The sequence below is a fragment of the Mytilus californianus genome, unplaced genomic scaffold (assembly GCF_021869535.1).
Source record: "Mytilus californianus isolate M0D057914Y unplaced genomic scaffold, xbMytCali1.0.p SCAF_4, whole genome shotgun sequence".
NCBI lineage: Eukaryota > Metazoa > Mollusca > Bivalvia > Mytilida > Mytilidae > Mytilus > Mytilus californianus.
The window spans coordinates 110567592-110639680 of NW_026262690.1; the positions used below are offsets into that span (position 1 = coordinate 110567592).

At 33.1% G+C, this 72089-nt stretch overlaps 2 protein-coding genes across 5 annotated transcripts; both read left to right on the plus strand.

The window, feature by feature from the left end:
- The first annotated feature begins 13914 nt into the window (after window positions 1-13914).
- LOC127739132 (protein FAM177A1-like) lies at window positions 13915-28628 on the plus strand. Its single transcript, XM_052250719.1, has 5 exons — window positions 13915-13995; window positions 23548-23697; window positions 24647-24713; window positions 25496-25593; window positions 26053-28628. Exons 1-5 carry the CDS (start codon window positions 13963-13965, stop codon window positions 26239-26241), a joined length of 537 nt encoding a protein of 178 aa, XP_052106679.1. The 5' UTR covers window positions 13915-13962; the 3' UTR covers window positions 26242-28628.
- Window positions 28629-35903: 7275 nt separating this feature from the next.
- Window positions 35904-53684, plus strand: LOC127739133 (protein phosphatase 1 regulatory subunit 27-like). Of its 4 annotated transcripts, none has more exons than XM_052250721.1 (4): window positions 35904-36028; window positions 43567-43884; window positions 45561-45711; window positions 52258-53684. In XM_052250721.1, the coding sequence occupies exons 2-4, from the start codon at window positions 43707-43709 to the stop codon at window positions 52427-52429; spliced, it is 501 nt and encodes a 166-aa protein (XP_052106681.1). In that variant the 5' UTR covers window positions 35904-36028; window positions 43567-43706; the 3' UTR covers window positions 52430-53684. The 4 variants fall into 4 exon arrangements, with proteins under 4 accessions (XP_052106681.1, XP_052106682.1, XP_052106684.1 ...); XM_052250722.1 differs by lacking the exon at window positions 35904-36028 and adding an exon at window positions 37627-37770; XM_052250724.1 differs by lacking the exon at window positions 35904-36028 and adding an exon at window positions 37768-37908.
- The last annotated feature ends 18405 nt before the right edge of the window (window positions 53685-72089 follow it).

Below are 72089 nucleotides of genomic sequence, written 5' to 3' on the forward strand. Positions count from 1 at the left end.
TACTGTAACTATCTGTTCTGTACTGTAACAACCTGTCATGTACTGTAACAACCTTCCTTGTACTTTAACAACTTGTCCTGTACTATAACAACATATTCTGTACTGTAACAAATGTCCTCTACTGTAACACATGTCAAGAACTGTAACAACATGTCCTGTTATGAAACAATGTGTCGTATATTGTATAACCAACCTGTCCTGTACTGCAACAAACATCCTTTTACTGTAAAAACAAGTTCTGTACTGCAATAATCTGCCCAGTAACAACTTGTCGAGTACTGTAACAACCTACTATATACTGTACCACATGTTCGGTACTGCACATATCCTGTACAGTAACTACCTGTCTTGTAATTAAACAACCTGGTCTTAAATTTAGTTGTAAAAAACATATCCTTAACAACTTGTTTCATACAGTAAAAACCTGTCCTATAATGTAACTAACAGTCCCATACTGTATTAACCTTTCAAGTTATGTAACAACCTGTTCTGTACAGTATCAGCCTGTATTGTACTGAAACTACTTGTTCTATAATGTAACAATACCAGGTATAGCCTATACTGTGACACGCTGTCCTGTACTGTAACTACATATCAAATTCTGTAATAATTCTATAATAGAATATACTGTACATTAACAACATGTGCTGTATTGTTACAGCTTGTCCTTCACTGTAACACTCTTCATTGTGCTTTCGCAACCTGTTCTGTACAGCAATAATATATTCTGCACGGAAACACATGTCCATTACTGTAACAACCTACCATGTACTGCACAACCTTCCTTGTACTGTAACTACCTGTTCTGTATACTGTAACAACCTGCCATGTACTGTAACAACCTTCTTGTACTTTAACAACTTGTCCTGTTCTATAATAACATATTCTGTACTGTAACAAATGCCCTCTACTGTAACACATGTCCTGTACTATAAAAACATGTAACAATTTGTCTTGTAATGTAACAACCAACCTGTCATGTACTGTAACAACCATCCTCGTACTGTAAAAACATGGTCTGTACAGTAATAATCTGCCCAGTATTATAACAACTTGTAGATTACTGTAACACCCTTCTCTGTACTGTAACACATGTTCGGTACTGCACATATCCTGTACAGTAAGTACCTGTTTTGTATTTCAACAGCCTGTTCTTTCTTGTACTGTCAAAACATATCCTATGCTGAGACAACTTGTTTCATACTGTAAAAACCTGTCCTATATGTAACTTACTAACTGTCCCATATATTAACCTTTCCAGTTATGTAACAACCTGTTCTGTACAGTATCAGCCTGTATTGTACTGAAACTACTTGTTCTATAATGTAACAATACCAGGTATAGCCTATACTGTGACACGCTGTCCTGTACTGTAACTACATATCAAATTCTGTAATAATTCTATAATAGAATATACTGTACATTAACAACCTGTGCTGTATTGTTACAGCTTGTCCTTCACTGTAACACTCTTCATTGTGCTTTCGCAACCTGTTCTGTACAGCAATAATATATTCTGCACGGAAACACATGTCCATTACTGTAACAACCTACCATGTACTGCACAACCTTCCTTGTACGGTAACTACCTGTTCTGTATACTGTAACAACCTGCCATGTACTGTAACAACCTTCTTGTACTTTAACAACTTGTCCTGTTCTATAATAGCATATTCTGTACTGTAACAAATGTCCTCTACTGTAACACATGTCCTGTACTATAAAAACATGTAACAATTTGTCTTGTAATGTAACAACCAACCTGTCATGTACTGTAACAACCATCCTCGTACTGTAAAAACATGTTCTGTACAGTAATAATCTGCCCAGTATTATAACAACTTGTAGATTACTGTAACACCCTTCTCTGTACTGTAACACATGTTCGGTACTGCACATATCCTGTACAGTAAGTAACTGTTTTGTATTTCAACAGCCTGTTCTTTCTTGTACTGTCAAAACATATCCTATGCTGAGACAACTTGTTTCATACTGTAAAAACCTGTCCTATATGTAACTTACTAACTGTCCCATATATTAACCTTTCCAGTTATGTAACAACCTGTTCTGTACAGTATCAGCCTGTATTGTACTGAAACTACTTGTTCTATAATGTAACAATACCAGGTATAGCCTATACTATGACACGCTGTCCTGTACTGTAACTACATATCAAATTCTGTAATAATTCTATAATAGAATATACTGTACATTAACAACCTGTGCTGTATTGTTACAGCTTGTCCTTCACTGTGACACTCTTCATTGTGCTTTCGCAACCTGTTCTGTACAGCAATAATATATTCTGCACGGAAACACATGTCCATTACTGTAACAACCTACCATGTACTGCACAACCTTCCTTGTACTGTAACTACCTGTTCTGTATACTGTAACAACCTGTCATGTACTGTAACAACCTTCCTTGTAAGGTAACTACCTGTTCTGTATACTGTAACAACCTGTCATGTACTGTAACAACCTTCCTTGTACTGTAACTACCTGTTCTGTATACTGTAACAACCTGTCATGTACTGTAACAACCTTCCTTGTATTGTAACTATCTGTTCTGTATACTGTAACAACCTGTCATGTACTGTAACAACCTTCCGTGTACTTTAACAACTTGTCCTGTTCTATAATAGTATATTCTGTACTGTAACAAATGTCCTCTACTTTAACACATGTCCTGTACTGTAAAAAAATGTAACAATTTGTCTTGTATTGTAACAACCAACCTGTCATGTACTGTAACAACCATCCTCGTACTGTAAAAACATGTTCTGTACTGTAATAATCTGCCCAGTATTATAACAACTTGTCGATTACTGTAACACCCTACTCTGTACTGTAACACATGTTCGGTACTGCACATATCATGTACAGTAAGTACCTGTTTTGTATTTTAACAGCCTGTTCTTTCTTGTACTGTCAAAACATATCCTATGCTGAGACAACTTATTTCATACTGTAAAAACCTGCCCTATAATGTAACTTACTAACTGTCCAATATATTAACCTTTCCAGTAATGTAACAACCTGTCCTGTACTGTATCAGCCTATACTATACTGAAACTACTTGTTCTATAATGTAACTATCTGTCCCATAATGTGACACACTGTCCTGTACTGTAAATACATATCATATTCTGTAATAACATATCCTGTACATCAACAACCTGTGCTGTACTGTTACAACTTGTCCTGTACTGTAACACTCTTCTTTGTACTTTAGTAACCTGTTCTGTACAGTAATAACATATCGTGCACGGAAACACATGTCTACTTCAACCTATCATGTACTGCACAACCTTCCTTGTACTGTAACTACCTGTTCTGTACTGTAACAACCTGTCATGTACTGTAACAACCTTCCTTGTACTTTAACAACTTGTCCTGTACTGTAACAACATATTCTGTACTGTAACAACATATTCTGTACTGTAACAAATGTCCTCTACTGTAATTCCTGTCCTCTACTGTAACAACCTATCCTGTAATGTAACAATTTGTCTTGTACTGTAACAACCGACCTGTCCTGTACTGTAACAACCATCCTTTTACTGTAAAAACTTGTTCTGTACTGCAATAATCTGCCCAGTTCTGTAACAACTTGTCATGTACTGTAGCATTACAATATATAAATGTCCGGTACTGTAAATATCCTTATGGAAACAACAGAGCACGCTGTTTATTTTGATAAACGGTGTTTGTTTCAGTACTGAACAGGTTGTTACCGTTAAAGACAGGTTACAATTTGTTCTGTACTGTAACAACCTGTCCTGTGCTGTAACTATATACCGGTTGCATGTACTGTAACGACATATCCTGTACAGTAACAACATTTGCTGTACTGTTACAATCTATGCTGTACTATAACAACCTTCTTTGTTATGTACCGTAATAACATATTCTGTACAATAACACATGTCTTGTACTGTAACACATGCACATTACTGTAACAACATGTCGTGTACTGTCACAACCTTCCTTGTACTGTAATAACCTTCCCAGTACTATTACAGCCTGTCCTGTACTGTAATAACCTATAAAGAATCAGATATATTGTACCTGTTCTGTAATGTAACAATTTGCATTGTCAAAATTTAAGAAAAAGAATGAAAAACGACATTTTATTATAAATTTTGTGGATTGATATTTTACACCGAATGACTCTTCGCCGGATCTATACTTGTCATGAGCTACACGGCGGTATCGTTAAACAGGAGCAAGAACTCTTTACTTTTCCGGAGCATTTGAATCTGTTTCTTACTTGGCTTGCTCAATTTTAAGTTTTCTGTGGTGTTTTCTATAGTTTTTATTTTTTTTTCGTCATTTTTATTTTGATAAACGGTGCTGTTTCAGTACTGAACAGGTTGTTACCGTTGAAGACAGGTTACACATTTGTCCTGTACTGTAACAACCTGTCCTGTGCTGTAACTATATAGCAAGTACTGTAACGACATATCCTGTACAGTAACAACATGTTCTGTACTGTAACAACCTTCTTTGTTATGTACCGTAATAACATATTCTGTTCTATAACACATGTCTTGTACTGTAACACATGTCCATTACTGTAACAACATGTCGTGTACTGTCACAACTTTTCTTGTACTGTAATAACATGCCCTGTACTGTAACAACCTTCCTTGTATTAATTCAACTTGTCTGGTACTGTCACATGCAATTCTGTACTGCAACAAAAGTTCTGTAATGTATCAGATGTTTTGTACCTGTTCTATTATGTAACAATTTGTTTTGTTCTGTTACAACATTTCTTATACTGTAACAATCGTCCTGTACTGGAACAACCTTCCTTGAAGTCTAACACCTGTATAACCTGTCAGGAATTTTAATATTTTTCAGTAATGTCACAACCAGTCCTGTACTTTAAAAATTTACCATGTACAATTAAATACCTGCTTACTGCCACAACTGATCCTGCACTAAACATATTATTCTCCTACCCCTCCCCTTAATTTTACACAGTAACAACCTGTCCTGTACTAGAACGACTTGACTTGTATTGTACAAACCTGTCTTGTACTGTTACATCTTGACTTGTATTGTAAAAACCTGTCTTGTCTGTAACGACTGACTTATATTGTTAATACTTGTTCTGTATTGTAACGACTAGAATTGCATTGTAAAAACCTGACCTGTACTGTAAAAACCTGTCCTGTACTGTAACGACTTGACTTGAATTGTACAAACTTGTCCTGTATTGTAACGACTGACTTGTATTGTAAAAACCTATCATGTACTGTAACGACTAACTTGTATTGTAAAAACCAGTCCTGTATTGTAACGACTAACTCATATTGTAAAAACCTGTCATGTACTGTAACGACTGACTTGTATTGTAAAAACCTGACCTGTACTGAAACGACAGACTTATATCATAGTAAAAACCTGTCCTGTACTGTAACGACTGACTTGTATTGTAAAAAACCTGACCTGTACTGTAACGGCTGACTTGTATTGTAAAAAGCTGACCTGTACTGTAACGCAGTGACTTGTATTGTAAAAACCTGTCCTGTACTGTAATACCTGGCTTGTATTGTTAAAACCTGTCCTGTACTTACTGTAACAAAGTGACTTGTATTATAAAAACCTGTCCTGTCCTTACTGTAACGAAGTGACATGTATTGTAAAAACCTGTCCGGTACTGTAACGGCTGACGTGTATTGTAAAAACCTGACCTGTACTTGTAACGAAGTGACTTGTATTGTAAAAACCTGTCCTGTACTGTAACGCCTGACTTGTATTGTAAAAATCTGCCCTGTACTGTAACGCCTGACTGGTATTGTAAAAACCTGTCCTGTACTGTAACGCCGGACTTGTATTGTAAAAACCTGTCCTGTACTGTAACGCCTGACTTGTATTGTAAAAACCTGACCTGTACTGAAACGACTGACTTATATAGTGAAAACCTGTCCTGTACTGTAACGACTGACTTGTATTGTAAAAGCCTGATCTGTACTGTAACGACTGACTTATATAGTAAAAACCTGTCCTGTACTGTAACGCCTGACTTGTATTGTAAATACCATTCCTGTACTGTAACGCCTGACTTGTATTGTAAACACCTTTCCTGTACTGTAACGCCTGACTTGTATTGTATACGTAAATAGCTTTCCTGTACTGTAACGCCTGATTTGTATTGTAAATACCTGACCTGTACTGTAACGCCTGACTTGTATTGTAAATACCTAACCTGTACTGTAACGACTGACTTGTATTGTAAAAACATGTCCTGTACTGTAACGCCTGACTTGTATTGTAAAAATCTGTCCTGGACTGTAACGACTTGACTTGTATCGTAAAAACCTGTCCTGTACAGTAACGACTTGACTTGTATTGTAAATACCTGACCTGTACTGTAACGCCTGACTTGTATTGTAAGTACCTGACCTGTACTGTAACGCCTGACTTGTATTGTAAATACCTTTCCTGTACTGTATCGCCTGACTTGTATTGTAAATACCTGACCTGTACTGTAACGTCTGACTTGTATTGTAAATACCTTTCCTGTACTGTAACGCCTGACTTGTATTGTAAATACCTTTCCTGTACTGTAACGACTTGACTTGTATTGTAAATACCTGACCTGTACTGTAACGTCTGACTTGTATTGTAAATACCTTTCCTGTACTGTAACGCCTGACTTGTATTGTAAATACCTTTCCTGTACTGTAACGCCTGACTTGTATTGTAAATACCTTTCCTGTACTGTAACGACTGATTGTATTGTAAAAACCTGTCCTGTACTGCAATTAAAACCCATTATCCTCATAGGCGGATCCAGGGGGGGCCCTCGGGGGCCCGGCCCCCCCCCCCCTTTCGTGGGAAAAATTTGGTTGACTATATAGGGAATCACTGAAGCATGACTGGAGCCCCCCCCCCCCCCCCCCCGTTTTGGTCAGTCAGCGGGCCCCCCCTTATGAAAAGTTCTGGATCCGCCACTGAATTCCTAATTTCAACCAGCTTGACTCAAATTCTAAACTTGGAACTATTTTAGATACCAATAAATATATTTTGTCTAGTGTTGTGGGCTATATGAAGCAATCCATGATAAGTGTGTAATTTTCAATTCTCGGTGTAATCCATTCAGAATATCAAACTCTGTTTATTCAGGACAACATATATTGAACGACAAGTATTCCCAGGACTAAGTATTTAAGATTTAAGAAAAAGATTGAGCTTTTAAATCAACGACATTTTTTAATGAATTTTGTGGATTGATATTTTACGCCGGATCTAAACTTGTCATGAGCTACACGGCGGGTATCGTTAAACAGGAGCAAGAAACCTTTACTTTTCCGGAGCATTTGAATCTGTTTCTTTCTTGGGTTGCTCAATTTTGAGTTTTCTGTGGTGTTTTGTATAGTTTTTTATTATTTTTTCTCGTCTTTTTTTATTTTGATAAACGGTGTATGTTTTTATTCGAGTTATGTATTTATTGCCCTTTAATAGATAACTGACATTGAAATGCGAATCATTGTGTATGTTCCGGACCATATGAGTATTTGGACCATATACGCGTATTAGACGAGTGACATTAACCATAAAATTTTATTTTTAATGCACCCACCTAACATACGGCTAAATCATATACCATTCGAAAGCACATCATCTGCACTACCTTTTTTGCCCGGTCGTCAAAAATTCGTATGGTGCAGTTTCTGTCAAATCACAACGAAAGGTCAAGGACGGACAACTTCTAATTTTACAAGAAGTCAGCATTTTTGCATATTCTGTCTTCTGAAAAATGATATTTTGTATGGAATTATGGAAATCTGTTAGAACAGATGTTAATAGTAACTTATCAAAAGCACTTTGAAATATTAATGTCGGATTTATAATAAATAGCGCTGTTTTCCAGAAATTCCATTGAAAATGACAAAAATGCATGAAAATCAAATTTTATGTCTGTGATTCAACTGTTATTTACCATAAAACCAAATAACATATTTTATTTAGTGCTAAGGATGTTTTTGACATCATTAAATTACTGCAATTACGCTTCTTGTTAATTAAACAGCCAATTATAACAACCATGCAGTTGCCCAAAATATCGCCATCTGCAAGAAAATAGCTTTTTTTAGCTGTTCTTTGTTAAGACAATTTGTATGTACATGTAGTCGATATTATGTTGAAAAACACAAACTTTAAAAGTGCAAAACTGTTAAAGGATAGAATACACAGAAAATTCGTGCATTTAGGGAAAAGTTTGGGAGCGAGATTTGATAATTCAATATTTCAATATTTGTATGTTTTCTTGGTTGCTTATACTGCATCTTGCATTGAATGAGGAAGTGAAAACTATTATAAGCTAGCCACTGAAATGTTCTTCATGCCTGGCCAATATATTTAATCCTATCCAACTACGTAATTTCTTGGAAATAAATTGAGACCCTCGCAATTATATTTACTTACATTAATTTTTGAATTGGAAAATCTAGCAATTCGCAATAACAATACATACATTTCCATTAATCAAATTTACTCCCTGAATAGTTTACATATAAATACATTTTAATATAAAGATGATTGATTGATTGTTGGTGTTTGACGCAATTTTCGGTTTAGCACTTTTGGTTTCTAAAGTATTTTGCGGCGATCAGTTTTAAATGGTTTAGGCCCATGGAATGCCCAAGGAACCACCGACCTTCGGAAGGAAAACTGGCAATCCCCATTAACAATACATTAGTTATAGCTATTAGTATCAAGGACGAAGTTACTGTGTAGGTGCCACAACACAAATATACCAATCAGCATTGATCACCTTTTGTAAAAGTAGGCAACCTCTAACCACACACAGCAGTGTTAATGTTGATGTTTACTTCAGCTAAATGTTACAAGTAAAGTTTCTTAATAGAAACAAAAATATAAATGCATTTGAACCACTTTTATTTCAAATTTAATTGGCCATGATTTTGCATTAAAATTTCAATGTAGATTTGCCACACAATATTTTCATTTTAGGCATTTAAAAAAAAGAGCACGATCTACTATTTTAGTAGATCATCTATTAAGCATTGGTTGATCATTGGCATACTAAAGATAGTACGTGTATATTAAGAATACGTATGGTTAAAATGAAGTTATTTTATTCTAAAATATCTATACAATTGTGCGAAATGAAAAATTGTGGTTGAATTTATCCAATTTTTTTAATTGGTTTTATGTAATCTGATCTTAAATTATGTTCGTGGATATTTATTGTGCACTGAGCCCTCTGTTATTGATCTGACAGCGACTTTTTGCGATTTTCTCACTTTATTTTCATATTTTTCGGTTCAAGTTTCTAATGGTGCGAAGATCTCACAACAATAACAAGTGATATAAGTTGACTTGAAAAACACCGTACAAAATGTTATGTATAAGTGTTAAAATTATAGTAAATGCAATTTTTCAGGGTCATTATTGACTTTTACTTATGAAACGAAATATGTCGACTTTGAAATATAACTTCAAGAATAATTTAAATGAACCGTTAAACAAGAAACCGACGTTACTGTTTGACTCACAGGCACTTGGGGCATTGGACATTCTTTTTTTATTTGATTCATTTTTATTTTTGTGTGGTATTTTGTTTTTAGTTAATTCAAATTTCTTAAATATTTTAGTTTTTGTTAGTTATTTAATGTGTTCTTGCTCCTATTCATACGATCTTACAATACTAGTAGATGATATACGTGCTGTACCTCTATTCTTATGGATCTTACTGTTATTTTAAGATCTTATAAATAGGAACAAAAACACAATAATTAAGTGAAAACAAATAAAAATTAGAAGAAATTACAAAGAAAAAACTAATCTAAACACCGGGAAAGAAGATTCATTTCCAAAACGCATGTTATTAACTTACAGACGAAAAGATTGACATGATAAATGCGCTTTAAATTGACTATAGCGAAGATATACAGACAATATGTCAAAGATAAAGGGTTTCAGTTAGAAACTTGTGCTGATTTTGATTCAGCTACCTAATAAGGTCACGTTGTCACCTTATTTAATAAAATTATTTCTAACCGAAATTTTATTGCATTTTACTGATTTATTTGTTTATATTTTAATCAGTATTTTAATCAGTTCTTAGGCGAATTCTGTAAGAAAATCTTCAGTTCTGCAAATTTTTTCAGTGTAAACTTTTAAAAATAATTATTGATTATTTTTTTTACTTTTAATTTTCTAACGTATATGAAAAATAAATTATACTAAATTCAGTTAACATTTAAAACTTACAAATTACTGAAACAAACACAAATCGATGTAGTCCGAAATCTTTCGGACGTTGTACAGTCAAAGGGAAATTACTCTTAGTTACTCTGTGTTAACACATCTGACATATATGCCAACGTATAGTTATTCCTCCTGACAGAAGTTCCTTTATATAAACAATGCTATAATATCCGTTCCTATTATACACCCTTTATTCCGTCAGTAACAAATACTGTAATATTTCTTCCAGTAGAAGTAACATTTCAGAACTTTTCTTCCAGTACAAGTAAAATTTCAGAATAGTTCTCCAATTTGGAACTAATGTTATATTAGGAACTTCTATTCTATGACACATATAGGGAAAAGTACAACAATGAAGAATTTTCAAGGCGATAGTTTTGTGTATCACCGTTGACCCCTCATCGTTTCACATTTTCATGTCATTGGATTCTGTTACACATTTTTGGTTTTAGGGATAAGATTTAATATAATTCCTATTCTTGCTTTAAGTAATATTTTTACGGGATTCAAACCGATTAAAATTTGATGAATTTAACTTAGCTATTGGGGTACACTGGAGTTTCAGGGGAGGGTCCTTAAAAGATAAAAAAAAACATCAATTGATTTTAAAACTGCCGGACAAGCGAGCAAGATTTTACACATCAAATAAAGGATCATATTAATTAACGTCCCCTCCAAATCTCATTCATCATGGAGGTACCATGCAATAAAAAAACAAGAACTACCTTTCCGGAGCACATGCTATCATCTCCAGTTTTGGTGGGGTTTATGTTGCTCTTCCTAAGTTTTCTATGTTGTGTTTTGTCATTTCGTCGTTTGTCATTTTTGCCATGAGTTCGGTATTTAGGCATGATATCTTTAATGTTACATCTTCTCCCTGACATAATAGGTATAATGTCTCTAATGTTACATCTTCTACCTGGCATAATAGGTATGATGTCCCCAATGTTACATCTTCTCCCTGACAAAATAGACATGGTGTCTCCAATGTAACATCTTCTCCTTGACATAATAGGTATGATGTCTCCAATGTTACATCTTCTCCCTGACGTACTAGGCATGATGTCTCCATGCAATGTTACATTTTCTCTCGGACATAATAGACATGATGTCTCCAATGTTACATCTTCTCCCTGACGTACTAGGCATGATGTCTCCATGCAATGTTACATTTTCTCTCGGACATAATAGGTATGATGTCTCCAATGTTACATCTTCTCCCTGACGTACTAGGCATGATGTCTCCATGCAATGTTACATTTTCTCTCGGACATAATAGGTATGATGTCTCCTATGTTACATCTTCTCCCTGACGTACTAGGCATGATGTGTCCATGCAATGTTACATTTTCTCTCGGACATAATAGGTATGATGTTTCCAATGTTACATCTTCTCCCTGACGTACTAGGCATGATGTTTCCAATGTTACATCTTCTCCCTGACGTACTAGGCATGATGTCTCCATGCAATGTTACATTTTCACTCGGACATAATAGGTATGATGTCTCCAATGTTACATCTTCTCCCTGACATAATAGGTATGATGTCTTCAATGTTACATCTTCTCCCTAGCATAATAGGCATGATGTCTCTAATGTTACATCTTCTGTCTGACATAATAGGTATGATGTCTCTAGTGTTACATCTTCTGTCTGACATAATAGGCATGATGTCTCTAGTGTTACATCTTCTGTCTGACATAATAGTTATGATGTTTCCAATGTTACATCTTCTCCCTGACATAATAGGTATGATGTCTTCAATGTTACATCTTCTGTCTGACATAATAGGCATGATGTCTCTAATGTTACATCTTCTGTCTGACATAATAGGTATGATGTCTCTAGTGTTACATCTTCTGTCTGACATAATAGGCATGATGTCTCTAGTGTTACATCTTCTGTCTGACATAATAGTTATGATGTTTCCAATGTTACATCTTCTATCTGACATAATCGGTATGATGTCTCCAATGTTATGTCTTCTCCCTAGCATAATAGGCATGATGTCTCTAATGTTACATCTTCTCACTGACATTATAGGCATGATGTCTCCAATGTTACATCTTCCTCTGACATAATCAGCATGATGTATTCACATTTGTGTGCGGGATGAATAATGCACGAGTACTTTGAAATAACATATGTTTTGATCGGCGGTGTTGAACATATTTGATTGAAGTTAATGAATATATGTTTGGTTTAACCGTCCAAGTTCAAGCCATTTCGGTTGCTTTTATATCATTACTTTTCAGTGTATTGGGATGCCGTTATGGTCGATCAAAAATTTGTCTGCTATTTTTTGTTTCTTTCTTCCAAGGTTGCTTCATAAGTGGATTATATAACATATTAAAATTCATTATCAACAGTTCATGTTTAAGTTGTAGGTATTCTTATGGGCCCCAATTGCGTCCCTTTAATAGAAGAAATGTTTCGTTACTGTTATATATCACAGTTTATGGCCTAACTCAGTAAAGACTCGTTTAAATTGCATCAAGTTGATTGATAAATTCAACAACACTTACCGTTATCTTGATAATATATTTTCGTTTAATAAGAATTTTCTAAATATATACTACCGAAATTTACCCAAAGGAACTTACTTTAAAAAATAAAATATAAACGGTATTAACTATCCTTTCCTATATTTAGATGTTTCAGTTTTACACGGGAAACTATACACAAAAAAATACGACAAAAGGGACAATTTTTCGTTCCCTATTGTTAATTTATTCATTTTTTCAATTTGGACGGTGATGTTCCTTTGGCACCAACTTACGGTATGTATATTCTAAAAAGGTAACAATTCAACACTGTAATTAGATCTTTGAATATTATGTTATCAGTAAATTACAATCAAACTAAATATTATTGTTATAAACATATGTACATTCACGGTTCTACAATCTTTTGATACCTATAGTTTAGCATTGCATAAGGTCATGTTTTTCTCTGACTGTTAATGACGTCACTACACTAAATCCATTGGATGTTGGATGTGTACTGATTGATATTTTAGTCTACGAAACATGATGTTTTATTAGTTGTGCTTTGAACTAGCTTTCAATAACTGCGAGTACTCTCAGATATGTTCTTTGTGTTGTTTTTTGTTAGGGTTTTTATGTGCTTTGTTTCAATCTGATGAGTAAAACCCTTTTCAACTGATTTTTATAGTTTGTTCTTATGTCGTACTGTTACACCACTGTCCCAGGTTAAGTGGAGGATTTGGCGCCAGCAAACATGTTTAAACCCGCCATATTTTTGTATGTGCCTGTCGCCGGGCCAAGCCAGTCAAGGAGCCCGTAATTCAGTGGATAACGTTTGTTGCTATATATCATATTTGTTTTTTCGTTTAGTATTTGTACATATTGAATTGTTTTCCATTTGTCATTTCGGGGCCTTTTAACCCTATGGGGTATGTGTTTTGCTCATTGTTGAAGGCCCTACGGTGACCTATAGTTGTTAACTTCTTTGTCATTTGGTCTCTGTAATTGGCAATCATACAAGATCTTCTTATGTTATATTATAAAGTGTTTTTTTCTGATGGAATATTAATTTTTCATATTTTATAGATTGATTTAACCATAATAAATATCCCGTAAAAATTCTGAGTTCAACCGTAATTGACAATGGTGTTATATTTTTGAACTGGTTCCCGTTTTGTCGACTGTTTCTTGCCAATTTTTTCTGATCGAAAACAGAAAGGGAAAAATGACAGAAAGAGTAAACGGATCTAGTCCAGTGGTAAATTTCTTTCTTATTGTCCATCATTCGGATCCCTATCGATAAAAACGAGCAGTTCTTATACTGAAGATAGGGATTCGAATAAAGAAATTGATATTTTGAGGCAGATTCAACTTTGTTTTGTTCCAAATCCCAAAGATTTTTTTTTTGTGTTCAAGGCATCCAAGTCGTGACTACTATTAAAAAAATATAGAGTTTGGTACACAGGTGCGAGACAAGATTTGTTTAGTATTGGTGCAGGATCAACTGAACTTGGCGACCACAATACTTGTAGACTAGTATTGTCAACAATACTCGTATATAATTAATGTACAAGTATTGTGTACCAGTATAATTTGTCATAGTATTGTTTATATAAAATATAAATACATTGAAGTAGAGTAATTATTACTGCCTTTACTCGAAAATATTCAAAAGTAATGTAATGCTTTGAAAAATATGTATTTCAGGATAGAAAATTAGAAACATTTATTCATTTTTTGTAACGAAATGGTCAGGGTACGATATGGCAGTCAGGGGTACTACTTGTATAAGTAATCTTTATTTAATTGAAGAAGTAAATAAAATAAACTTATATAAGTTAATTATAATGTTTGAATAATCTCCCCTTAATTTTCTCAAAAATTTACTTGTATAAGTAAATTTTTTTTACAGTCCCACAAAAATTCTCATGTTTTGAGATGTAAAAACATGCCTTTAAGAATTTTTCTCAGGTTAGCTCATAATTTTTGATTAGAGTTCAATGTTTCATCTCATTAATTCAACAAAGAAACTGATTGCGCAAAGATCTTAAGTATTTGCGCAAGGCCTTCAAAAATTGCCCCTTGGGGGCTTGTAAATGAGCAGTGTTCTAAAGATAACAGACAAATGAGATTTTCATTGTCCATGAAATTACACTTAAATGATCAGTAATGACATCTGCAAAGGACAGACAATCAAAAATTCTATTAGAGCAAAGAAGTCCTAAGAATTCAAGAAAAGAAGATAGGATGACTTTTTTACTTGTATAAGTAAAAAAATCTGAATGTCTAAGGGACATTACTAAGCCCAATTTTTTTTTACCTATACAAGTAAATAAAATACACTTGTATAAGTATCCTACAAATTTACTTATATAAGTATATTAATATTTACTTCTTCAAGTAAATAAAAATTACTTGTACAAGTAGTACCCCTGACTGTATGGTTAGGGTACAAAATGACTATAAGGGTGCAGGTCGTTTCGTAACTAGTCGATTCGTAACTTAACTAGGTCGTTTTGTACCTGAGACGTTTTGTAGCCTTATATCAATATATAATAACAATAAGAGTAGTAGGTTACGTAAAAAGTAATAAAAAGACTTTAATATTGATGTATGTTTATATATATATATCTATATTTATTTATTAAATAATTGATTGCACATAAATTTACACTTTACTAGTACAGTTTTGCACACATGCGAATAGAACAGAAGAATTTGAATTGTCCATCATCATTTAGATGTACCACATCTTTATCAAAGTATTTAGTCTTTGCTTTGATGTCTCCAATACTTGACACCACTCATCTTTATGTTGCTTAATTAGTTCTTTATTTATCTTCTTTTTTTTCTATCATAAGTTGTTTCTTTCATGTTTCTTGATCAAGTTAGTATCCGAAGGTAAACTAAAAAGGTATCAGCGTGTTAGGTTTTTCGGATGAAAAATCAGGCTTTATGCCAGTATAAGCATGCAAACAAAGGACAACATAGTGATGTATCTGAAAGAAAGAAAAAGAATAGAGTAAGATAAAGTGTTCTTAAAAAAAAAAAAACTTTAACTCCCCCAACGCCGGTCCCCAGCCCGGGTGAAAAAGGAGGAGGGTTATGCAATTGCATGTAAAAGTGAAAAAAAGAAGAAAATAATTATGTTTTTTCAGGTCGTGTACTGTGCCATAGGTCGTGTGCCATTAATCTACTTAATCACTTTACATCTACTGTAATTACTTTTTATACGACCGCAAAAAAATTTTGTGGTCGTATATTGGTATGACGTTGGCGTCGTCGTCGTCGTCGTCGTCGTCGTCGTCGTCGTCCGGCGTCGTCGTCCGAATACATATTGGTTTTCGCACTCTAACTTTAGTTTTAGTGATTGGATCTTTTTGAAATTTGACCATAAGGTTAAATACCACAAAAGGAAGGTTGGTATTGATTTTGGGGGTTATGGTACCAACAGTTAAGGAATTAGGGGCCAAAAAGGGGCCAAAAATGAGCATTTTCTAGTTTCCAGACAATAACTGTGGAACGGTGTATGGATCTCTCTGAAATTATACTACAAGTTTCCATACCACAAAGGGATGGTTAGGATTTGCTTTGGGGGGTTATGGCTCAAACCGTTTAGGAATTAGGGGCAAAAAAGGGGGAAAAACAAGGTTGTCCTGGTTAATGGACAAATACTTTAGTACAAAACATAATTTAAAGCAGTGTAAGGGAGATAAATCAAATACATCATTGAAATTATCTCCCTTACACTGCTTTTAAATTATGTATAAAGTAATGGTTAATGAACAATAAAGATAATCTAAAACAGTGTAAGGGAGGTAATCCAAATACAATGTTTTGGTTACTTCCCTTACACTGCTTTTAAATTATGTTTAAGGAAATGCATATTTATAAAGGAAGACCAGTAAAAATATCTGCAAATGTTTTCATCTTTTTTTTTTACAAAAAAATCCATATGAAAGACTTGACACTATATTTTTATTAATTCTATTATAAAATAGATTAAGTTAGCACTATGGTAAATTTAAATGGGTAATTATGGTTGCCAACTCCATTGGAAATTTGAATTGAGATTATGACCATATCTTGAGGGAAAGAATTTTTTTGGGGGAAAAAGGGGGGGGGGGGATAAAAAGAAATTGTGGGGGGCCAATTTTTTCTCATTTCAGATTTCAGAAATTAAAAAAAATTATTCTTCAAATATTATTTTTTTTTCAAATTTCAAATATTGAAAAATTTCAAGAAGTAATCTTTAATTGCACAGCATGGCGCATTAGATTTGTAAAATCTTTGATCACATTTATTTATTTGTTATGCCGAATCTAACAGTGTATTTAGATTTTTAATTTTGGGTCCAGTTTTCAAATTGGTCTACATTAATGTCCAAAGGGTCCAAAATTAAACTTTGTTTGATTTTAGCAAAAATTGAATATATGAGGTTCTTTGATATGCTGAATCTAAACATGTATTTAGATTTTTGATTTTTGGCCCAGTTTTCAAGTTGGTCCAAATTGGGGTCCAAAATTAAACTTTGTTTGATTTCAACAAAAATTGAATATATGGGGTTCTTTGATATGCTGAATCTAACCATGTATTTAGATTTTTTATTTGTGGACACCGTTATCTAATTGGTTCATATTGAGGTCAAAAGGGTCCAAAATTAAACTTTGTTTGATTTCATCTAAAATTGAATTATTGGGGTTCTTTGATATTCCAAATCTAACCGTGTATTTAGATTTTTAATTTTGGGTCCTGTTTTTTAAATTGGTCTACATTGAGGTCCAAAGGGTCCAAAATTAAACTAAGTTTGATTTTGACAAAAATTGAATTCTTGGGGTTCTTTGATTTGCTGAATCTAAACATGTGTTTAGATTTTTGATTATGGGCCCAGTTTTCAAGTTGGTCTAAGATAGGGTCCAGTATTTAAACTTTGTTTGATTTCAACAAAAATTGAATATATGGGGTTCTTTGATATGCTGAATCTAAACATGTATTTAGATTTTTGATTATGGGCCCAGTTTTCAAGTTGGTCCAAATTGGGGTCCAAAATTAAACTTTGTTTGATTTCAACAAAAATTGAATATATGAGGTTCTTTGATATGCTGAATCTAACCATGTATTTAGATTTTTTATTTGTAGGCCCCGCTATCAAATTGGTTCATATTGAGGTCAAAAGGGTCCAAAATTAAACTTTGTTTGATTTCATCGAAAATTGAATTATTGGGGTTCTTTGATATGCCAAATCTAACCGTGTTTTTAGATTTTTAATTTGGGTTCCGTTTTTTAAATTGGTCCTCATTGAGGTCCAAAGGGTCCAAAATTAAACTTAGTTTGATTTTAACAAAAATTGAATTCTTGGGGTTCTTTGATATGCTGAATCTAAACATGTGTTTAGATTTTTGATTATGGGCCCAGTTTTCAAGTTGGTCCAAGTTGGGGTCCAAAATCAAACTTTTTTTGATTTCAACAAAAATTGAATATATGGGGTTCTTTGATATGCTGAATCTAACCATGAATTTAGATTTTTTATTTGTGGGCCCCGCTATCAAATTGGTTCATATTGAGGTCAAAAGGGTCCAAAATTAAACTTTGTTTGATTTCATCAAAAATTGAATTATTGGGGTTCTTTGATATTCCAAATCTAACCGTGTATTTAGATTTTTAATTTTAAGTCCCGTTTTTTAAATTGGTCTACATTAAGGTCCAAAGGGTCCAAAATTAAACTTAGTTTGATTTTAGCAAAAATTGAATTCTTGGGGTTCTTTGATATGCTGAATCTAAACATGTGTTTAGATTTTTGATTATGGGCCCAGTTTTCAAGTTTGTCCAAGTTGGGGTCCAAAATTAAACTTTGTTTGATTTTAACAAAAATTGAATATATGGGGTTCTTTGATATGCTGAATCTAACCGTGTTTTTAGAATTTTTAATTTGGGTCCCGTTTTTTAAATTGGTTTTCATTGAGGTCCAAAGGGTCCAAAATTAAACTTAGTTTGATTTTAACAAAAATTGAATTCTTGGGGTTCTTTGATATGCTGAATCTAAACATGTGTTTAGATTTTTGATTATGGGCCCAGTTTTCAAGTTGGTCCAAGTTGGGGTCCAAAATTAAACTTTTTTTGATTTCAACAAAAATTGAATATATGGGGTTCTTTGATATGCTGAATCTAACCATGAATTTAGATTTTTTATTTGTGGGCCCCGCTATCAAATTGGTTCATATTGAGGTCAAAAGGGTCCAAAATTAAACTTTGTTTGATTTCATCAAAAATTGAATTATTGGGGTTCTTTGATATTCCAAATCTAACCGTGTATTTAGATTTTTAATTTTAAGTCCCGTTTTTTAAATTGGTCTACATTAAGGTCCAAAGGGTCCAAAATTAAACTTAGTTTGATTTTAGCAAAAATTGAATTCTTGGGGTTCTTTGATATGCTGAATCTAAACATGTGTTTAGATTTTTGATTATGGGCCCAGTTTTCAAGTTTGTCCAAGTTGGGGTCCAAAATTAAACTTTGTTTGATTTTAACAAAAATTGAATATATGGGGTTCTTTGATATGCTGAATCTAATCATGTATTTTGATTTTGGACATTGGACCATAATAGGTAAATTAAAAAAATTCAAGTTCTTAGACCACATTCTTTCTGTGTCAGAAACCTATGCTGTGTCAAATATTTAATAACAATCCAAATTCAGAGCTGTATCAAGCCTGAATGTTGTGTCCATACTTGCCCCAACTGTTCAGGTTTCGACCTCTGCGGTCGTATCAAGCTGCGCCCCAGCGAAGCATTTTATTATTACCTGTCATTAGTTGTCATAAAACCATTAAAGCTGTCACCGAGCGTAATTACCAATTAGCAAATTAGCCAATAATTAAAAAGATTTAAGAAAGTTTTAAATTAAAAATATTACAATTATTAGATGAACAATTTGATCATTTTTAAATAATAACTTTAACTTTTTCATTTAAACTAATTAATTTAAACTAACACGTTATAACCATATATAATTACACCAGGTACGAAACGTCTCAGTTACAAAACAACGTAGTTACGAATCGACCAGGTACGAAACGACCAGGTTACGAAGCGACGTGCATTCGACTATAATTCATCAACATAATGCGTCAGCATACAGACATGGACCGGCACAAAGACAATTGACCAGATGAGAATCACCCTGCTTACAGCCTTAAATATAGAACAAGAACAAGAACATATTATATTACCAATTAACTGATTAAGCCTTAAGGGCCCACCAGGGGCATCTATAGAGCATACGATGCCGGTAAATCCGCCTTCATAAGGCTTTGATCATATGTATTTCTGCTTAATTAAATACAAATTGTATCAAATTTAATGTAAATCGATTCACTGACAAATCAATTTTGAGTAGTTCATCTCATTTCCCCAAAAATATTAGAAATAAATTTCAGAATCAACAAAACAAGTGGGTCATTTCTGTTTTTATCGGAAATGTGTTTGTCTGGTGAATCCATCCTTGCGCAGTTAATATGTATGGAAGGCCAGTTTATCACATATTTATGAAAGGAAAAGGTGATCTATTTAATTAAAGACCACTTATAAATGGATTCCAGACAATCGAAAAAAAAATAATTTCAAGTCAGAAATGAGTTTTGTAAGCAATAATATGATTATTGCTAGCTTTAGGAACTATATTATATATATCACTAGATATTTTTTTCGTAATAAAGGATTTTTCTTTAAAATTTGACATGCAGTGATGATAAGTACAGTTCCTATGAAATAAAATATAAAATAGCAGACGAAATATTCACGGAAAAGACAATAAAGGAAGTAAATGGGAGTGGGCGGGTTTACTGGACGAGGGGAATTACCGGACACGACTGTACATGTATAAGGAAAAAGAACATTGATTTCCATAGATAAATAGAATTTAAATACACAATATACATGCATGTCTAGCCTCAAATCTGTATCCTTTCTTTAGATCTGTGTCTTTTCCAGATTGGGTCATAGACCTCTTTCTTGTCTCAAATCTGTGTCCTTTTCTGCAAATCACGCACTGTCCTGTGTGTTGATGTCAGAATTATCAAATCGAAGAAATATTGCTTTCGTCAACTGAGACATCAATACGACTTTTATATTCAAGTTAAATGGACATCCGTTAAAAGGTTAAGGCAATAGGCGTTCAAGAAGTGAATGTGTGTTGAACTACATTGTACATGATGTACACAATGTTTGTACATAAAGGGGTTTGACATTCATAGAGGGAACCTGGGAATAAGGGGTGAAAACCAAAGAAAGAGACCGAGGGAACCGGGAGAAGAGGGAAAACAATGGACATCATGGGAAATTGTAAAAAACTTACACTTTTTTTATTTCATTATAAACAAAAAGTGAACCAAGGCCTGGTGAATCTGTAGTACAGTAGAATCCCTGAAGTGGATATCTCTGGTATGCAGGGTCAATACGATAAAACACATAGAATGTAGAAAGTCTTATAACACAATTTACACGACAATTCAACACTTTAGTGATTGCTGCAGTAAATTTTTTGATCGACATGTTTCAGTGCCTAGTGTCATCAGGATAAATATATGAGTAGAAGTAGAAAATCTTAAGTAGATAATTGGGTTGTCTAAATACAACGTCATAGAGTGACCCTGGTATTGCAAGTGAAAGTGGAACATAAAGTATAAATAGACAATGAAACAATATAGATAGATTGTCAACATGAAAAAGAAAGTAAAAAAAATTGTTTCAGTTATTAGTTAACTTTATTTTCAAGTCTTGTTTTAAATATTTTTAAATCAAAGAAATAGTATAAGAGTAAACACAGTCAGAATATTAAAAATTGTTTCTCTCAATACAGAGACATTAGTCATATATTCTTTTTGGGGGTCATCTTATATGTAAAGAAGTCTTGAAAGCCAAACAGTAAAAAAGATTTGTGCCTTTTTTTAGCTCACCTGGCCCAAAGGGCCAAGTGAGCTTTTCTCATCACTTGGCGTTCGTCGTCTGTCGTCCGTTAACTTTTACAAAAATCTTCTCCTCTGAAACTACTTGGCCACAATCATCATTGGGGTATCTAGTTTAAAAAATGTGTCCGGTGACCCGGCCAACCAACCAAGATGGCCGCCATGGCTAAAAATAGAACATAGGGGTAAAATGTAGATTTTGGCTTATATCTCTGACACCAAAGCATTTAGAGCAAATCTGACATTGGGTAAAATTGTTAATCTGGTCAAGATCTATCTGCCCTGAAATTTTCAGATGAATCGGACAACCCGTTGTTGGGTTGCTGCCCCTGAATTGGTAATTTTAAGGAAATTTTGCCGTTTTTGGTTATCATCTTGAATATTATTATAGATAGAGATAAACTGTAAACAGGAATAATGTTCAGCAAAGTAAGATCTACAAATAAGTCAACTTGACCAAAATGGTCAGTTGACCCCTAAAGGAGTTATTGTCCTTTATAGTCAATTTTTAACCATTTTTCGTAAATTTTTGTAATCTTTTACAAAAATCTTCTCCTCTGAAACTGCTGAGACAAATTTAACCAAACTTGTCCACAATCATCATTAGGGTATCTAGTTTAAAAAATGTGTCCGATGACCCTGCCTGCGAACCAAGATGGCCGACATGGCTAAAAAATAGTACATAGGGTAAAATGCAGTTTTTGGCTCATATCTCTGAAACCAAAGCATTTAGAGCAAATCTGACGAGGATAAAATGATCATTAGGTCAAGATCTACCTGCTTTAAATTTTCAGACCAATCAAGCAACATGTTGTTGGGTTGCTGCCCCTGAATTGGTAATTTTAAAAAAAAATTGCAGCTTTTGGTTATTATCTTGAATATTATTATAGATAGAGATAAACTGTAAACAGCAATAATGTACAGCAAAGTAAGATCTACAAATAAGTCAACATGACCAAAATTGTCAATTGACCCCTTAAGAAGTTATTGCCCTTTATAGTCAATTTTTTACAATTTTCATAAATTTTGTAAATTTTTGTAAATTTTAACAAAATATTTTCCACTGTAACTACTGGGCCAAGATCATTATAGATAGAGATAATTGTAAGCAGCAAGAATGTTCAGTAAAGTAAGATCTACAAACACATCACCATCACCAAAACACAATTTTGTCATGAATCCATCTGTGTCCTTTGTTTAATATGCACATAGACCAAGGTGAGCGACACAGGCTCTTTAGAGCCTTTAGTATCATTTTTTGGGTTTTTATTAGATGAATTGTGTACTTTGTGCCGATCTGAAGAATCAGGACCTTTCCTGCTGATTTTTACAATTTGTTATAATCTTGTGTTGTTACAATGGTCCAAGATAAGGGATTCTATATGTGCCTGTCCTTGGTTACATCACATTACTGAAAGTCTACTTTATGAAAAGGAAACAGATTTGAATAAACAAAAGACCACACATTTGAGTATCATGTTTAATGTACATGTAAGAGTTTACATGTTATGATATTCATAATTCTACACAATGTAGATAGGCTGGATCACAGCACCAACAACAGTTTTAGAACAAACAAGTTTGAATTAAAAAATATATATAGGATATACCTTTATGAGACAGCAATCCAGCAACACTCAGACTAGAAAAGACATGGATATTCATCACAAAAAACTTTGGTGGAAAATGATATTGATTGATTTTTCTGTACTTATACATCCTTGCGTTCAAATACTTGGCTTTGAGTCTTATGAAAGTACTTTGGAAGCATAACATTTATAAAGTGTTGTTTTCAATTTTTGATTTTAAATTTAAGTACTGTAACTTTTCATTTAATTTTGTGTTTTTAGTGTACAGAATTTACGGATATTTCACTGCAAGAAGGACAGAAGAAAAAGAAGAAACAGCCAAGAAGAATTTTACACTTTAGTGATGGTATATTAGAAGAATATTCTACAGATGAAGAAGATGAAAATCCTCCACAACCAATGGTTGATCCTGTAGGTTTAAAATCCTCGACAAGCAGTGGGTTGTCCAATATGTTTAATCTAAAAATGCCTGTGTGGATTCACCAAATCTTCAAAAGCATTCTATAGGGGCCTGATGTCAGATCCATTCTCAGTAACAATCTAATAAACATATGCAGTCAAAATATATTTACCCCATTCCAAAGGCATCAGGGGCATCACTGTACTTTACTATATATACACTTGTCTATTTATGAAGACAGACGTTGACCTCCAGGTTTAATTTCTGGTATTATTTGTGTCAATGGTTGCTGTCTTATGATGTATACCCCACAATCTCCTTTTATTAAAAAAAAACAAACTTAAAAGTGTGCTGAGCCCTTGATTGTGTGGCCTAATGGTTTCCAGCTGCAGCAACACAAAGGGATCACTTCTTCCATCCAGCATCATTATCCACTTGCTAAGATTTTTCTATAGGACATGAATTTGTTGACCTTCTTTTTTATTTTTTTATTGGAGTGACTTTTTTGGTCTTCCCAACTGAAACATTGATTTACATGTAGGTATTTTTGGTGGCGACACATATCTTCCTTTGAAGATTATACATTATTGTATGACTCTAGATAAGAGCTTTACATGTGATTTCTGTGATACAATATATTATTTCCTAATGCAAATTCACATATGATTAAATAAATATTTTATTTGAATGGATTGTAAAGTAAATGTCTACTGCCTGTTTGTCAGCAATTAACATATTAGAGTTACTCCCCTTTGTTCACTTTTTTTTTCTTTATATCCAATGGTTTAAATGTTTTAAGAATTGGTGTTGAATTTCATGTTGTTTAGGCATAACATGAACATGTTTGTTGCATGGACATGTATGTTCCTTCCTTCTAGACCTTAGACCTTCCAATTTTATGATTTTATGTGGTGCAAAATGTGAGACTAAAGACTAATATCTATTTATTTAATTTTACAGAAAACATTAACATGGATGCCATGGGTGTGGTACCATGTTGTGACTGTATCAAAGAAAGCTCTATCAGGTAATATTTACTTTGTTTTTAAGTACTTTTCACAGTAATGTCCCCTTGAAATGGAATCTATTGTAGGGAAATATTCAAGTTTCATGACCACATCTTTTTTCATTCAAAGTATTTTGAAATAGTGAAAAAAATTATTAATCTAATAACAACTACAATGTAAATAGAGTGATATGGATGTATGATTTTTCTCAGCTTTGAGTAGGAACTATTTTGGGTTAAAATTGGTATGACAGTATCTGGTAAATTTATCCACTACAGTTCAACACTTTGGGTTATTTAGACATAACATGCAGACGCTTGTCTATCATAGAAAAGGGTGTTATACCATATATGTAATTTTGAATTCTAGATGTTTTCTATGTTGGATTGCTGTCATATTGACTTTTACTGGATATGTGTTGTACTAACATGAGCAACACAACAGGTGCCACATGTGGAGCATGATCTGCTTACCCTTCAAGAGAACCTGATATCACACCCCAGTTTTTGGTGGGGTTCGTGTTGCTCAGTCTTTAGTTTTCTATGTTGTGTTTTGTGTACTGTTGTTTCTTTAATTGTCTGTGCATAGTTGCAAATCGTTTCCTGTATTTTGTATTATGAATGAAATTGAGGAAAGACGATCTAAACAGGTTTAACGTTTAGGAATACTTTTGAATCAGGGAGTTTTCATTTTCATTCAAATAAGGGATCACCTTCAAACCATAAGTTTTAAAAATATGTTACTATAATATAAACAGAGGAATTTACTTATTGTGCATTAATATCATTTAATTTACTTATAGTGGCTGACACATGTGGAGAACATCTTGCCTGGTTCTTTGGTATTACTTCTCCAAAATATCAATATGCAATAGATGAATACTATAGACTGAAAGAAGAGGTAAGGAAAGAGAGATAACTCTTACTGTACTTTTACACCAAAATATCAATATGCAATAGATGAATACTATAGTCTGAAAGAAGAGGTAAGGAAAGAGAGATAACTCTTACTGTACTTATATTTTATTTCAAATGGTCGGATTTTGTTCTTTGAATAAACCCCACACCTCCCAAATAGTATTCTGAATGAAAGAAATATTAAAAGATGAATTATTAAAGCTGTTTATATATTAATAATAAGCAGATATTAGTGGTTGAAATTAGTGAAATAATTGTGTTTGAAGACTCAATGTAGAAGAATAATTTACTCTTTTACTTGGAGAGGTTCTTAAAAAGTGTTATAAAAATATTGGATATTAATAGTAAGCAGATATTAATGGTTGAAATTAGTGAAATTATTGTGTTTGAAGACTCAATGTAGAAGAATTGAAAAGTGATTTAACATTACTTATTTTCTCAGGAGGAAAGAGAAAAGAAGCAAGAAGAAAAAAGAAGGCAAAGAATTGAGGAAGAAAAATTATCTCATGTAGAAGTTGACACCAAAATGCCTTCAAACGAACAATCTGATGCAGATACAAGTGATATCAAAGTGGAAGTTCTAAAAACAGAAAAACAATCAGACACACAAAAAGAAGAAGAGAAATACTGATGTTTATTTGTTAGATTACATATTTACATACTGAAGGCACATTTTGTGACCTTTGTTATCAGATCTGGTGGAAAATATTGTTATATTATTACCAGCATTGTCATTTTTATGTTACTTTTTCAAAACATTTGTTATTTGGTTGTAGGAAAATTGGCTGAATCTTTTGAAACAAACATTGCAATTAAAGCTATGATAGCTGTTTGTTATGACAAAACTAAGTTTGAATCTTTCTTTATCAGTAAATCCAAAGGACATTAGTTAAAGTCTAGCATTTGTTTGGTTTGGAACTATGGACCAGTTAATTGTGTGTGCGTGTGTGTGTGTTTTTTTTTAATTTATTAATTTAATAAGACCAATGTCTCAGCTACATGTTAATGTACTATGAAAAAGCTTTTATTTGTTGGTGTAAATTTTCATGGTTACTTGGAAAGTTTTGATTTTGTTGGTACTTGAAATTGTTAATTACTAATCAATGGAAAATCAAAATTAAATAGAATGCAAAAAAAATTTGCAGTAACCTGGACTTTATAAAATTTGCTATCCAACAAATAAACATACTTTCACAATAAAAAAAACTTCAAAAAACTGCTTTGTCAAATTGAGGTTCATGCTACAAATTTTGGGAGTCCACTCCATTGCAATATTTCTTGAAAGATTCGATACTGTAGTAATATTGTAAAGAAATGTTTTTTTTTCGTTGTTCTTCATATTGATGTTTACAAAAGTTGTGTAAGATGTTTTTCAAAATGAGACGAAAAGGAAAAAATGTAGATTAAGTGATTATTTTTCTTTTGAACTAATTTTGCTGTTCTCTGAAAAAAAAAGAAAACATTAGAAAAGTTATAGCTGTGTGTGAGGAAAATATCCATGATTCAATGCATCTTAGTGAATTATTACCCTAATAATGTCCAGTTAAAACAACAGTTCTGTTTAGTAAAAAACACTGTTTAGTCCAATAAAAGAAGTTAAATTCAGTAAAAAGTATTGATGTCTTATATGGACCTCTTAATAAGTTTGATCGACTTTTAAAGACATGCAAATTGCTTGACTTATAATGAAATAATCAAAATAAATTTTGGAAAGTTAGGGATCTATCTATGAAAGACAAATTTCAAACCCATCTGACTCAAACTTTGACAAATAACACATTTAAAATGACTTTTTCTCCCAGTGATGTCCTTGTTTTATTGTTTTAATATTTTCATTCTGACTCAGAAATCAAAATATTATTTACACATATATCAGACGAGTTCTACAGTAGTTGGTCATGGTATTAGAACATTGATTTTATATAATGAGGCTATTTCAAGATAATTAACTGTAATTGTATACATGTATACTATACCATGGTATGCGTTAGTGGGATCTTTATTATATATCATCAAATTTGCTATCATTATGCATCAGATTCTTCTCATTAATTTTATTTTTATATAATGTCATAGTAAAAGTTATTGCAGCTAATTCTGTTTCATAGAATAATTGATTTTTTTTACTTGGCAACTTATTTCATGTTGTACATTCATAACAATAATTGATTTTTGACTACTATTTTTCATAAGTCGTCTATGAATGTATGTATGCTTGTTTTTTTCCCCCAATTCACTTTGTAGTTAACATATCTAAAAGCAATGGAAACAATGATTAATACAATTGAACAAAATTCTTTAAAAAAGAGATTCTTATTTGATTTAGTTGAAAATAACTTTTTTGAAGTTTTTTTTTTTTTTGGAAAAAAAAAAACATCACAACAAAACAAAACCATTCCCAAGAAATAGGTTATAAGATTATGGCTTTTATTGTGATATTGATCTATAGTAAAATTGTTTACAGAAGATTGTTTTTGTACACGGTTATTCATACCATGTCTGGTAGAGTTGATGGGTTACTGCATTGACCTCCGTCCTGTTTTATTTAAATCTGTTTGTCCCTCTGAACTGAAAGTTTTGAAATTTATCACTCAGTATCTGCATTAAGGAATTATATATTTAGTCTTGAATATTACTCTGTATAAATAATTTCCAACCATCTTTGTAGATTGTTTAGATATTGAACAAATGATATATACTAATAGCATCGCATCTCATTCAGGGGCGAATTCAGGCAGGGGCGTGGCGTGCGGGGGCCCCCCTAATATTTGCAAAGCATGGGTTGTCTCTACACTCTAGAAGAATATTTCAATAATTTTACCTCAAATTTTTTTTCGAAATTTAAAGTTTGCGCCACCCCTAACTTAAAATCCTGGATCCGCCCCTATCATTTAACTTCATGTACTTTTTCTATTGAATTGTTTAAGCATATTATAAATGGTTGTTTAATATTATTTATGTTTCTATAAAATATTTATTAATTTCATTCCTTTTGAAATAAAAAGGCTGTTTTTGAAATTAGTTTTTTCATTACATTCCAGAATATATTGTTTCAATCCAAATATAGGAAAGAGAGAATACATCAGTCATAGCAAATTGAAGAAATTGATATTGGAAATAGAAATGGTAGAATATCAAATGGACAGTGTCTGTCTATTATTCGTCTTGATACTTACTTTAAATTTTCAAAGAGACCTAAAAATCACTTCTTTACAAGATAATGTAAGAAGGGTCAATAGAGTAGGATTTCTCACCTTTCAAATAATTTTTAATGAGATCATTGTTAATTTAAAAATAATAATCTTTTATTCGTAAGCAATACAACTTATAGAATATAGATATTACAAATATTCAATTACATCAGTGAAATATATATAATACATTTAAACAATCAGTCAAATAATCATATAAGTAAGTATACCCATATACAGCAGAGTATGATAAAATATAACATATATTAAGCATTTATAAATCAATTTAATTACGTGCCTTCTCGGCCAGGAATTAATACTTCCCTAAATTGTTAAAGTTCCTTTATTTAGTTTATTGATTGATGCCTGTTTAACGTCCAGTGGCAAATATAATGAATATTCAGGAATAGAACATGTAAGCGCAAAATGAATATTAACCCTACTTAATGTACCAGACAGACATGCTAAGCCGTATTTTTAATGTGCTAGTTCACAAGGTAACAGTCTGCATGAAGACATATTACCATACCTGGACACACTATTCTGACTCCAAGCCTACCAGTCTTTATTTCTCTTTAATGTCGCATGCTTAGCAGAGAAGAAGCAATTACCAATTTTAGTCTTTGCATTGACCTTGCAGGGGTTCAAACTCATGACCTCCTTCTCTTAATGCGAACACAAGATCACAGAGGCGGTTAACTTAGTCTTCAAGTAACTATATTGAAATATGAACTTTTTAAAATTTTCTGAGAGTGTATCAGTTCAAATAACAGGAAACAATTTAAGAAAAAGCACATAAATATTGAAACAATTGAAAATAAATATGTCAGAAGAGAAATTTTTAATCATAAGCCTTTATAATGTAAGTCGTGCTAAGTCAGGAAGTAGTCAGATTATACACAAGAGGCAATTACGTAAAAAGAAACTTATGTCGAGTACATACTAACATATACTAAAGATAATTCACTGTTTGATATTGAATCAGACCAGGAAATAAAAGCACAAAACTTGAATAAAATGTTCTTTATTGGCTAACATCTAAAACATACAGATACATTAAAAAGGTCATTTCCTAACGAACAATTTCTATTCTGTGAGTAATATTTATATTAATTATGTACTCCGATTGTCTATCTCTTTCAAATGAATTTTTTTTATATGTCTATGTTTGTACACAAAATATACTTATTTATATGAAATGTGTTTTAGAAATATTTTGTCAAGTTATAACTTTACAACAGAGGCATGGTCAGTTCTTCCTGTGTTTTTTTCATTCAAAAGGCCAAAAATTTTATCAAACCTATACACCTAAATTTACTTATTTAAAAACAAGGGAACATTGTTTCAAATTTCAAAGAAACAATGTTGTATTGGATGTTGAACATGTTTAATGGAATACATTTCAGCAGATTATTTTCAGATTAAGACAAAACATCATGTACATATCTGCATATTACAACTGGTATTTTTTATTTATACTGCAACTAGCTGTGTTTATTTCCTAAATATAGTAACAAAGCTTTTATTTTGTGCAATGTCAATTTCATCATGGATCACTTTTTCCACAATCAGGGTTCATTTAGGGATAAAAATAAGTTTAAAATTTGCGCTACAATTTAAATAGCTATCAATGTATTAATTTAAGTTGCAGTATAAAAACAATATAAGGTCAATGTCAGAAAAATATAAACTGTTTTGTATTCGGCACAAAACTGGGGAGGGCTCGGTAAAACCTCGCCCTTCCCCATTTTCTCAGCCTCATACAAAAAAGTTTATATTTTTCTGACATTGACCTAACATTGTATATTTATTCAATTTTTTGTAGAGTTTTACATGTGTACAATCTGTACATTTATATAATACATGTGAAATCCTTTCATATATTTTCACAATTTTATAACACTTTAAAATCCTGGTTGTTATGTCTTTTGTTTAATCCTTGTCTCAAAGGGTTCGGAATATGTAGGAATCCATTTAATGTCCATTTATTTGTCTAACTATTTCATAGGCATTGGAACAGATGGGAAGCTCATAGAAAAATTGTGTTTTTGTTTGTGCCACTTTTCAGTTAACAAATTTAGAAATACTGTTTACTATATTGAATATTGACTGATATAATCTATTTGGATTCTAGAAGGAAATTCCTGTTTAGGGAGCTACCATTTGATTTTTATGGGGGGGCTAGGATGAAAAATTTTGTCCTGCATTTTTTTTTTAGTTGTAATCTCTGTCCTGCCTTTTTATTTTTCACTCTATTCGGTCCTGCCTTTTTTTTTATTAGTTTATCCTGACTTTTTTTACATAAATTGTCATCCTGCCTTTTTTTTTTGCAAAGTGTTTCATCCTGCCTTTTTTTATTGCAAAGTGTTTCATCCTGCCTTTTTTTTTACTCAAAACTCCTGTCCTGCCTTTTTTTTCAAATTTCATCCTAGCCCCTCATAAAAATCAAATGGTAGCTCCCTTACTGAATATCAAGTTGATGAGAAAAATATTTAAAGAACATACTTATTCTTATCCTTTAAATAGGAAATGTGAAATAAAATAAGAAGCTCAATAGCTACATTTCTAACCATCCTGAAAAAATATATTTCTTACCACCCTACAGTACTGAACAACATTTTTTAATACCCAGTAATAGCAATATTTTTCATCCTTCTGCAATAGTAACATTTCTTACCACCCTGCAATAACTACAGTTTTACCAGTTAACAATTACAATTCTCCCCACCATGCAATCGCAACGTTTCCTACCACCATGCAATAGCAACAATTCTTACTACCGTGCAATAAAACATTTCTTTACCACCTAGCAATAACAACATTTCTTACCATCTAGTAATAGCAACATTTATTACCACCTAGCAATAACAGCATTTCTTACCATCTAGTAACAGCAACATTTATTACCACCTAGCAATAACAAAATTTCTTACCACATAGGAGTAACAATATAAATAAGAAGATGTGGTATGAGTGCCAATGAGACAACTCTCCATCCAAGTCACAATGTGTAAAAAGTAAACAATTATAGGTCAAAGTACGGCCTTCAACACGGAGCCTTGGCTCACAACGAACAGCAAGCTATAAAGGGCCCCAAAAATGACTAGTGTAACACAATTCAAACAGGAAAACCAACGGTCTAATCTATATAAAAAACGAGAAATGAGAAACACTTATGAATCACATCAACAAACAACAACCACTGAACAACAGCATTTCTTTACCACCTAGCAATAACAACATTTCTTACCACCTAGCAATAACAACATTTCTTACCACCTAGCTATAGCAACATTTCTTACCATCTATCAATAACAACACTTCTGGCCACCTAGCTATAACAACATTTCTTATCTCCTATCAATAGCAACATTTCTTACCACCTAGCAATAACAACATTTATTTCCACCTAGCAATAACAACATTTATTTCCACCTAGCAATAACCAAATTTCTGACCACCTAGCTATAGCAACATTTCTTACCACTTGTCAATACCTTCATTTCTAACCACCTAGGAAAAACAAAATTTTATATTGCAACCTAGCAATAGCAACATTTCTTACCACCTAGCAATAGCAAATTTAATATCACCTAGCAATAACAACATTTATTACCAGTCCACAGTGCAATAACAAAGTTCTTACCACCTAGCAGTAGCAACATTTTATTGGCACCTAGCAATAACAAATTTATTATCACCTTATCACCGTGCAATAATTTCATTTCTTACTACATGCAATAGCAACATTTCTTATCACCTACCCATAACAACATTAAATTTTCTAACCACTTATGATTAACAACATTTCTTACCACCGTGCAATGGCAATATTTCTTACCACCGTGCAATGGCAACATTTCTTATTACCTACAATAGCAACATTTCTTACCACCCTGCAATGGTAACATTTCTTACCACCGTGCAATGGTAACATTTCTTACCACCGTGCAATGGCAACATTTCTTATTACCGTGCAATGGCAACATTTCTTACCACCGTGCAATGGCAACATTTCTCACAACCGTGCCATGGCAACATTTCTTATCACCGTGCAATAGAAACATTTTTTACCACTGTGCAATGGCAACATTTCTTACCACCTAGCAATAACAACATTTATTTCCACCTAGCAATAACAACATTTATTTCCACCTAGCAATAACCAAATTTCTGACCACCTAGCTATAGCAACATTTTATTGGCACCTAGCAATAACAAATTTATTATCACCTTATCATCGTGCAATAATTTCATTTCTTACTACATGCAATAGCAACATTTCTTATCACCTACCAATAACAACATTAAATTTTCTAACCACCTATGATTAACAACATTTCTTACCACCGTGCAATGGCAACATTTCTTACCACCGTGCAATGGCAACATTTCTTATAACCTACAATAGCAACATTTCTTACCACTGTGCAATGGTAACATTTCTTACCACCGTGCATTGGCAACATTTCTTACCACCGTGCAATGGTAACATTTCTTACCACCGTGCAATGGCAACATTTCTTATTAGGGGACGACAATTTGATATTCTGGGGGGGGGGGGGGGGGGGGGGGGGGGGGGGGCCAGGAGGATTTGTTTTGGATCGGTTATTTATTTTTGTAAACTAAGAGGACAGATTATTTATTTCCTGCACTGTTGATACAAGATTTTTCATTTTCATTAAAACAAGGGACTGATTATTTATTTTCATAACTATATTAATAATATTTGAAAGCATACAATTTTTAAATTCATTTATTATTATAAATAATACATGTACAGTCAAGTCATTAATGTACCATTTAATCAGAATTAATCATCATCCTCTGCGGAAATGAATCTTCTGAATTCCAAACTGCATGTATATGTATTGCATACATACACGGTATTAGAGTTGGGCTGTGACTAGCCTCTTTTAAAGTATTGCCAAATATATTTATGCCGAGCGGAGCGAGGCAAAAAAATTTGAAGGGTTTTGAAGCCGCTGAAGTCCCATAGAAACTATAGAACAAATGATGCAAAATCGTGCTTTCTGGGCGTTCCCAGACCCTTTCTTATTCTGAAAACGCAAGTTCTGTTTTAATAATTTTTTGACAATATTTTGGTCTCAAAGCAAAATGTATAGATTCAGCATAAGACTTAAGTTTTTATGGACAACATCGAAAGACCAATATGAAGAATAAAGTAAAAATGTAATTCACATAGTTAAGTATGTGGCTGCTGTTTTTTTTTTTGTTTCGGCATGCCGAATTTAAATCTTTTATACCTGTAAATTATGTGGGGTTTTATTCAAATTAAGTTAAGAGGGGGCTGATTATCAGTGATAGAACTATGTCAAGTAATTTTTAATAACACATTTCAATTACAACTTGATGTAGCTCTTAACTGGGATACAATTTAAAGTAGTTAAGTTGTAAAATTGGCTAAAAAGTCTTAAATAAAATAAAACTCATGATCAAGTTGAAAACAAAATTACTAAATCACAAAAGGAATGCAACACTAAGAGAATACAGAAGGGCAATCAATGAACAAAAGACAAATTTAAAGAAACATTGATCCCGAAAAAACAGGTGCTACGTCCAAGGGAGAACAGAACTTGCTTCTTGCAAACACTCGCTGTGAAAACAATTTGGTATGAACACAAGCTTTTGGTTTTAAAATTTCCTACATAAAGGCATTTGCCTCAATGTAGTTACAGCCCTGTAATAAAAGTGAGGTAAGTGTTCCTGAGCCAATATACTTCAAGTTGAATGAAACCCATTTTCAGACATTTCAAGTATATTTAAATAATATTTATACCTTTATTATTAAAAGATTTGGGAAGTGTTTCCCGAATTTTTTTTTGAAAAAAGATGAATTTTATGAAGAATATGGTGCCACCTCATACTTTCTAATAGCATTTATAAAATGGCTTAAAGACCTGCCGAGTTATTCATTTTCAATACATTGTAAGTCAGGTTATTTATTTTCGAACTACCACAGAACAAACCATTTATTTTTGTGATTATCAAGGCTGAGTTATCTATTTTCAAAATCCTCCTGGCCCCCCCCAGAATATCAAATGGTCGTCCCCTTACCGTGCAATGGCAACATTTCTTACCACCGTGCAATGGCAACATTTCTTACCACCGTGCCATGGCAACATTTCTTATCACCGTGCAATAGAAACATTTCTTACCACCGTGCAATGGCAACATTTCTTACCACCGTGCAATGGCAACATTTCTTACCCCCCGTGCAATGGCAACATGTCTTACCTCCGTGCCATGGCAACATTTCTTATCACCGTGCAATAGAAACATTTCTTACCACCGTGCAATGGCAACATTTCTTACCACCGTGCAATGGCAACATTTCATACCACCGTGCTATGGCAACATTTCTTATTACCGTGCAATAGCAACATTTCTTACCACCGTGCAATGGCAACATTTCTTACCACCGTGCAATGGCAACATTTCTCACCACCGTGCAATGGCAACATTTCTTATTACCGTGCAATGGCATCATTTCTTGTCATCTAACAATAGCAACATTTCTTGCCATTTGACAATAACGCCTAGCAATAATAAGTTTTTTACCACCTAGGAGTTATATGGTCCTGTTTGATTGGAAAATTACACTTTATGTCTGAGTGAGAACCTGGAAATTAATTTAACATTATTATTCCGAGGTTCAACCTACGATTTTGAAATTTTAATATGTTGTTTCAGATGGTTAAATTGAAATCAAGTTTGATATGGACGACTTTTACTTTTGCCGTACAGGAGACTCCGAGTTATGTCCCTTAGCTGCTTTAACAATGACACTAATAAATGTAATAAAACCCGGTTTGATGTAATTTTAATAGCCTCTTGTTTTATTCTCAATTCAAAACAAAAAGAATGTGTTGTAAATAGTTGATAAATCGTTGGTAATTTTCATTTGATTGATAAATCGTTGGTAATTTTCATTTGATTGATAAATCGTTGGTAATTTAACGTCTAGTGTCAAATAGTTTTATACCTTTTTCAGCGACTAGCATGACTAGAATCATAAACTTGAAGCTGATTACCCTTTTGATGCTTTTTTGTGATCAAACAACATTTAAATTGTGTATCAGGATCGATGTAATAAATGCAATCAACAACACCTGAAATCGATTACACTATTGATAACATCTGTCGTATAGTTCTTTCCATCGTGTTTTTTTGGATTTAATTACTGCACTCGTCTATTCAGCTATTGTAAGTACGGGTTATGTTGACATTTTTATCAAATTAACGTTTCATACTTTATTAACCGTACAATAGAAACGTTGAAATTTCTAGTTAATAGCTTGTCTTACGAGGGTGCATGCACGAAGTCTTACATTCTTTAGAGCATGGGGGTTCTGAGTAATCTCATAGTATTTCATTTCAATATGGATGGACCAAACTTCCATTAAGTAATCGAATGGTGTTACGTCAGTTGTCAATATCTGTTATGAGGGTGTGGATGGGGTTTACAGAATAGAGAATATTGGGGTGAAAGCCCAGAATAGAGGGCAAACAATAAAGAATAGACAAAAATAGACACACAAAAATAAAGTATAGAAGATAATGGGGTGCTAAAATAAAGAATAGAGAAAATGGTATGAAAATTAAAATAAAAAATAAAGAAATGAAGGACATATCAAAACCCTCGTATATTAACTGAGACTTAAATCTCAAATATAGATTCCTCGTAACCACAGGCACTTGTCTCTATTTTTTTTTTACCTATATACGTGCTATATTAAAGCAAAAAAGCGGCTAAAAAAAATCAGAGACGAGAGTAGTGCTTGTGCTCGTAGCAATATAATAAAAACAAACTCGTGTCGACTATAGATCTCGGGTATAAATGTTTATAGACTACCGCGTAACACTATAATAAAAAAACTCATATCGTCTCTAGATCTCGGGTAATGCTGATACTTGTAACATCTGTGTAGCAAATGTGCCCTGTAGAACATGTTAATGAACCATGTTAATTATTCGAACGTAACAAGCAAGAAGAGAAAAATGTAGAATGGGTAACATATGTTGTCAACATAGCTTGCATTTATGCATGGGCAAAGATTTGCATATTTCTAATAAAAAGGAAATGTACATATCTTCAAGATCAGATGATCTAGCGTGTTGTGTCCGGATTCATGGTTATTAAAATGTTTAATTCATTGCTTAATGCGGAAATCAATTTCACTCAAATAATAATGAGGATAGCGAACAACACGCAATCATAAATATATTAAATTTAAGTTCACTAGAAATGAAAAGTTTATACTTGACATCAGTTTTGTGTAGCTACAAACAATCTCGTTTCTGTTTTTGTTTCGTGTTCAGTTGTATTTTAATAATAATGCTTATTATGTTTGACAAAGTACATCATTCAAAACATAGAATAAAAAAGTCCAAACCAAATATATATTTGGTGAATCCGGCGCTCTGGGGTGGTATAGAGAGAAACCTTTTCTGGATTAATTTTCAAAGCGAACTCAAGCATTATGTTTGATTTGATAGGAGCTCATGGTTAAAGAAGTTCTAAATCGTTCTGCAATTAATTCCAAAATAATGAAAAGTTTAAAGTGCATAGGTGTTTATGTATTTAATGACGTACAGATACATCCTCAGTTAGGAACACATGAAATATGGTTTAGGTTACAATTACCGATTAAATAGCATGGTCACAGCCTTTTTATGAAGATCACTGTGATTAAGATATATTAGATTTCCAATAAGTACTGTCATCAATTACTTTTAAATAGCTTGTTATCCAATTATATGACAGCAAAAAATCACTTTTCATATTTACACAATAATACAATTGATCGTGGAATGAAGTTGAGCAAAATGATTTTAAATATCTACGCTTTGAATTGTGAAGATATTTAGCCTGTTCTGAGATCGAGAGGAAGTCGAGATAAGTTATCTTCTAGCGACCACTTTCTATTGACTTGTGAGTTATTGAGGTACTCCCCATTTCTATTATCATAATCTGAAGGTCTGCAGATAGTTAATTTGTAGGAAACTGTTGAACATAAAGCTGGAATTTACGTTTGATCATTGAAATTTTAGAGTTAGAAAGTTAATTCAAGCATATGCTAAAGGTGAGTTTTGTTATTTTATAATTAGTAAGTTTTGATAAACAGGTGTCATTCTCTGACAGACTGAAGATGTTACGTGGGAATTCATCCAACAAAAACTTCTGCAAAACATATAGGGAGCGTTTAGTTTATAAAAAGAAGAATGTATTAAAATTAATATACAAAATTTGATCATCTTTTATGCTCGTTCTGAGAATGTAGAAATAGTTGCCACCGGACTTAAAGCAACCAACAATTGATCAATCAATCAATGTTCATGTGGAGTATATCTTAAGTTGCAAGTAATCTAAGAACAAATATATTGTTAAAAAAATCAACATGTAATTCTAAACCTGCAGATAGTGGGTGTTTATTATTAAAGTGTGTTAAGCTCTAAATGAGGGTGTGGATGGGCGTTTGCAGAATAGAGAATAATGGGCAAAAATTATAAAGAATAGAGAAAAATGGACCATAAATATAAAGAATAGAGAATAATGAGGTGCTTAAATATAAAGACTAGAGAATAATGAGTAAAAAGTTTAAAGAATAGAGAAAAATGGCCTAAAAAAATAAAAAAATACAGAAAGGAAGGACCCCTATCCAGACCCTCCTATAAATAGCGCTAACGTGGTGGCATTAATATTTTTTCCATTGTTTCTCATTAGTATGAACAAACCGAATTAAAAGGATGAAAGGAAAGTTCATCACACTAAATTATAATTTGTTTATACAAGCTTATACTGCAAAGAAAAAACCCACATCAAAATGCACTCTTATCTGAGCGGGGCTCTGGGACAATCGTAATGGCTCTCTTCGATAGAATAAATTCACAAAGACCTGTCTCCAGGACATTTCATTTTAATACTACTGGTTATCATGCCACCCCTGTAAATGTCTTGTCAATTGCTTGGGACAGATGTATATGTCATCTAGTTCAAAATAATCAGATTGCATTCATAAGAAGGGATATAAGTGCTATATAAACAGTAATTCTGATCCATTAGATAAATTTAACATCAATATATGGATGTTCAAACTATTCAACTTCTATTGGTTAGGTCACATTAAATAAAGTTTAAATACATCAATGTGGATGTTCTTCTTTTGTAAGGTCAAAGTTGATGGATAGTTCCTTATAATAAATATTCTGACAAATTGCTACAGAAATGATACAAAGATTTGAATTGAGGTTAATGGGACAATAACTATATAAAGCTGTTCGATATTCTTCATATTAAAATCAGAGGTAAATTAGATTTATTTTGCCATTAAGCTGTAGTGTATTGATGTTTCATTCATTGAGAGCAAAATTTGAGAGACGTAATGTAATTTTAACCTTATTTATATTCCCATCCGATGTAAAACGATCTTGGATGCAGGGAGTATTCTACATACAAAACGTCACATTGTCAAGTAACTTAATACAACTCAGTGTGGCGCACCATCGGACGGAATTTTAAAAAACATTTTATTACATTTATTATTATCATAGGACTGTTTCAAATATAGGTAAGAGTTGAAGATTTTTGTTGTTTTTTTTTCAATTTTTTTTGCCATGCCATTTGTTTAAAGACGGGATTAAGGTTCTACATCTTTTGGAGTTTTTATAGCAGATCTTAGAAGCAAATAAAAAAATTCCAACAACGGAGACATTGTGAGACAGTCTATGATAATTTACAAAAATAAAAGGGTTAAACATTTTTGTTTCAAAAACCGCATATTCTCACTTGAAATTATCGTTTAAAACCACTTATCAGAAGAAACTACTGGGGATGATCTAATTTTCTTAAATTTGGGTGGGAAAAAATCTAAAGAGTTTTGTTTGGACGCACGGATCCTCGTTGAAGAACCATCTCTATAAAAAATCCTATACTTGTATGGGCTCTTTGAAGAAGCTTGAATAACATTCTAACTTCAAACTAACTGGCGAATCTGAAACACATTCGAGCAATTTAGATCGGTTATCATTACACTTTGAAGCTTGATCTATAATATACTTAATCATAATTTTCAATTTTCGGTGTAAGAGACGTGTCGTTACCGTCAATGATCCCTGTGTAATTAACCAAAGAATATTAACATTTAGGCGTCAAGCTATAAATCGAATTTCTCTTTACTCATGTAAATAACAAATCGTCAAATTCTCTTCAATAACAAAGTTAATAGTTGAACAGATACTTACTAATATTTTGATTTCAGATCAGTAAACCATCAATAGAAGTGTTGAAATTAACACCAAAGTAAAATCTGGACGTTTACAATTGTTATTTACACATAGTTTTGTTGTTATATGTGTGCTTTTGGAAGACACTCTAATTAAAACATAATTCTATGATATGAAAGTAGAGAAATTAAGTAACGTGTTTTGTAGAGATTACCTGTATCTGATCGAGTTAGATGTTTGTATTGTCCCTGAGGTATAGATCTCTACATTGAACAAGCAGGTGTACCGGAGTTATATTACTTTAGATTACAGAAAATATTTGTGTTTTGAGCATTTTTCAATTTAAATTACGTCATTGTGCACGTGTAGGTTTATTCTTCTATATTCAGAGGTTATAAGAAGAGTCTCGGAGAACAAAGGTGCACGTGTAGGTTTCTTTACTTTTATTCAGAGGTTATAAGAGGCGCGGAAAACAAAGACAATTCGCAAAGGAGAACGATCTTATGATGTAAGGCGAAGTAAGTAGTAATTTTTATCTTATAAAAAGGGGGTACTTTCAATTTAGTTTCGAGATGAATGAGATATTGGAAAGAGGCCAAGACAAATTGCGCAAATAATTCCATATAAATATATGTTGCAAATAAAAAGAAAAAAAGTATAATATATTAGTCAAATTTGAAAGTTTTAGCTGTAATAATATATATCTTCCTTCATAGATCTTTATAGCTATTCGCTCTATTTTTCAGAGAAGACAGAGAAGAAAAATCATAAAAAAATCAAATTAAATTGGTGTTAGACATTATAACCCCTACATTTACTAAAAGTACTTGTTTTCCGGTAGATATAGATTTCATTCAAAAAGTTTTACTTTGGTGAAAGTTGTGAATTAGTGAAATTTATATATTATTTATATTAATATTATAAGTATACTTAATTCTAAAGAAAGTGATGCATACCAGTGATATCAAATCAAATCAAAATGTTTTGAAGATTTCCACCAATTTTAATTGTATTTGAGTTTTTTGCAATTTGTGTAAACATAATAGTTACTATTCATTTGGACGATTAAATATATACATCTACATGATCGAAACATTATTTAAAATCTGCTTGAGGTTCATAAAAAATCTAACAACTTATCTTCTTAATAAATCAGAAAAAAAACCAGATGAGAATCAGCTCTCTCAGGCCCGTGACGACGGATTAATGCATTAAATTTTTTATTTTACATTTACGTATTTGTTATTTATTTGAACTTAAAGGACACATTAAAGATCAAAAGACGCTGATAAAGTACTGACGTAAAAACTTGTAAAAGTCAACACATTCAACAATTTTATCTTGAAAACCTATCAGATCGACACAGGTTAAAACCAGTACTTGGACGTTATAGTGGACATAACAACAAAACTATGTACATATCATCACCGAATTATGTAGATAAAGCCATTACCTTTGTGATTTATTAATTAACAAGCTATAATATTCCTCCTGGACAGTTGGTCAAAATAATGAATAGACTTGTTTGTTTTTGTTGACATTCAGTGCAATTGTATTGCTTTGATTTACCAGGGGGGTTAAACGGGTACGCAAGTCGAGTGGAGTTAGCCTGAAAATATAGAGATTTATGATAGGATTTTCAAATTAAATGACAAAGATGAGAAATGTTTCTCTAAGGGTCAATATCAGTCTACTTGCATGTGGTCTATATTGATATAAACTTCCCGCACTTTTGTCTTGAATACAAAATCAAAGCGTATGGTGTAAGAATTTAAACGAAATAAGAGCAAGTACTATGGAAGACAAGTGTACACAAACAAATCAAATATCAAACAGCGATTATGGTTCCAAAGGGGAAAATACATGTAGTCCTGATTCATTGTACATGTAGATATTACTTAGATTATTGAGAGAAATGTTTTATCTTTATCATGATTATAGAGGGTCTGGATGGGGGTCCTTCACTTCTGTATTCTTTAATTTTTAGGCCGTTTTTCTCTATTCTTTATACTTTTTGCCCATTATTCTCTATTCGTTATACTTTAGCACCTCATCATTCTCTAGTCTTCATTTTTTTTTGTACATGTTTCTCTATTCTTTATATTTTTGCCCATTCTTCTCTCTTCTTCCCCATCCCCACCATTATTAATTATAGAGAAAAACTTGTTTGTCGTATTCACATATAAGAATGCTTGAAGGCGAATATGATACCGTCAAGAAGAAGAGCAGCAATGAAAGCTCCGTTTCTTTGATAAATTTGTTGTTTTTAGATAGACATTCATTCCATTGTGCATTCTTTCCCAACCAATAACACAATTTCAATTTCAGTTCTTCCATATTGATCGACAATCACAATAACGAATACTTAACATGTGTGCTTTTATGTTTAGAATAATTGTACATTTTACAGAACATGAAATTGAATTACATTTTCATTTGAATCCGCATATTACTTTCACTGTTTGTTTAGAGTGCAACAAAATAAGATAAAACCAATAAAGATCTCTCTGGGAATCCTTTGTCTGTCCCGCACATTTCAAATATGAATGATAAAAGGAAATTCTGGAGTGCGTAAATTAATAGAATGTGTTCTAATATCCCAATATTGCTAGTTTTGATATTTTATACAACTTTTATACAAAAACCTTTTTTGAACAAATGAATGAATGAATTTAACATTTCTGGAATTCTTTTGTATGACTATACTGTAGAGTAAGATATCAAAGACCCCAGCATGTCAAAATGTGCCATTGTAATTGAAATCCCCTTTTTTGTGAAACTATGTTTTTCCCCTCCTCACGTCACATTTTTCACAATTTTTTTTTATTGCAAACAAACATTAAAAATCATAAATGAAACTGACTAACTGCTGAAATATTCGACTACAAAAGCTTCTTTTTTTTTTTACAAAAAATGGTTGTTCACACCATCGTCCTTTAGTCTTAACAGATTATTATCTCATTAGCTATACTTCCTTATCTCCTTATCATGTTTTATATCTTTAACAAAAAAATATTGAGATATTTGGATGGACTCTTTGCAATGCATGCGTAAACATGCTGTTTCTACCAATGATAAGGATATTATTCAAATGAGATGTCAGATTTGGCCATGGAAATAAGATTTTATATCTTTTATATGTATCTCCGTGTATCAATTTATCCAGAAAAAAATCTTAGTTAACTATAATTTGCTTTCTGTACATCGAAACTTGCATCTGAAGTACATATTAGCAGTGTAATTACCAATGGGTGTCGTATTGAATACTTCTATTGACAATAATATTGATCTTATTTTAGAATTTGATAGATAAAGTGGCATCCTTATATCAATGGTCTGTCAGATACGAACCGTTTTATTTTATAACCGAGAAATAAGTTTGATTAATTCTGTACCATATTACAGAGCCATTAATCAAAAGTAGGTGAAACAAAACCTGTACTCGCTTGATACCAAAAATCAATTGAATTACGCGTTGAAAAATGCAATTTTGAGTAATTTGTGGTTGTTATTTTTAGGTATATGGAGCTGAGATATAGAAGATGAAATCTGACACTGTTAAGATGTAATGAACAGACATACTGTAAACAAATCACTACACGATTATATTGTAAACTTCCATGTGTGTTAGACACGCGCATCAGCACGGTCGAGAATAATGAGTCGGCGTGCCAGTTTGTATGCTAAACAAAATCCAACCAAACCTCGACCTAAAGTTAGATTTTCCGATGAATTAGTCTTCTTGGATAATATAAAGGAAAATGATATTCCAGCACTTGGATCAATGTTACGGAGAGCAAGTCTTCAAGTTGATATTAGTGGAATAAATGATGCAGGTCAGTACAAAAAAAAAGCAAGAAATTCTGATTTAGGTAAGCACACTGGGCTTTTTCATGAAAGGAAAACCAGCAAGTAAATTCTGATTTAGGTAAGCACGCTGGGCTTTGTCGAGAAAGGAAACCAGCAAGTAAATTTTGATTTAGATAAGCACACTGGGCTTTGTCGAGAAAAGGAAACCAGTAAGTAAATTCTGATTTAGATAAACACACTGGGCTTTGTCGAGAAAAGGAAACCAACAAGTACATTCTGATTTAGGTAGGTACGCTTGGCTTTATCATGAAAGGGAAACCAGCAAGTAAATTTTGATTAGGTAAGTAGACTGGGCTTTATCGAGAAAGGGAAACCAGCAAGTGGATTCTGTTATAAGAAAGTACGCTGGGCTTTGTCATGAAAGGGAAACCAACAAGTAAATTTTGATTAAGGTAAGTACACTGCATTGGTTTTGTCTTGTAAGGAAACCAGCAAGAAAATTCTGATTAAGGTAAGTATACTGTACTTTTGTCATGAAAAGAAAACCAGCAAATAAATTATGATGTACCGGTAGGTAAGAACACTGGGGTTTTTCATGAAGGGCAAAACTACCAATAAGCTATGACGTACTGGTGGGTACGAATGCTGGGTTTGTCATAAAAACTACAAGAAAATTCAGACGTACCGATTAGTAAGAACGCGGGGGGTTGTTTATTTAATGCAAAACTACAATTATATTCTATTGTACCGGTAGGAAAGAACACTAGGGTGTGTTCATGAAAAGTACATGGGTCTTTTGTCTTTATATTAGTTGTTTGTTGTGCCTTGTTCCGATCCCACGAGTCAAACCATTTCCAACTGATTTTTACAGTTTGTTCTTATGTTGTGTTGTTACAAGTAGTTACTATCCCAGATTAGGGATATTTCTGCTCACAAACATGTTTAACCCTGCATAATTCTATGTGTGCCTGTCCTCAGTCAGGAGCCTGTAATTCAGTGGTTATCTTTGTTTGTTGTCTTCATATTTTGTTTTGTTTTATGGTATAGTTGACAACGGATATCTAAGACGTCATTCAGTGGACAGATATCTAACACGTCATTCAGCTATCCGATATCTCACACGCTAGTTAGTAAACAGATATCTCACACGTCATTCACCAGTAATATCTTCTACGCTATTCAGTTAACATGTATCTCAAACGCCATTCAGTAAACAGATATCTCACACGTCATTCAGCAGACATGTATCTAACTTTTTATTCAAAAAACATAGGTATTTTCCATGTCTGTCAACAAACACGGATCGCTCACATGTCATTCAGTGGACAGATATATTATTACATGTCATTCAGAGGCCATGTATCACACACGTCATTCAGTAGTCAAATATCTCATGCAGATGGAAGAGTAAACAGTTGTCTGACCATGATTTGCAAATGATATTAACCCACATACCCAAAACAAAAATCAGAGGTATCATTTTTGAAACAGTTGACGGATATATAGATACATATTTAAAGAACGATATTTCACACACGAAATATAAATGACACACGATGTTCATCGAACGCCCCCCTTTTTTACCCCAATCCTTATTACTAGTATCTCCCGCGTTGGTTATGTAGTTGATGCATTATCAAAACTGTGGAAAATCGGTTCATAGTTGATATGAGTTTGAAATGATTTTGTTATGATTTTTAAGGTTTAACGCCATTGCATCAAGCAGTTCTAGATGGAAACTTAATGGCAGTAAGATTACTAGTAGAACACGGTGCAAACATCAACAAACAAGACGACGATTACTGGACCCCTTTGCATGCCGCATGTGCAGAGGGACATGCCGAAATAGCTCAGTAAGTAAGTTTTGATTTTACTACCTTTTCCTTTGCTGGAACTTTTAAGAATTATATTGGGGATAAACTAAAACTTTTGCCCAAATTTTTTTTTCTGTGTAGATAGTGCAAGACATCTTTGATGAAACGTTCTAAAATTCACTCTAATCTTTTGAAAAGATAATATTTGTACCAATGATTCCATTTTTAATTTCCATAGTGATTCAGAGCCCGAACTAAGATACAACTTAAGCTCCGACTTAACAGGGGACAGTGTGATCACGATCTATAACAAGTGGCGGATCAAGAATTGTTTAAAGGGGAGTGTAATTCCCGATAATTGTATAACGTGAAAACAATTTTGAACGATTTTTTAATAAACATTTATGTATATCGTGAAAAACATGAGATTCAAATAAAAATTGGTCGATCAAATGGGGGCGTACGCACCTTACCACAACCGACCTTGGATCTGCCACTGATAACAGAACTTGCACATTTCTCCTAGTAATGAACTTCTGATTATTCTCATCAGTGTAGGTCTTAAAATAATTCAAAACCAATGTAAACTATAAAATAAAAAATAAAGATGATTGTATATTAGGGTAAGCCTATTAGATGACATTTGAGCATGCTTAGTAAAGTACAGACACTCTCTCTCTCTCTCTCTCTCTCTCCCTCTCTCTCTCTCTCTCTCTCTCTCTCTCTCTCTCTCTATATATATATATATACATATATATGTGTGTGTGTGTACGAATAATGTATGTGACAAATGTATAATGTCAAAAATGACAAATTGTAGATATTAGAGTTGTCTTTCTTTGACCAGCTAGGGTAACATTTAATTATCCGGTGTGTTTGTCAAGTGATTAGATAAGATTTCACTGTTATAACATCTTATTTATGTATGTGCAGTGGAACTAAAAATTAAATATTACGGATCAGGTCATACGTTTGCCCGTGGTTTAGCATAAAATGCTGTGTTAGCTTTTGCCATTACTTGACGTCCGTCGTCGTCGTCGTAAACTTTTAAAAAAAATCATCTCCTTTGAAACTGCTGGGCCAAATGTTACAAAACTTTACCTGAATGTTCCTTACGGGAATCTAGCTTAAAAAGTTATATCAAGGGATTTGATCCGTCAACAAACATTGCTGCTTTTGCTTAAAATAGAACATAGGGCTAAAAATGCAGTTTTTGGCTTATGTCTCAAAAACTAAAACTGTCATGATGTAAAACTGATCAGCAGGCCAAACAAGGCTTCCTTCTATTGAATTTTTAGAAAAAAAGAACCATCAAGTTAACGTCCCTGAAATGTCAATTTTTAGCATTTCATTCTTGGCTTATATCTAAAAGCCAAAGCAGTAAGGGCAAAACTGACATATGATAAAAATGATCAACAGGTCAAGGTCTAACTCAGGGAATTTTCAGGAGTTATTGTTCCTGCTATGTCAGCTTTTATCAAATGTCGAATTATGTGCTAGTTGTGTACTTATTTTCTTTAAACGACATCCACGGTTAGATGCGTATTCTGATTAGAAATATACGGCAGAGTTCTTAAGTCATGATTTATTCTGCTTTGTATAATATAAATGAGATGGATAACTTTGATAAATTGGTTTTTTAATTATGTCTTTCATGTCCGTCAATTATGCGGTGTGCTAATCAATTTATTAAAAAGTCCAGGTCACTGAGGAGAGTGGATTCAACAACTGCATAATATGTACATACACAATGTATATAAATTCATGTCTTTCTTTATTATTTTGTGATTTATTATGTAATATTTATTTTGTTTTCATGTATGCTATCAACCCCATTGGGGTATAATAGTGCATTTTAAAAAAAAAATGGTATAATGAAACCAAGGTGAGAATTCTATACAGGCGTTTTAGCGTCGTCATAGCCTACATGGTCTTGTATATTTTAGAATTGTGCATCCTTCATAGCATATGTTGCAATTATATCCTAAGAAGATGCGTCCCATAGATAATAATATCATACTTACACCAGTCAAGTACAGATAACCTAGTTAAATTATATCTCTTTGAAGCTGAAACCGTTAAAATTTTGTTGATATGAAATAGCTGCGAGCAGTCATCAGTTTAATACAAAAATGTCTGGTTTGAAATGAAGCCAAATTATAACAAAATGGAATTTATGCGTTACAGTGTGTTTATAATGATATAAAGTTAATGCATTTTCCAGCACTATTTACACAACATACATATGGTTCAATCTGTACAACAGTTATCTGTGTTGGAGGGCCGACTCAGCCTATATGTACTCAACAACTGCAGTGATAGACCACTGCTTTGGCTTGAAAGTTCCATTTAGCTGGCACCATTTTTAACAGGAATTTTATGATAATTGCCTTAAGATTGACTGTGATACATGCCGTCTTCATTGAACTATCTGTGACTAAACATTATATACTACTCAAAATTAACAATGGATTGAAATTCATGGAAAATGTTTTAAGCTTAAAAACTAAAATAAAATGTATTTGGTTGATCAAAAAACGGTTAGTCTCTTTTATAAATGACTCTTAAATACACTTTATTTGGTTGATCTGAAATATCGCACCAGTATTTATTTATTCGATAACGCTTTCTAAAATGTCTATAATGAATACATAGTCCAAGAAAGGTGATGAAAAAGTCTCTTTGAATAGCGGTAGTTGAATTTTTGTTGAGAATATCACATTGAGTTTTAATGAAGATTTCAAAGGTCATTGAAGTACGAATCTGTCTTGGCTCCCCCCACCACCACAACCATCTCCATAATCACCTTTCTTCAAATGTCCTAAAGATTTTTTTTTTCTTCATTTTTATTTATTATTTGTACCATGTACGTGTGTATAATAATATTCTATGTGTTCAATGTGCCACCCACCTAACTTAGAGTAACATATCAATGTGCTAACCACTTAAAAGGAATATATCAATGTGCCACCAAGTTAAGAGGAAAATATCTTTGTGCAACCCGCTTAAGAGAAATATATCAATTTGTCACCCACATAAGAGGAATATCGCAATGTGCCACATACTTAAAAAGGAATATGTAAATGTGCCACCCATTTAAGAGTGATATATCAATGTGCCACTTACTTAAGAGTATTAAATCAATATAAAAGGAATATATCAATGTGCCACCAACTTAAGAGTAATATATCAATATGCTACCCATTTCAGAGTAATATATCAATGTGCCACCCACTTAAGAGTAATATATCAATGTGCCACTCATTTAAGAGTATTAGATATACATAAGAGGAATATATCAATGAACCACCCACTTAGGAGTAATATATCAATGTGCCAGCCACTTAAGAGCAATATATCAATGTGCCACCCACTTAAGAGTAAAATATCAATGTACCAGCCACTTAAGAGGAATATATCAATGTTCCACCCAATTAAGAGGAATATATCTATGTGCCACCCACTTAGGAGGAAAATATCTATGTGCCACCCGCTTAAGAGAAATATATCAATTTGTCACCCACTTAAGAGGAATATCTCAATGTTCCACCCACTTAAAAGAAATATTTAAATGTGCAAACCACTTAAGAGTAATATATCAATGTGCCACTCACTTAAGAGTATTAAATCAATATAAGAGGAATAAATCAATGTGCCACTCACTTAAGAGTTTTAAATCAATATAAGAGTAATAAATCAATGTGCCACCCACTTAAGAGTAATATATCAATGTGTCTTCCACTTAAGAGTACTAAATCAATGTGCCACCCACTTAAGAGTAATATATTAATGTACAACCCACTTAAGAGTAATAGATCAATGTGCCACCCACTTAAGAGTAATATATCAATGTGCCACCCACTTAAGAGTAATACATCAATGTGCCACCCACTTAAGAGTAATATATCAATGTGCCACCCACTTAAGAGTAATATATCAATGTGCAACCCACTTAAGAGAAATACATCAATGTGCCACCCACTTAAGAGTAATATATCAATGTGCTACCCACTTAAGAGAGATATATCAATGTGCCACCCACTTAACAGTAATATATCAATGTGCAACCCACTTTAGAGTAATATATCAATGTGCAACCCACTTAAGAGTAATACATCAATGTGCCACCCACTTAAAAGTAATATATCAATGTGCCACCCACTTAAGAGTAATACATCAATGTGCCTCCTACTTAAGAGTAATATATCAATGTGCCACCCCCTTAAGAGGAATATCTCAGTGTGCCACCCACTTAAAAGAAATATTTAAATGTGCCAACCACTTAAGAGTAATATATCAATGTGCCACTCGCTTAAGAGTATTAAATCAATATAAGAGGAATAAATCAATGTGCCACTCACTTAAGAGTTTTAAATCAATATAAGAGTAATAAATCAATGTGCCACCCACTTAAGAGTAATATGTCAATGTGTCATCAACTTAAGAGTAATAAATCAATGTGCCACCCACGTAAGAGTAATATATCAATGTACCATCCACTTAAGAGTAATATATCAATGTGCCACCCACTTAAGAGTAATATATCAATGTGCAACCCACTTAAGAGAAATACATCAATGTGCAACCCACTTAAGAGTAATATATCAATGTGCTAACCACTTAAGAGAGATATATCAATGTGCCACCCACTTAAGAGTAATATATCAATGTGCAACCCACTTTAGAGTAATATATCAATGTGCCACCCACTTAAGAGTAATACATCAATGTGCCACCCACTTAAAAGTAATATATCAATGTTACACCCACTTAAGAGTAATACATCAATGTGCCTCTCACTTAAGAGTAATATATCAATGTGCCACCCACTTAAGAGTAATATATCAATGTGCAACCCACTTAAGAGTAATACATCAATGTGCCACCCACTTAAGAGTAATACATCAATGTGCCACCCACTAAAGAGTAATACATCAATGTGCCACCCACTTAAGAGTAATATATCAATGTGCCACCCACTTAAGAGTAATATATCAATGTACCATCCACTTAAGAGTAATACATCAATGTGCCACCCATTTAAGAGTAATACATCAATGTACCATCTACTTAAGAATAATATATCAATGTGCAACCCACTTAAGAGTAATACATCAATGTGTACTCAGGGAAACTCAAGGGTTATATATAAATGTGCCATTCGACTTTACATCGAAAATGTCATTCCTTTAAATCATCAAAAATGTTTGCATGGAATAAATTTATATGGATTTTAAAGTTGTTCTAAGGCAAGAAAATGAATTGAATACCAAATGATGTAAGAACGATAACTCTAATTATATTGTCTTGCTTGTCTGTCCAGTATTTACATAGTACGTAGTTAAATATTCCCTGTATGCTGTTCTTTTATTTCATAAAATGTTAACATGACCTAAGATACAGAAAACTGTATGAGATGTTGGTATGAGAGATCCTCTTGTATTTTATAAATATTTCTGCCAAATATTTAAGAATCTACTGATCTGTCGAAGGTGAACGTCTGTAGATGTCCTTTTTATTTCATATGCTTATATTTTTTGCTCTTGTCATACATATCACAGGTGCTTGAAACAGGATATTGATTCTGGAAACAGTTACAGTCATTCACCTTTTTCTGTGCGAGTCTTCACCATTAATTCTCATTCCACTATCCTATACTCGACTGGGGATCAGGAAGAATTAATAAGGTCATACATATAAATCATTAAATAATGTAATTGTGCTTAAACTAAGGTTGCATCTCCCTTGGGCAAAGTTGACCTTTAACTGTTTTAGCTGTTCTATTTAGGCCCACGGTGATCTTAATGCTATCAATGGTTTTATAGTCTTTGTTCATGGGTGTACCTCATTGTATACGCAGGTGGAGCGCCCACGAGGTCACAGAAGCTAACATTGTTGGGCTTACTTTGTAGTTTTAGCCCTGTATAACTCTCTTTATCAGACGCAGAATGTCAATCGTAGAAGTGTTACGTTTATTTAAGACGTATAGAATAGAATAGAATATTTTTATTTCCCAAATTACAGGGTCCATAACGGACATAAAAATCAGTTACAATTGATTAACATAATTGATAATCGTATATATATTATAAAAACATATTGATGTGACAGCATGGAAGAATTTATCATCCTTTACGACTGACAAAGTCTGATCAGCAAGGTATCCCATCTACATGGCATCATACATCGTGTACTGTGTTACTAACCTAGGTAAAGCCAACGAGGAAGACAAACACATATATATTTTATATAGCCTAGTTGGTCGAATGGTCTAGGTGGTTGGACATAGTGCAGGCCGTGGAGTTGCCACAATGCCAAAGAAGCATGGTTTCTAAAGAAAAGACAAAAATTTGCTACCACAATTTGATTTGAGACGAACTTTGCCTAATTTGTTACTATCCGATGGAGTATGTCAGTCGTAAAGTTGTCACATATTCCGACGTGTATATTAATATATGGTTATTGACAAAAGCACGTGTTGTGAGCTGCTGTGCGCAAGGAAATCATATAATTTGTTTTTATTATCAAGATCATTAGGAAACCACAAAGTAGATAAAATAATGAAAAACCTTTTTTTTCCCACAGAATATTACTGGACCATGGAGCCGATAGGACCATACTTACCGATGAAGGAGAGAGACCTTTAGATTTAGTAGATCCTTCGGATTTCGCTACTATACGTGTCATGCTGGACAATAACAAACAAGAGGAAGACTCGCAGACTAGTGAAGATGATCTAGACGATTGTAATTCATGACGTGAAATCACAGAAATCAAAGTATTGTCGGGCAATGAATGACAGTGAAACTTTCCTTGTTTCAAAATCCACAACGTACATGTATATCTCCGTTCATTTTATTCTAGACATAACAGATGTTTATGTGTCACAGTTTATTTCAACGGGTAAATGAGAAAAACAAGTTATGATTTATCATTTAGAATGTACATTTAAAAACATTTGAAATTAACATAAAGCTGTCCGGGTTCAAAAGTTTCAGATTGTTCATTTGCCTGCAGGAAAGTTGTGAAATTAAAAAGTATTCGTTCTTGGAATAGGATCTACATCATGGAAATCTGTTTCAAGACTTTAATCTATCTTATTGATGTTCAAACCCTGAAATTTCGATATTGTCTCCACAGCGAAAGTAGGAACGGGAAATTATGTTAAGTTTTTAATTAAGCTCAATTATCATCTTTTTTCAGTTTCTCAAAAATAGAAATATAACCAGGGGCGGATCCAGCCATTTTTTAAAGGGGGTTCCAACCCAGGATAAAGGGGGGTTCCAACCATACCTCCCAACTCAAAAGCATTGATCGTCAAAAAAAGGGGTGTTCCAACCCTCGGAACACCCCCTGGATCCGCCACTGATAACAGTTGATATTATGATTCAAAATTCATCACAAATATGACAAAATCAAGTTCTACATGGCAGTTGTTTTTCACTTGTTTAGTTGATTGATAGCGTTTTTAATTATGTCAGTTTTTATGGACTTCCCCTTTTTGAATTTGCCTTGCAGTCAGTATGTTTGTTATATTTTTTTATTACAGATGTTTACACTAGCTGTTTATAATTACATGGCGTTTTTCTGGGACTTAATAATTATCATTTTACCTCACGAATTAAACCATCACAACTTATTCATTTGATTGTGTACAAAGTGCATTAAAGTTGAGTTTATTGTCTGTAAGGTGGACCGTGAAATCGTTCACTGCTATCCAATATAAGGTACATAGAAATCGAACGTATTTGTTTGGGTGAAGAAACTTTTTTTTTACATTAGAGTTGTCTATCTTTTATCAGAAAAGGTACTTTAACGGAAGGCAGCAATTCTTTGTTATATTAAAATGTTTTCTATTTTGTTTTTTCAATGACCAGAATGGTTTTAGATGGGTACAGTAGTTTTATGCCTTGTTTAATTTCCACATTTTAATCGTTCATTTTTTTTTTTAGAACTTTACATATTTAATAGGCCATGTACGCCTATTAAATATTAATAAATATTGTAACTATTGTTATTTTATTATTTTTCTACACACTTATTTACATACACAATTTCCGTTTACCGTTCATTGAATCCTGCAATAACAATTACATGTATAAACAACAATATAATGATGACGTTTACATTTACATGAAAATAAAACAAAAAATACTAAACATACAACACTAAATGAACTTTAGAAAATTCAGTTTGACAACCAACGAGACAATACTTGACAGTGGTTGTCGTTGGTTGTTGTCGGTCCTTATTGATTTCTACGTTTAAATGTAGACGTTGATTTGTATGCCCCCACCGTAGGCAACTTTTTAATTAAATAAGTTTAATTCCGTCCGTCTTTCCGTCCTTCCGTTCGTCCCATTTTCGTTTCCGCAATCTAACTTAGGTTTGCCTCATGCAAATTTTATGAAACTCATACACAATGCTAAGAACCAAAAACTAGCAGACAGGGTTCGAATCTAGGCAGTGAGTCACTTACCTTTCTAGAGTTATGCCCATTTTAACTGGGAAAATTGTAAAGCTTGAACGGGGGCATTCGTGTCCTCAGACACATTCTTCTTTTATTTCTCTTAAATTATTGTTTCAAATTTTTTTATCATAGGGCCATTCATAACTTACTACAGTAACTACTTGGCTTTCAAATTTTTCGGTTTGATTGTAATCCAGAAAAGCGCTTCGGAGGCACCAACATTATAAGGTGTTACTTTCATTCACTATACGGTATCGGTTTTGATGATTGTTGCAGTACGGAAGCCCATTTAGGACCTTCCAAAAATATAATTTGAATTCGAAATCACGAATTTAAATCGTTATCACGTATTGTATAATTTGTTATAACAGATTAGATTTGTGATAAAGAATTGGTGGAAATCGTTATAACCGATTTTATAATTCGTAATTACGAATTAAATTCGTTATCACAATTTTTTGTAATTTGTGATAACGAATTAAAATCGTTATAACGAATTGTATAATTTAAAAATAGAAAATCGTAATTTCGAATTCAAATTATATTTTTGGAAGGTCCTGAAAGGGCTTCCGTAGTTGCAGACTGTACCATATTCTGTGTTTGTTTAGTTTGCATCCTTGTTCTTTGGTTTATGGGGAATGGTTGTCTCGTTAGCTATCATAACACATCACCACATGTTTATATTGTTAGCAGTATAAAGGCATACTTTTATAGAAAAAAAATATCGCTAATGTAAACGGGATTCTTCAATGTTAAGCTGGTTCTCGGCTGACTACTACACTTTGTTCGAGTGTAGCGTAATACAAGCGGATTCCAGTTTACTTCAATGTTTGGCACGTTCTCCACAAGGACGCTATTGGTTACGGGTTCCGAAGATCTATAGTAACAATCAAAACAAATTACAATTAAAACAGAGTTGCCATGCATATGTTATCGTTTCCCTGTAAGTATTGCAAACGATGAAAGCAACAGACTAAATAGTTTTGTTAAAAGGAGTTAAAGATGTTTCTATGCGAACAAATACCATTTCTGATCGGATTTTAAACAACTTGGTATCTATTGAGGCAGAATTGTCACAGGCTTATTTGTTTATTATGTTATATTTTTGTTGTGTCGCGTTTTCATTTTCATGATGATATAAACACAAGTATTACTTTTTGTTCATAAATTTGCTATATGTTTCAACCAAATTGAATTGTAAAAAATTATTATAGCTGTTCATATCAAGAGAAAACAAAAACGATTGATGATAAAACTATGACCAAATAAACAAATATACATTACACAAATCTGGGTCTTTAACACCTGGTTTTTCAAATTCAACAATAAATGCCTTCAAAATAAAATGTATAGCAAAAAAAAAAAAAAAAAAAGAAAGGTGACGAATACTTTTGGCCATGCGCTATAGGTCAGAGACATTCAAGAAATTAATAATAAACGATTTTTGTTTGTTTGTCAAAAAGACCACAACCCGACCAAAGAGCAGAAAACAGCCCAAGGCCACCAATGGGTCTTCAACACAGCGAGAAAATCCCGCACCCAGAGGCGGGCTTCAGCTGGCCCCTAAACAAAGATGTGTACTAGTTCAGAGAAAATGGACGTCACACTAAACTCCGAAACATATAAATAAACCAAAAAAAAAAAAAAAGATTTTTTTCTGATAGAAGGTGATTTGATAGAAAGTTACTAAAACGATAGTCAAACTGAATTAGTAATTGATTTTATGCGATGTTTCCCGAAGAATTTTCAATTTTAAGCAATTGTAACTGTCTTGGTTGACCAAGAGAATATTGGCACTTATGGTCAAGTAAACATTTGTATAGAAAGCACACAAAATTGGCGAATTGAAAATGGACTTCCATGATTTTAAGAACAAACTTAGAGTTGATCTTAAGTTTGTCTAAAAATTATCAAGTTGTCAATTTCAAATCCAATCTCTTAGGTAATTTTAAAGCAGTATTTTATTTATTCAAATTGCATGGTTTCAGATAAACCCGTATAAGGGTAATTCCATGCATGTTTTTTCCCTCTGTTACTAGTTACATTGGTCTTGTTGAAATGTCGTCTGACAAATCCACAGGCGCTTGGCTACAAGATTTCGATATTGTAATTGTCTTTTTTTGCACTAAAATTTCCATTTCTACTTTTATATAATTTTCCACATATTTATCTAAAATATTATATAAAAATAAAAGTTATGTTGTATGATTGTTGGTATTCCGAGTCCAAATGACGTGGATATAAGCGTTTATAGGTCACTTTACGACATTTAACAAAGAGCAAAACACATTTCGCATAGTCAGCTATAAAAGGCATTGACATGACAAATTATGAAACAACTGAAACGAGAAGACCTACATTTTTTTTTTAAAATAATAAACCGAAAAACAAATATGACAAACAGTAACCAACGACAACCACTAAATAACAGGTTCCGGACTTATTCAGGTAATTACAGAATTGGACGGGGTTAAATATGTTTATAAGCGCTCACAACTCCCTAACCTGGGACAGAATTGTAACCGCACAACATAAGAACAGACTGTAAAATCAGTTGGAAATGGCTTCACTCATCAGATTGACACGAAGCACAAAACAACTAATATAAATACTAAAAGACAAAAAGTACCGATCTACGAGAACTCGCAGTTATAGAAAGTTAGTTCAAAGCCATAAAAAAATAATAAATAAATCATGTTCTTTCAGACCTTGTGTTGAGTGAATTTATAACTCTGATTCAATCCCTCATCTTACTATCCAGACTAATATACATGTGACAAAATCGACTTGTATTTTAAATTAAACTTTCTAAGAATGGTTATAACCATGTTCGCAGAAAATTGATAAAAAAAATTAATTTCCCTCAATTATCTATATGTGGGCTGGCTCACAATTATGTTAAGACTGTTTTATACCAAGTCAGGAATATGACAGTTGTTTTCCAGTCGTTTGATGTGTTTGAGTTTTTGATTTTTTTAATTTTCCTTTGAGTTCGGTATTTTTGTTATTTTACTTTTTATACGACCGCAAAAAAATTTTTGTGATCGTATATTGGTATGACGTTGGCGTCGTCGTCGTCGTCGTCGTCGTCGTCGTTGTCGTCCGGCGTCGTCCGAAGACACATTGGTTTTCGCACTCTAACTTTAGTTTAAGTGAATGGATCTCTATGAAATTTTACAACAAGGTTCAATACCACAAAAGGAAGGTTGGGATTGATTTTGGGGGTTATGGTACCAACAGTAAAGGAATTAGGGGCCAAAAATAAGCATTTTTGTAACTTCCAGACATAACTTGTGTGTTAGTGTATGGATCTCTCTGACATTGTACCACAAGGTTCCATATCACAAAAGGAATGCTGGGATTGATTTTGGGGGTAATTGCCTCAAAATTTTAGGAGTTAGGGGCCAAAAAAGGGGCAAAAAACAAGCATTTTTCTAGTTTCATGACAATAACTTGTGTGTAAGTGTATGGATCTTTCTGAAATTGTACTACAAGGTTCCATATCACAAAGGGAAAGCTGGATGAGTTTGGGGGTAATTGCCGAAACGTTTAGGAATTGGGGGCCAAAAAGGGGCCAAAAATAAGCATTTTTTCTAGTTTCCAGACAATAACTTGTGTTCAAGTGTATGGATCTCTCTGAAATTGTACTGCAAGGTACCATACCACAAAGGGAAGGCTGGGATTGATGATGGGGGTAATTGTCTCAATATTTTAGGAATAAGGGGCCAAAAAGGGGCAAAAAACAAGCATTTTTCTAGTTTCAGGACGATAACTTGTGTGTAAGTGTATGGATCTTTCTGAAATTGTACTACAAGGTTCCATATCACAAAGGGAAAGCTGGGTTTGAGTTTGGGGGTAATTGCCCTAAACGTTTAGGAATTTGGGGCCAAAAAGGCGCCAAAAAACAAGCATTTTTCTAGTTTCCAGACAATAACTTGTGTTCAAGTGTATGGATCTCTCTGAAATTGTACTGCAAGGTACCATACCACAAAGGGAAGGCTGGGATTGAGTTTGGGGGTGATGAATCATAAGGGGATTTCTGGGGGGGGGGGGGGGGGGGGGGTTTCCTTTTTTTTCTTTTTTTTTTCTTTTTTTTTTCTTTTAAAATTTTCCATTTTAAGTTGGTTGTTTCTGATTTATATTTAAAAGCAAATAATAATGATATGGTAGGAGAAACACACCAAACAGGATGTGTAAATTATTATATAATAAGTATTGTGCAATAGCAAGAAATTTTCAATTGCACAGTATTGCACAATAGCAAGAAATCTTCAATTGCACAGTATTGCGCAATAGCAAGAAATCTTCAATTGCACAGTATTGCGCAATAGCAAGAAATATCCAATAGCACAATATTGCGCAATAGCAAGAAATTGTCAATTGTACAGTATTGCGCAATAGCAAGAAATATTTAATTGCACAGTATTGTGCAAAAGAAGATACTTCGTATAAATTTCTTATTTCTTGACCAATTTCAATGGGGTTTTATTCTTGAATTCTTGGGGTTCTTTAATATGCTGAATCTAACAGTGTATTTAGTTTTTGGATTTTGGGCCCCGTTTTTAAATTGGTCCACATTGAGGTCAAAAGGGTCCAAAATTAAACTTTGTTTGATTTCATCAAAAATTGAATTATTGGGGTTCTTTGATATGCCGAATCTAACCGTGTATTTAGATTCTTAATTTTTGGTTCCATTTTCAAATTGGTCTACATTAAGGTCCAAAGGGTCCAAAATTAAACTTAGTTTGATTTTAACAAAAATGAATTCTTAGAGTTCTTTGATATGCTGAATCTAAACATGTATTTAGATTTTTGATTATGGGCCCAGTTTTCAAGTTGGTCCAAATCGGGGTCCAAAATTAAAATTTGTTTGATTTCAACAAAAATTGAATATATGGGGTTCTTTGATATGCTGAATCTAACCATGTATTTAGATTTTTGATTTTTGGGCCCCGTTATCAACTTTGTCCACATTGAGGTCAAAAGGGTCCAAAATTAAACTTTGTTTGATTTCATCAAAAATTGAATTCTTGGGGTTCTTTGATATGCTTAATCTAACCATGTATTTAGATTTTGGATATTGGACCATAATAGGTGAATGTCCAATTTAAAATTTTTAAGTTCTTAGACCACATTCATTCTGTGTTAGAAACCTATGCTGTGTCAAATATTTAATCACAATCCAAATGCAAAGCTGTATCAAGCTTGAATGTTGTGTCCATACTTGCCCCAACTGTTCAGGGTTCGACCTCTGCGGTCGTATCAAGCTGCGCCCTGCGGAGCATTTTATTATAAAAGTAATAAATCGAATAATCTTTTGATTTCAAAACTCCAAAAAAATTCGGAACCGTAAGATTTAGTTTTTTCCTTGATCCGTCCGTCCGTCTGTCCGTCTGTCTGTGGATCCGAAACAGTGAAATGCTTTCCGGATAAAATTTTGCGTTTTCCTTGCTGAATTGAAACGAAACTTATAGCATTTCAAGATATGGGGACGGAGAAGAAACCTAATTATTTTTGGGCCAATAGGTCAAAGTCCAAGGTTGCTGTTACTGAAATTATTTTTAAACAAATGATATCCGAATGAAATCTTGTGTTTCCTTCGTGTAATTGGAATGCAACTTATACCGATAGAAAATATAGAAAACGGAAAGAGGGATTTTGAATTTTGGGTCAATTGATCAAATTTTAAGGTTGCTGTTCATACACTAGAAATGTTTTTAAAAAAAAATGGTTTCCGGATGCTTACTTTAGTTTTCTTTTTTGATCTAAACAGAAACTTGTATAGATGGACTCTTAAGAGTATAGACTGAAACTATAAAATATAAGATGAATTTGTTGTTTCCAACAACATACACAAGTTATAGATAGTCGAAAAGGGACAAAGACAATAGAGTTTGAGGTCAATAGGTCAAGGTTAACTTTTTTGTTGAGGTCACAATCGCAATTATACACACCTATTTAGTCTTAGAAGCATGATTTTTTTTATGAGTTGTTATTTGGTTTGAACTAGCTGTCAGTAACTGCGAGTACTCTCAGATCTGTACTTAGTTTTTGTTGTTGTGGGGATGTATAAGTACCCTGCCACGTCCACTCTGTGTTTTTGTTAGATGTGATTCTATTTGTATCCATCTGATGAGTTAAGTCTTTTTCAACAGATATATTAATGAAGGACGACATGGGTTCATATCACCAGGTAACTTTCCGTAAATATGTTTGTTACGGTATTATTTAGTATTGTTTTACTTGTACTAATATTTTGTTCTATTCTTTACCTGTTTAGTGCTTCTTACTCAATTGTTCTTGCACGTTCGTCTATGTACCTCTTGTTTTCTTCTCAATCATACAAGTATTATTGAGTGAAGTGCTTTTTAATTGATTATTATTTACCTCTATTTTTGATTTCTCCATAATACCAGCAGTATTGAGTTTAGTGCTTTTCAATTGATTTTAAATTCTTCTATGTACCTCTTGGTTTTTTTTATCCGTGATATCTGTATTATTGAGTTAAGTGCATTTTATTCACTTCCGTGTAACTTTTGTTGTGTTCTCCATTATTGTAACATGTCTAAAGGCGTTTAGAACTTGAGATTAACACTTGTCTATGCATGGATGATTTAGAGCTTTACAGTATTACTTGTCTACGAGCGATTGAGAGCTTTACAGTATTACTTGTCTGTGGGCGATTTAGAGATTTACAGTATTACTTGTTTATGAGCGATTGAGAGCTTTACAGTATTACTTGTCTATGGGCGATTTAGGGCTTTACAGTATTACTTGTCTATGGTCGATTTAGAACTTTACAGTATTACTTGTTTATGGGCGATTTAGAGCTTTACAGTATTACTTGTTTATGGGCGATTTAGAGCTTTACAGTATTACTTGTCTATGGGCGATTTAGAGCTTTACAGTATTACTTGTCTATGGGCGATTTAGAGCTTTACAGTATTACTTGTTTATGGGCGTTTTAGAGCTTTACAGTATTATACTTGTCTATGGGCGATTTACAGTATTACTTGTCTACGAGCGATTGAGAGCTTTACAGTATTACTTGTCTATGGGCGATTGAGAGCTTTACAGTATTACTTGTCTATGGGCGATTTAGAGCTTTACAGTATTACTAATCTATGGGCGATTTAGAGCTTTACAGTAAAACCTTTGGGTAATTTAGAGCCTATCTATGGGTGATTTCGAGGTTGAAAGTAACACTCGTCTATGAATGATTAAAAAATTGACCGAAACACTTGTCTATGGGCGATTTAGGGATGGAAAGTAAAAACACTTGTCTATGGGTGATTTAGGGATTGAAAGTAAAAACACTTGTCTATGGGCGATTTAGGGATGGAAAGTAAAAACACTTGTCTATGGGCGATTTAGGGATTCAAAGTAAAAACACTTGTCTATGGGTGATTTAGAACTTGACAGTAACACTTGTCTATGGGTGATTTAGAACTTGACAGTAACACTTGTCTATGGGTTATTTAGAACTTGACAGTAACACTTGCCTATGGGTGATTTAGAACTTGACAGTAACAATTGTCTATGGGTGATTTAGAACTTCATAGTAACACTTGTCTATGGGTGATTTAGAACTTGACAGTAACACTTGTCTATGGGCGATTTGGAACTTGACAGTAACACTTGTCTATGGGTTATTTAGAACTTGACAGTAACACTTGTCTATGGGTAATTTAGAACTTGACAGTAACACAGGTCTATTGTTTTAGACCGTATGTTTACCTGTAGATGTCTTTAATATTATTGTCATCCTGTTGTTGTTGTTTTGCGGTCTCATTTACGTATAGCAAAACTCTCCTGTTATTCAATAGATATAGGAAGATGTGGTATGAGTGCCAATGAGGCAACTCTCCATCCAAGTTACAATTTATAAAAGTAAACCATTATAGGTCAAGGTACGGCCTTCAACACGGAGCATTGGCTCACACCGAACAGCAAGCTATAAAGGGCCCCAAAAAATTACTAGTGTAAAACCATTCAAACGGAAAAACCAACGGTCTAATCTATATAAAAACGAGAAACGAGAAACACGTATGAACTTCAAGCATGCAAACCGTCTGGAAACCAACTAATAAATTCCAAAAAAAAAACACGACATATAGCCAATTGTAACTTGGATGGAGAGTTGTCTCATTGGCACTCATACCACATCTTCTTATATCTAATAACAAACAGGTCAGTCAGAATACTGATGATAAGCAGAAATAACACTAGTCTGTGTAAGTGAAACCCGCGCCCACTCATTGGCTAGAAACGATTAGTACTACTTCTTACTTCGATTGATTTACCTAAACAATCCATGTAAACAACGCACTTTTTCCCCTCAGTTTCTGCAGCTAGTGGAACATTTGAGAATAATATTTTTCTTACTCGTAAAGTTGACCCCGAACAAAAGCATATGTTTTAGACAATTACATTACAGTTCCGCCAGTTTTGTTTTATGGGTACGAGGGCAAAAACAAAACAAACATTGGGATGGTATTGTATATATATATGCAATACAATGTCCTCAACTGGAGGGAAATGAGGTTCATGATTCTTCACTTATATGAAGACAACCAGGAGTTCAGTTGAATTTTCAATTGAAAATAACGATGCATTTTTAAACGCCCCTTTTTAATACTTTATTTTCTTTTATTTTCTTGTTAGTTCCTGGTTCTTAGAGGTGAAATAACCCTATTAGCATGTGTGTGCCGTTTCTGCGCTCGACTGATAACCTGTTACTTGTTCGTTCCTTATTCGCTTTTTAAACGTTGCCACTTTTTAATGATTTGTTTTTATTCCTTAGTATGTCTCTGGTGTAAGTTCCGGTTCGGATGAGTTCAAATTATCCCGTTAGCACATATGTCCCCGTCTCCGCGCTCGATTGATACCCTGTAACGTTTTCGCTTCTTTATTTGTTCCTTATTAGATGTTTTTACGTTGCACCTTTTTATGCTTTATTTTATTTTATTTTCTTGTCTTTGGTGTTAGTTCCTTGTTTGAAGAGGAGAAATAACCCCATTAGCGTATGTGTATCCGTTTCTGCGCTCGACTGATACCCTGTAACATATTCGTTCCTTATTCGCTTTTTTATACGTTGCCCCTTTTTAGTGATATCAAATAAGTAGCGAATAAGTAACAGGATATCAGTCGAGCGTAGAAACGTGTACACACGCGCTGACAAGGTAAATTAACCTCTTTGAACAAAGAACTAACACCAGAGACAAGAAAATAAAAGAAAATAAAGCATTAAATGTGTTACGTATGAAATTCGAATAAGGAACAAATAAGTAACGAATAAGTAATAGGGTATCAATCGAGCGCAGAAACTGGTACATATGCGCTAACGGGGTAATTTTAACTCCACGAAACCATAATTAATTACAGAGATATGAAAAGAAATAAAAAGAAATCAATAGAAAGGGGGAACGTATAAAAAGTGAATAAGGAACGAATTAGTAACAGGGTATCAGTCGAACGCAGAGAGGGGACAAATGCGCTAACGGTGTAATTTCAACTCCCCGAAAACACAACTAACATCAGAGACATGAAAATAAATAAAAAGAATTCATTAAAAATTTGGATTAATCAGTCGAGCGCAGAAACAGGTACATACGCGATAATAGGGTAGTTTTAGCTCTACGAACCAAGAACTAACACCAGAGACAAGAATATAAAGCATTAAAAAGGTGCAACGTATAGAATAGAATAGAATAGAATAGAATATTTATTATTCCAATCAAGGGCCCTTGATGGGCAGCATAACATGTACACATAAAACAATACATCATGATTTGTAACAGAAAAACATTTTTATATATTAAAATGAAACATTAAAAAGTTCAGACAGATGTTATTATCTTCATTCTATAAAAAATCACATACATTTAATTCCAGGCAGGATGAGAACTATAAAATCATTACAATTATCATTGTTATTACATACATTAATTAACATTTCGTCTAACATCTAGACATGTAATAATATAGCTCCCTAAATATTTAAGTATAGACAAATTTTCATTAGTAAATAACCAAACAAATTTTGCCTCATTTGAAAGATATATAAAATTGGGACAGATACAGTTTATCTCCTTGAAAAATATCTCCCTATCATTATTGTATGCTGGACAACTAGTAATAAAATGTTGTTCATCTTCAACCAGATTTAGAGTACATTTCTTACAAAGCCTTTACTCTCTTTCTATATATAAAGTTTTATACCTTATAAAAATCGAATAAGGAACAAATAAATAGAGAATAAGTAACAGGGTACCAGTCGAGCGCGGAGCAAGGACATATGCGTTAATAGGGTAATTTCAACTCTCTGAACATAAAGTTAACACCAGAGACAAGAAAAGAAAAGAAAAGAAAACACGTATTAAAAAAGCGAATTAATAAGGAACGAATAAGTAGCGAATAAGTATTAGGGTTTCAGTCGAGCGCGGAAACGGGTACATACACGCTGACAGGGTAATTTCACATCTACGAACCAACAACTTACATCAGAAAAAAGAAATGAAAAGAAATCATTCAAAGGGAGCAACATATTTAAAGCGAATAAGGAACGATTAAGTAGCGAATAAGAAACAGGGTATCAGTTGAGCGCGGAAACGGGTACATACACGCTAACAGGGCAATTTTACCTCCTCGAACCAATATCTTACACCATGCAGAGTCGAGAAAATAAAAGAAAGCATTAAAAGAGGACAACATATTAAAAGCGAATAAGGAACGAATAAGGAATAAGGATAAGTAACGAATAAGAAATAAATAACGAATGGGTAACGAATAAGGAATAAGTAACAAATAGATAACGAATAAGGAATAAGTAACCAAATTGACGACCCTTAAATATATCCATTTACTTATATTTTTGAGACCAATTAAATCTGTCAATTACCTTGCATACAATTGTGTCTTCAGCTTAAACCAGTGCTTTTTATTATATTCCGATCTGCATTTTTTCCAACCAACCACCAAAAAGGTTGATTTGCTTTCCGGGTGGCATAAAAAAAAACCACAGTGTCTAGTCAAAGAAAAATAAATAGTTTCCCATGGGGAAAGTTTCTCCGACAGTATACTATATTGATTTTATTTCGTAACGACAAAGGAGATATGTCAATATATTAGTACATATATATCATACGAACTTGACCGTTAATTGAACCTAGGTATAAAGACAGGTTGACCCATATATATTAATTAATCAATATTGTATGACTTACATTATTGCATTTTTACATCTTTCTGTGTTGCTGATTGCAAGCACCCACAGTCCAAACTTATAACTACAATTCTAAAATGGTTTTACTTAGTATCAGATCCACAAAACCGAACTAAATATGAGAAATGGAAATATAATGATTTCCCCTTTATATACCTCAGTGACCAGGTCATAATGACAAACCTTCGTCCTCAAATAAACCGAGGATTAGCACTTAATACTCAGAATAAATATATCATTTATGGACATGTCCTATCGTCGTACTACTTGTATTTTTGAGCTTGAGAAAACAAGAAATTGGCAATAAAAAAAGCGTTTATGTTTATATGTTAGATAGACAGTGTTGTTTCCAAAAGGTCACGTTGGGTCAAGTTGTCAGACTGACCACAGGTATATACTGGTCAGACATAGCCTAAACAGAAGGTAAGTCAGTTTTATCTTTGATTTCTCATTTTAGAATTTTCTTACTTATCACTTCTTAAAATATTTAGATGCCGGAGATTGGACATTCAAAATAAAGAGACGTATAAAAAATATGTAAAACATATTAAGATTTGAAAATACAGCCACGGTTTATTACGTAAACATGTTTAGTGGCGATATGTGATCTTAAAAACGTCCAAGTTAATAAGTATCATGTAACATGAAAATCTACAAAAGAGAAATCGACTTAACAATAATCAAACTTAACTTCCCTGTTGTGAAAAATATAGGTATGTAGTTTAGACTGGTAAGAGAGTTTGCTTGCAGAATTTATTTTCATTGGAAGAATTAAACTATTACATATAATGGTCTTATCTATCATGAAATATTTATTTCAAACTTTAACATTCAGTCATGAATACGGGTAAGGCCAAAACATATATACTTGTTTCTTGGCCCCTGGTAGAAAAATATGCTAGTTAGATAGGTAAAACTATTTTATTCGGAAAAATATTTTCATCCTTATGTAAACGTTCTGGACATTACCTGCCATGAACCAAAAAACCATACTTCGTTTAAACCCGCTACATTTTTATGCACCTGTCCTAAGCCAGGAGCCTGTTGTTCAGTGGTTGTCGTTCGTTGGAGTGGTTCATAAATGTTTCTCGTTTCTCGTTTTTTACATAGATTAGACCGTTGGTTTTCCTGTTTGAATTATTTTACACTAGTCATTTTGGGGCCCTTTATATCTTGATGTTCGGTGTGAGCCAATGGTCCGTGTTGAAGGCCGTACTTTGACCTATAATAGTTCACTTTTTACACATTGTGACTTGGATGGAGAGTTGTCTCATTGGCACCCATACCACTTCTTCTTATTTATATTAACTATATAAAGTGTGTTATGGAGGGGGGAGGCTAGGCAGGAAAAATTAGGGAGGCAGGAAACTGATATATATACTTCTTGCCTCAGAGAATTTACTATCTACATGTACCGATGGTATATAAATTTGATAGTACCTTATAGGGCTGGACCACCCATTACCATTCCGTTACTGTGTGATGTCGTAGAACTGGTTCTGACTTAATTAATTTAATAGAAGTAACGCAAAAGCTTACGAAAATGCTTTTACATATTCATATTACATGTTAAAAATGTTACGATTAAAAATAACCGTAACACTCGTATATACGAAATATTTTTTTAAGGTCAAGGTACATTTGATGTGCTGTGTCGCAGATTTTGGTAAAATTTTGCATACATCTTTGGCTCGTTGAACTATAACTGAAAATCAAAAAATATAATCTCCTTTACATTCTGAGAAATACTATTGAAATTAACTCTTTGAAAATATGTGAACATTTGTATAGAAAGCTCATAAAATCGGCGAATAACGTTCTTGTACCTTGACCTTAAGCGAAACAAAATGTCAATGGTACTTCTAATACATACATAATGATTCATTTTGACCCTCTTTAAGAACATCATATGTCATTGTTTCTACGTAATTTTTTTTTTTTTAAATTCATTACTCATTTTCACACTAGATGTGTAACTGAATTTAGTCCTTTTTTGGTACGGAAGCAAATATATAATATCGTTTTTTCAACATTTTTTTAAGGTCAGTATTAATTGTTTTCGCGCTTAATTCTTACATTAAATGTCTTATTTTCACAAATAATGCGTCCCGTTTGTCCTTATTGTTCTAAAAGTAGTCACAAAGTACCGATCTGAGAGTCCTCGAAAAGACCCAAAGTACCGATCTAAGAGTACTCGCAGAGCCACAAAGTACCGATCTAAGAGTACTCGCAGAGCCACAAAGTACCGATCTAAGAGTCTTCGAAAAGACTCAAAGTACCGATCTGAGAGTACTCGAAGAGACTCAAAGTACCGATCTGAGAGTACTCGAAAAGACCCAAAGTACCGATCTGAGAGTACTCGAAGACTCAAAGTACCAATCTGAGAGTACTCGCAGAGACACACAGTACCGATCTGAGAGTACTCGCAGTTACTGAAAGCTAGTTCAAAGCCAATAACAACCACTAAAAATCATGTTTCCAAAACAAATTTCGCCGGTATTGTATTGCACAAAAGACAAAACCACAACTAAGTACTGCCATATCAATGAATAATTGTAGTTACTGAGAGAAAGCAATCTGTTGATCCATATAAAAAAATCACGGCTTTTTATACTATAATACCGCACGATGTTCTTTCAAGTGGACTTTATACATCTATTCCATGCAATGCCAAAAATAAATTTGTACACAGAGTTTCAAAATAAAGGAAGACTTGTTTGAAGAGGTTGAAAATTCAATCGACATTAACTACCCAAATTTTAACATCGGTGAAAGACTGAGAATTGTGACAGCTTTTTCAACTCAAATATAGAAATGTACACTTTGAAATACCACATAGCCCTTATGGTTGTTATTAGAATATCAAATAATAGTAAAAATATGATAGCTGGCTTAACTTCTGATGCATTTCATTACTTAGTAATATAATCTTACAGTTGCGTACAGCATGCTGTATAGCTTTGTATACAAAAGGCAAAAAACAATGATTTGCAATGTGAGCCTCCCCTTATAAAACTGGCTCTTTTGAATCAAACATAATTTCCGTAAGAAGAACATTCTGAAAAGTTACACGTCCATTGTATTTATCATAAATTTCACCCAATGTTTTGCTGCAGGATACCCACTTAAACATCATCTTGAAAACATCAAAATGCGCAGGCGCGGATCCAGCCATTTTGAAAAGGGGGGGAGGGGAGGTGGGGGTCTTACCACCGGAACATAATGGAACGTTCACATGATTAAAATATAACAATAACAAAAATAATAATACCCCCACTTGGATCCGCCAATGAATACGAGAGGTAATATATAATGGATAGAGCTATGTGTGATAAGATAGTCCTGTGTTTGACCTAAAGACTTATCATTTTTAACCGGATTTTCGAAGTAAAAATCGGTTATTGATTTGGGGATGTACGATGGGCGGGCGGGCGGGCAGGCGGGAGGCTGCCAAACAGTGTCCGTTCATTTACATGAAAACGCTTTGAAGAAATGTTTTCAAATTTAGATATGTTGTTTCCTGTGATTAAATGAAGGTCAAGTTCAATTTTCATGATTTTAGCTTTTCTCGTTGTTCAGTTATAGCCCTTTCCCAAGAATTCAATTTTTGAAAGATTTTTGACATTGTATTAATGATAAATGACTTTTTGGATTTTTTTTCTTTTCTTTGGTAAAGTGTGGTAGATTTGTTTGTTATTCTGTATAAACTGATTTTCAGAATGCTATATACATGTATATAATTTTTTTTATGAAGTGAACTCCTTTACTTAGATAATAATCTATTTTTATTAAAGAATATATTTCATTACATTTACATTGTGTAGATAAAGTTGCAGATCTATATTAGTTTGTGACAAATGAAAGAAAAAATATTTGGAACTATTAATTATATTTGATTATAATTTGAAAATAGATATACATTGCGTTACATCATATCTAATTTTAGAGAACTATTTTTAGTGAAATCATATCTAATGTTAGAGTACTATGTTAAACCATATTTCTGTTCAAAGGGAAATAACCCAAACTTATTCCATGAACCAGTAATGATAACATCAACATTTCTTTATATCTATTTTTTTAAGTCATGTGTGTTATGAAGGTAGATGTCACAGTTGTTATGTGGTATTTTTGTTGTGAGTGTTAATGTTTAATTTTTACATGATCCTGTTTGGGGTTCAGATTTGCAAATATCATTTTTATTATTAATCAAATAATAATCTATAGATATTCAATTACAATCCAAATTCAGAGCTGTTTTAATCTTAAACAAGTCCATACTTGCTCAACTGTTCAGGGTTCGACCTCTGTAGGAAAATCCGGTTTGCTGTCACTCGACAGCCTCTTGTTTACTAATCGATCGATTTTCCCCCCATGTTGTGGGTCTCATTGGGGTCTAAGCGTGACCCGGGATTGCCGATTTTTTGTAAGCGTGACACGTGAAAGTCATATTATTGTGCCGTGAAAACGGGAAATGAAGTCTAGCGGGACACGGGAAATTACAAAAAAATAAGAATTGCTTGGATACGGGAATCTGACAAAACAGTAAGCGGGATCCGGGATCAGAACCCCCCAATGAGACCCCCCATGTTGTTCCTTGTCAGTTTAAAATGTGTGGGAAAAGGGAGACAATTCTAATTACATAAAACGCATTTGGAAATCATCATCAATTACTAGTATTAATTACACGGAATGTAAAAACAGGGTCTGTGTGGTTGTTTACGTCCCCATCTTAAAGAAGGAAAGTAAATTCAAGACCCCCACCCCAAAAAAAAAATAAATCTTTCAATACTTTTATTCTTTACAACAAACAGTACATTTTCTATTTGAAATATTATTTTTTTGATAAAATAGTGCACAAGTATTGGAAATAAAGCTTCAAGTGGGGAAGTTGTTTGTGACTACAGGGAACTGTTAATTGAGATCTGAATGACATTCAGTACACTTTCATTAAATTTCAGCACATTGTTCCTATCCATTATCATAGAAGTTATTCAATTAGCTGCAGATAATATTACTTTTCTGAAAGAACATGTTGAAATTTAAGATTTTTTCTGAACAATTGAGCCGAGCGGAACGAGGCGAAAAACATAACATGATGTCTTTCCTGCCAAAAAAGTTATATTTTCTTTATTGTAAGGGAAAGCTTCGATCACAGTTTGGTGTGGGTCGCCTGACTACATATCTCCAGGTCACAAAGGAAAATTAGTCACGTTAAGACATATTAAAAATGCCACACTTGACTCCTAGATATCATCTGGAACCATTGAAATATATGCTCAATCATGAGTTTTACGATTAATCATGTAAGTAAACAACTTTTAATATTATCAGTGTGTTTATTATAAGGAAAGGGGTATATTATTAAGAAAACATTCGAGAAAAAACCTGCAAACATTGAAAGACATCAAACCATTATTCCGGCCTAGTATTATATGAATATTTTATTTGCAAATGCATACAGAACATGCTATGGCAATACATAATATATACACAATGTGACAAAAGACTGATAACAGAGAACAATACAATAATAACATAACTAACCAATAATATCAGATCTAGCTTTCCATGCATTCTTTAAATAGTTACAGAGCTTAATTGTAAGCGATCTAGAATTAGCTTTCAACAAACAAGATAGTTTAAAGATATTAGGCCATGAACAATAATAGCGTGGCAGAAAAAAAATTCTAATTGCCCTATATGCTGGACATACCAATACAAAATGGAATTCATTCTCAACACATTGCATTTTACAATATACACATAAACGCATTTCTCTTGGTATATCAGAGAAGCGTTTATGTGTATATTGTAAAATACACACATACACATAAACGCATTTCTCTTGGTATATCAGAGAAGCGACCAACTTCAACATTTAGTTTCAAAGTACCACTTCGTAGTTTTGTAGGAATGTGAACATTATTAATAAAGCTTAAATAATTTTCAAGACAAAAATCAAACTTTATACTTCTATATACACTTAATTATCATTATTGTCATTCTTCATATCCAACAAACAAACAGAAGATGGTCATGACTCACATGTACAAAACATCTAACATTGAAATGAAGTTTGAATAAAAAAAATCATGACACATTAGTTATAGATATGACGTCTAGACGAAAAAATAAATGGGTAAATTTTAAATTATCAACAGTTATTACTGAATCAAGTGTTAGACACTTCTGTTGAATAATCAGATACTGATTTAGAGAATTCACCAAATAAACTATAATTTTTGCATGTTTGAAAAACAGAATGGCTAAAATATTGTAATTTTTTTTTCGTTGCCCCCTCTAAAGTATTGAAAAATTAGATACCCCCCTTTCCATTCCCAAAATGTGTCAACCCCCTCCTTTTTTCAGGTTACAAATGACCAGTCCCTTATTGTTCAAATTAAAATTATGCATTCTGTTGATGAGGTAAATATGTGGTTTTGTTGACTTTTGAAAAACTGATGTTCACTGAGCCCAACAGTAAGTTTTGTTTTATCCAAAATGAAATTCATATAGAAAAACCAACTAGAATAATACCGATATAGTTTATTGCAGGACATAATATTTATTAACTTAGAGGCCCAGTAAGGGCGATATATGCAAATGCATATTAGATTTTGAAACATAGGACACTTTGAAGCCTGCACAAACTTATGCATTATATAAAAGAGAATAGGTTTTAGCGTATTATAACAAAAAAATGGGAACACACGTTTTAAT

Excerpts from the sequence above, each read along its gene's own strand:
- LOC127739132 (XM_052250719.1), top strand. The coding sequence starts at position 13,963 with ATGACAGAAAGAGTAAACGGATCTAGTCCAGTG. Across the intron at positions 24,714-25,495 it reads ATCAAAGAAAGCTCTATCAG|TGGCTGACACATGTGGAGAA; the intron begins GTAATATTTACT and ends ATTTACTTATAG. Across the intron at positions 25,594-26,052 it reads ACTATAGACTGAAAGAAGAG|GAGGAAAGAGAAAAGAAGCA; the intron begins GTAAGGAAAGAG and ends TTATTTTCTCAG.
- LOC127739133 (XM_052250721.1), top strand. The coding sequence starts at position 43,707 with ATGAGTCGGCGTGCCAGTTTGTATGCTAAACAAAATCCAACCAAACCT. Across the intron at positions 43,885-45,560 it reads TAGTGGAATAAATGATGCAG|GTTTAACGCCATTGCATCAA; the intron begins GTCAGTACAAAA and ends ATGATTTTTAAG. Across the intron at positions 45,712-52,257 it reads GGACATGCCGAAATAGCTCA|AATATTACTGGACCATGGAG; the intron begins GTAAGTAAGTTT and ends TTTTTCCCACAG.